This window comes from Phyllobates terribilis, unplaced genomic scaffold (genome assembly GCF_046119375.1).
Source record: "Phyllobates terribilis strain yellow unplaced genomic scaffold, ASM4611937v1 Scaffold_8__6_contigs__length_399053987, whole genome shotgun sequence".
Lineage (NCBI taxonomy): Eukaryota > Metazoa > Chordata > Amphibia > Anura > Dendrobatidae > Phyllobates > Phyllobates terribilis.
In genome coordinates this window covers 241969387-242030334 of record NW_027362768.1, presented here as the reverse complement: position 1 = coordinate 242030334, position 60948 = coordinate 241969387, and the positions used below count along the sequence as shown (strand labels likewise).

The 60948-nt window shown below is 43.6% G+C and overlaps 1 protein-coding gene across 1 annotated transcript; it reads left to right on the top strand.

The window, feature by feature from the left end:
* Positions 1-1494: 1494 nt before the first annotated feature.
* Positions 1495-39569, top strand: ALDH9A1 (aldehyde dehydrogenase 9 family member A1). Its single transcript, XM_073644078.1, has 12 exons — positions 1495-1747; positions 6257-6445; positions 13553-13698; positions 24667-24796; positions 26930-27064; positions 27656-27852; positions 30108-30248; positions 32695-32883; positions 33086-33173; positions 35046-35187; positions 37234-37346; positions 38515-39569. Exons 2-12 carry the CDS (start codon positions 6265-6267, stop codon positions 38607-38609), a joined length of 1557 nt encoding a protein of 518 aa, XP_073500179.1. The 5' UTR covers positions 1495-1747; positions 6257-6264; the 3' UTR covers positions 38610-39569.
* Positions 39570-60948: the final 21379 nt, after the last annotated feature.

The window sequence follows — 60948 nt, the reverse complement described above, 5'->3', positions numbered from 1 at the left end:
CATCACCGGGGAGGGGCAGAGCGCCCATTACCGGGGAGGGGCAGAGCGCTCATTACCGGGGAGGGCAGAGCGCCCATCACCGGGGAGGGCAGAGCGCTCATTACCGGGGAGGGGCAGAGCGCTCATTACCGGGGAGGGCAGAGCGCTCATTACCGGGGAGGGGCAGAGCGCCCATCACCGGGGAGGGCAGAGCGCTCATTACCGGGGAGGGGCAGAGCGTCCATCACCGGGGAGGGGCAGAGCGCTCATTACCGGGGAGGGCAGAGCGCCCATCACTGGGGAGGGCAGAGCACTCATTACCGGGGAGGGGCAGAGCGCTCATTACCGGGGAGAGGCAGAGCGCTCATTACCGGGGAGGGGCAGAGCGCCCATCACCGGGGAGGGGCAGAGCGCTCATTACCGAGGAGGGGCAGAGCGCTCATTACCGGGGAGGGGCAGAGCGCCCATCACCGGGGAGGGCAGAGCGCTCATTACCGGGGAGGGGCAGAGCGCTCATTACCGGGGAGGGGCAGAGCGCTCATTACCGGGGAGGGGCAGAGCGCTCATTACCGGGGAGGGCAGAGCGCTCATTACCGGGGAGGGGCAGAGCGCTCATCACCGGGGAGGGGCAGAGCGCTCATTACCGGGGAGGGGCAGAGCGCTCATTACCGGGGAGGGGCAGAGCGCTCATTACCGGGGAGGGCAGAGCGCTCATTACCGGGGAGGGGCAGAGCTCCCATCACCGGGGAGGGGCAGAGCGCTCATCACCGGGGAGGGGCAGAGCGCTCATTACCGGGGAGGGGCAGAGCGCTCATTACCGGGGAGGGGCAGAGCGCTCATTACCGGGGAGGGCAGAGCGCTCATTACCGGGGAGGGGCAGAGCGCCCATCACCGGGGAGGGCAGAGCGCTCATTACCGGGGAGGGGCAGAGCGCTCATTACCGGGGAGGGGCAGAGCGCTCATTACCGGGGAGGGGCAGAGCGCTCATTACCGGGGAGGGGCAGAGCGCCCATCACCGGGGAGGGCAGAGCGCTCATTACCGGGGAGGGGCAGAGCGCCCATCACCGGGGAGGGCAGAGCGCTCATTACCGGGGAGGGGCAGAGCGCTCATTACCGGGGAGGGGCAGAGCGCTCATTACCGGGGAGGGCAGAGCGCCCATCACTGGGGAGGGCAGAGCACTCATTACCGGGGAGGGGCAGAGCACTCATTACCGGGGAGGGGCAGAGCACTCATTACCGGGGAGGGGCAGAGCACTCATTACCGGGGAGGGGCAGAGCGCCCATCACCGGGGAGGGGCAGAGCGCTCATTACTGGGGAGGGCAGAGCGCTCATTACCGGGGAGGGGCAGAGCGCTCATTACCGGGGAGGGGCAGAGCGCTCATCACCGGGGAGGGGCAGAGCGCTCATCACCGGGGAGGGGCAGAGAGCTCATTACCGGGGAGGGGCAGAGCGCTCATTACCGGGGAGGGGCAGAGCGCTCATTACCGGGGAGGGGCAGAGCGCTCATTACCGGGGAGGGCAGAGCCGTGCAGCGTCTACTACGGGCAGCAGCTTATAACAGCGGCCTCCTGAGACCAGCATGGCCGCACTCACCAGCACCTGGATATAGGGCGTGGCCTACCGGGACCGCCCCACGGCCGCCTCCAGAGCCGCCCCCCGGGGCCACCTCCCTTCCTATAGCCCTGAGTGTAGGAGGCGCGGGTCGGGCGCAGCGAGCACCGTAAGAGGAGCTCCGGGTGCAGGACCGAGTATTCAGCGGACCGTAACGTAAGTGTTCACCTCGCATGTCCTTGTCAGCTCTCAATGTACCGGGATCAGGGAGGCATCACTGCACATCCTGAGCTGATCTACTCAGCGGTGCTGACCACAGCAGAAAAATGTCTGCGCTGGGGCTGCATTATACTGTGCGGAGGCCCATGGGGAGGAGGGCCGCGTTATACTGTGCGGAGGCCCATGGGGAGGAGGGCCGCGTTATACTGTGCGGAGGCCCATGGGGAGGAGGGCCGCGTTATACTGTGCGGAGGCCCATGGGGAGGAGGGCCGCGTTATACTGTGCGGAGGCCCATGGGGAGGAGGGCCGCGTTATACTGTGCGGAGGCCCATGGGGAGGAGGGCCGCGTTATACTGTGCGGAGGCCCATGGGGAGGAGGGCCGCGTTATACTGTGCGGAGGCCCATGGGGAGGAGGGCCGCGTTATACTGTGCGGAGGCCCATGGGGAGGAGGGCCGCGTTATACTGTGCGGAGGCCCATGGGGAGGAGGGCCGCGTTATACTGTGCGGAGGCCCATGGGGAGGAGGGCCGCGTTATACTGTGCGGAGGCCCATGGGGAGGGGGCCGCGTTATACTGTGCGGAGGCCCATGGGGAGGAGGGCCGCGTTATACTGTGCGGAGGCCCATGGGGAGGAGGGCCGCGTTATACTGTGCGGAGGCCCATGGGGAGGAGGGCCGCGTTATACTGTGCGGAGGCCCATGGGGAGGAGGGCCGCGTTATACTGTGCGGAGGCCCATGGGGAGGAGGGCCGCGTTATACTGTGCGGAGGCCCATGGGGAGGAGGGCCGCGTTATACTGTGCGGAGGCCCATGGGGAGGAGGGCCGCGTTATACTGTGCGGAGGCCCATGGGGAGGAGGGCCGCGTTATACTGTGCGGAGGCCCATGGGGAGGAGGGCCGCGTTATACTGTGCGGAGGCCCATGGGGAGGAGGGCCGCGTTATACTGTGCGGAGGCCCATGGGGAGGAGGGCCGCGTTATACTGTGCGGAGGACCATGGGGAGGGGGCCGCGTTATACTGTATGTGGACAGATTAATCTACTAATGATTGTTCTGTCCCCATCATTCTTCCTCAGCCCGTGTAAAGAGGCCGGAAAACAAGCATCGAACGTCTTAAGTATTGTCGATCACTCATTTAACGACCTCAACTCCGTACATGTAAATACAACTGAAATGTTTGAGTGTGATGGCGCAATATGTGAGCATTTAGGCCCCCACTTTAAACTTTTGCCCAGGGCCTGACTATGTCTTAAACCGGCCCTTGTTCGCTGTAAGGTAGAAGTGCAGCCCCACAGCCCGGACACTGGGACCCCTTACAGAGCAGGGGGTGCAGCCGGAGAGAAAACAGACCGTCCAGAGTCTGCTCCACACCTGCGCTGCTGCCAGAATTCCCCATATTGTGTCCTGCAGCCTTGTGCTGTGCTGCCTGACACTTGCATGCATGTGTGCTGGAAGATACTGCCTTCATCTCGTCCTCTGCTGTGTGTACAGTGCTGTAGGAGCCTCTGTCAGATCACCACCTTTGTGGCTGTGTGATCTGGTTGTAGTTTCTCGGTGAGTGATATAATAGATACATCCTAGCTGTGACTTCAGTGTATGGTAAAGTATCTGTAACCCTCCTTGAGAGACCTGGAGAAAGTCATTAATGAGGCTGTGGTGGTCTGTGTGCTATGTGGACTATTTCTGACATGTCCTCCATAGTGAGGGGTCTGCCTTCCATCAGGCTGATATCTGGTGTACACCCACCTGTCCACAGAGACAGAAAGCAGGCTGCAAGTTTCTCAGTCAGAGAAGGCGATTATTTGTAACAGATGAGCCCACTGTATGATGGGGATGAGCCCACTGTATGATGGGGATGAGCCCACTGTATGATGGGGATGAGCCCACTGTATGATGGGGATGAGCCCACTGTATGATGGGGATGAGCCCACTGTATGATGGGGATGAGCCCACTGTATGATGGGGATGAGCCCACTGTATGATGGGGATGAGCCCACTGTATGATGGGGATGAGCCCACTGTATGATGGGGATGAGCCCACTGTATGATGGGGATGAGCCCACTGTTCTGGACTGTGTACGGTTTTCTTCTTTTCCTCTGTTTGGGTTTTGTTGCTCTTTGAGCATAAGTAACTGCAGTCTGCACCAGGAACTTGGCAATCCCTCTTTAAGGCCCTGTTCACACTCCGTTTGTAGTTTTTGGTCAAGACTTTTATTTTAATGGTCTATTCTTATAGTAGGTCATCTATATCTGATTGGCAGGGATGCGTCAACCGGCCGCCCCACCGACCGGCTGTTCCTTGTGTCGTAGTTGGGAATATAGCGGACGATTTATCATTTGCTTTTGTGAAATATAAAGTGAATTTTCTTTGTTTTTTTAGTATTTCTCTTTGCCAATTTCTTCAAAATGCTTTGATTAGAGATGCTTTTAGAGCAAAGAGTTGCATGGCCCTCTAAAACGTTGCTTGTTAACTCTTCAACGGCACAAAAATGTAGTAAATGATGGTTAGTCTAAACCATCTGGATAACCAAAAGCACACAATCTTGCTTCTGAATCCTCCACCACTGACTGGTGGCATTGTATAGCAGTACACCATGTCAGTCACCGATGGTTGGGGTTAGCCTGTCCGTCCTCCAGGTTTTAAAATACAATGTGGTAATTATATCATCCAATCTCATCAGACAGTATTCACATAGGTGGACACCACCGGAAGATAATCAGATTATTGGGAAAAGGAATAAGAAAGGGAAAGGATGTGAATAAAAATTAACGGTTATTAATTTATAAATATTAAAATAGCAAATTTCCATGCGTCCAATTAGGGATGTATTTGAGTCACAGTTGATAGAATATTATGTATTATTAGCAACTGTGACCCACTAAAGTCCTGATAGAAAACAAGATAAGAAAGATGTTATAGATTATGGACCCCTAACCAATGTCCCTTTTTTAAATTAATGGTTGAATTTTATATATCCATATAGTAAGATCTCAGATTAATGCCATACGCATAATTGTGAAAACACATGAATGATGTCTAAGATTGTACTGCACTGGGTCAGAAATGCACTTATGACCCAAATTATTCAGTGAGGTATGCTATAGGATGTTTAATACATAGTTATACACCATATACGGCCATATTATCATGCAAAATTTAGAGAGGGCAATTGATGTCAGTTATACGTCTAACAGTCATAGGTCTCTATGGAGATAATCTGCTGTCGTGCTTAACAATGGTGCGACACTGCTAATAATTTATTACGGCCTGCAGGAGAGACCGGGCACTGATGTATCAGCTGCACTCAGTCTCTCTTGAAAAGTGAGAGACACGGCTTTCGCTAGTGCCAGCCTCAAGCTCCGTGTCAATCACTGCATCGCAGATTCTATGGCATATGGCAATGTGTAATATGTGGTACTCTGGTCTTGTAAGTAATTTGTTATGTAGTACATTATCAGGACAGACATCCCTGACGCGCGTTTCACCAGGGATACTGTCTTTTTCTAAGTGAGAGAGGCCGTGAGTGTACCTGATACATCAGTGCACGGTCTCTCCTGCTGGCCACACGCATGCATGTGTGGGTGGTGTAAGGAGGTGTCGAAGGCTGAGCACAGGGCTGCCTGACACACTCTGCTACTGATACATGTGGATTTGATGTGCATGTTATTGGCGTTGTGCCTGACTAAATTATTAGCAGTGTCGCACCATTGTTAAGCACGACAGCAGATTATCTCCATAGAGATCTATGTCTGTTAGATGTGTAACTGACATCAATTGCCCTCTCCAAATTTTGCATGGTAATATGGCTGCATATGGTGTACAACTATGTATTAAACATCCTATAGCATACCACACTGAATAATTTGGGTCATAAGTGCATTTCTGACCCAGTGCAGTACAATCTTAGACATTATTCATGTGTTTTCCCAATTGTGTATGACATTAATCTGAGATCTTACTATATGGATATATAAAACCCAACCATTAACTTAAAAGGGACATTGGTTAGGGATCCATAATCTAGAACATCTTTCTTATCTAGTTTTCTATCAGGACTTTAGTGGGTCACATTTGCTAATACATAATATTCTATAAACTGTGAATTAATATAAATCCCTAATTGGATTCATGTAAAATTGCTGCTATTTTAATATTTATAAATTAATAAAAGTTAATTTTTATTCACATCCTTTCCCATTCTTATTCCTTTTCCCTATAATCTTTAAAATACAAATTCCACAGTGTTCTGCCATTGGGGGAATATCTCACAAGTTAAATCACGAGTAGTTAACGCATGCAAGCAAACACTAGAGATCTATGATAAGTTTAACCTGTCATGTGGCAAAGGGCTGTGTTCCCCCAGACCCATTGCCAGCTATAAATCCTTACAGCCCCTGCACCCTTTCCTGGTAAGTCACTGCATGTTCACCTGATATTATTTGTATTACAGTTATTATTTTTTGGACACTTACTCTCTATCTTGTTGTGTATTGTTTATTCTTTAGGCTACTGAATGAAACTTATTGGCGCTTCTCCTGTTGTTCGCTTTCTGATCCCAAAACTACAAGTGACCATGAGCCGCACTGTCAGCACGGGGACCTTCCAAAACTCCCAGCCCCTGAACTATCGAGCAGGCGGCAGGGTGCAGCCGGTGGACTCTGTAGGGCAGGAGGAAGCCTATGAGCCCTCCACAGGTGAGCAGTGGTCATTTACCTATACCATGTACACCGATTTGTTAGGGACACCACAACTTGTGCTAAATGTGTCAGTTTTCAAACCTTTCAGGGAGACAATGGGATGTTTACGAATAAAATCCGTCAGAATTCAGTCAGGCTCGCAGCAAATTATGGAATATTTGGCCTGCGCTCAATGTGTTTTGGGTTACAGAACTTTTACACCGACCTGAGCAGTTTTAAAATGTTTGCTCTGTTCCCCTTAGTGTCATGTCAGCTTTCTCACCTCTGTTTTGCATATTGCGCTATTTTATTTTTGCAGTCTAAAAGCAATGTAGATCTAATCACAGATGTGAATAGTGCCCTACCCAATGTTTCTAGCTGTGGGCTCTGGCACTGTTCCTCTAAACTCTGCTTTGGAGATTATCTCAGTTGAACATTAGACTGAGGGCTCTGTAACTGGAATCTTGTTTTAACTCTTTCCTTTCAAGAGCACAAGGCTTCTCATTGAGATAAAGGCAGATGTGCATGTGGCACTCAAAGCGGATAATTTTCATTAAAGGGAATAATGTCAGGATGATCACTCTCCCCCTCCCATCCACCCTGAAGTGTATATATGGGCATGCAAGTCTTTGAAGTGTAAATCCATTGACACCTTTTATATATTTTCTGTTGCTGTATACCTCAGCATATAGTTTTCATTCACATGCAGATGAAACATTAAAGGGGTTGTCCACTACTCTATATCCCCCTGGGGCCCCTAAGACTTCTTGTAAATACCTTCTGTTGCAGATAATGCCTGTGAATGGCGCTATCACTGGCCGCTCACAGGCATCACGTGACCCCCGGCTGCAGCCGGCTCTGACATCCACTGACGTCACGACAAGTGCTGGCAGCAGCCGGGGGTCATGATGTTCCTGGTTCCACGGTGGATGCCAGGCTGTGGGTGGGGTTACCCCGCACGTCACACCCAGCATCCACCGCACGCTCTGCCTCTCCCCATTCCTTGGGAAAGCGTGTGGTGGATGCTGGGTGTGACGCACGGGGTAACCCCGTCCACAAACCAGCAGCCACTGCGGGGTCCCCAGCGCTGAGTCACGTTTCACTTGTCGTGATGTCAGCGTGGGGTCACGTGATGCCTGTGAGCGCCCACCGATAGCGCCACAAACGGGCATTATCAGCAACAGAAGGTATTTACAAGAAGTCTTAGGGGCACCGGGGGGATAAAGTAGTGGACAACTTCTTTAAGGCTATGTTCCCACGCTGAGCTTTTGGTGCATTTTTGTGGTGTCTTCCACTTCCAGCAAAATGGATGGGATTTATAGAAATCTCCTGCTCATTGTGCTTCTAATTAACGCTGTGTAAACTGTTTCAATTTCACAACATGCCAATTTCTCTTGCGAATACTGAGTTTTCTGCACTGCATTTCCCCATAAACTTGCATCTAATTTATTTATTTTTTTTGGTTCTCAGCTGTGGATTTTCCACATATGTTTTTGTGGTGGACACGCATAAAAAAACGCCCCTAACCCACACATGACTGCATCAATAAAGTAACAAAACCAGGAAGTATAAAAAACAAAGCAGCTTTAGTTAAAGCATGACACACAACAGACAAAAAACCCCAGCGATAAACCGCATATTAAAGAAACGCACACAAAAGCAATGAAAACCTTCAAGTAACCTCATTTAAATAGGTGCAGAAATTCTATGACCTCAAGAGCTCAAGGTGGGAATGAAGCTCTAGTGCTCTAGGTGTAAGGCTGCGTTCACACACTGCGTATTTTCGCACGCTTTTTTGCGCGCGCTTTTTGAAAATACACAATGTGCTTTGTGTCTGCCAGCAAAGCGAATGGGAAATTCACTTTGCCGTTCAGACACTGTGTAATTTTACGCAGCGGGAAAGCACAGCTGCGTAAAGAATTGGCATGTCAATTCTTTACGCAGCTGCGTCCTGCGCTTTCTCCTATTGTGGCCATTATAAGCGATGGAATTACGCAGCGGTGTTCACACACTGCGTAATTCCATCGCTTTTTTACGGAGGCGCAGGATGGATACTCACCTACCCGATGTCAGAGGAGAGGCGTCCGGTCCGCTCCAATCCCGCGCTTCCAGCATCTGCCGGTGAGCCGATCAGCTGTTAGCTAACCGGCTTGTAACCGGCTTCCGGTCAGCTGATTACAAGCCGGTCAGCTGACAGTCAGCTGATCGCTTCACGGCAGATGCTGCAAGCGCGGGACGGAGCAGACGCGTCTCTCATGCATCGGGTAGGTGAGTATCCATAGTCTGTACATACACTGCTAGGGACACACACGACACATAGACACACAGGACACATAGACACAGACAGTACACATGTCACCCTTCATTTTCACACTGCTTTTTTACGCAGTGTGTGAATGGAGGTGCTTTTTTTTACCTGCGTAAAAAAAACGCAGGAAAATACGCAGCGTAAAAAAAACGCAGGGAAATACGCTATGTGTGAACGCAGCCTAACAGTGCACTTTGAGCCTCTGCTTCCCGAGGTTGTCACTGCCAGTACTAGCCTCTTCAGGTTGATTGACAGGATATACATTTCAAAGACCTGCATGCGCCCATATATGTGGTTATGGGGAAGGGGATTGATTTTGACAGACTTTCCGTTAAGGATTCTGTATTGAAAATATATATTTGTTATCTTCAGAGTTTTTCAGTTTTCTGTTTTAGTATGTTTTTCTCTTTGTGGTCTGTGTAAGTTTCCCCCAAGTAAAAACACATTAAACTTTGTGTACTGAGCCAGAGATTCCTGTAAGAGGTTATATAAACACATGAGATTGTGCAACCTGGCAGGAACCCAGGGGTGTTGTTTGTAGATGTCTTGCACCACAATATTCAGAGATGAGCATTTCTACAGATACTATGTTCCATTAGATTTTATGTAAGGAAGCGGCAAGATAAAATGTTGCTCAGATTTAATAAAGGGTTTTCTGGGACGTATTGTGGCAAGTCTACATCATAGTGGGGGGAGTGCTCTTTGTAAAACTGTATAGAGCCGCTCTGTAGAAGATTCTATTATGGTGGGATTGATCTGTCTTTGTCAGTACATAGGTAGTTATTTATCTCACTAGATGGAGGCCCGATGCGATCGCATTGGGAGGGCGGTAATGTCACGATGGGGGGGCAGGCTTTGATGCGTTGAGATCCCCCCCCCCCCCCCCCCCCCCATGTGCTCACCCACCTATCCACTCTTTCCCCCATGTGCTGACTTCTCGCGTCTGTGCTCTCTTCTTTGATCTGTCCACCCCATGTGCTATCCCCCTTGTCTGCTGTCTCTCTCCATCCTGTGCTATGTTCTCCCCTCATGTGCTGTCCCTTTTGAGCTGTCTCGTCACCCTCCCCACCCCCCCTGTGGTGTGTGTATGTGTCTCTCCATTCAACTGGCCCACGACGACCAATCCACTTTCCAGGAAACTGTTCATGTAGGAATGCTGGGACCTGACACCCATAATGTGGTGGGGCACCATCTTGTTGGGAAAAACTCCGGGAGCGTGCCATCTTCAGTGCATAAAGAGGGCAACACATCATCATGTGGCATTGAGGTTTCCATTGATGAAGAATGGCCCCACTATCTTTGTACCCCATATACCACACCATACCATCAAGATACGAGATGTGCAGCATCTGAAACCACGGATACTGGAAGCCTGTGCTAACATTTCTTCTGCGGTGTTGCTATCAGTGTGCCAAGAGTGGGAGAAGAGGGTTGCATTGACAATCCAACACAATGGACAGCACTTTGAACACATTTTATAAGTGGTCATAAACTTGTAAAAAAACTCATGAAAGAATAAAGTTACATTAAAACCAAGCACACCATTGTTTTTCTTATGAAATTCTCAATATGTTTGATGTGTCACATGACCCTCTTCCCACTGAAAAAAATAAAGTTGGATCCAAAATGGCCAACTTCAAAATGGCTGCCATGGTCACCACCCATCTGGAAAAGTTTTCCCCCTCTCTTATACTAATTGATATCACCAACCATTCCCATTTAATTTAGGTGTATCCATATAAATGGCCCACCCTGTATTAAAACATAAGGCAGTCGTAGAATATAGTTGACGTAAGGAACGTGCAAAAGGAAGAGAACTGAACACGTTTCAAACACCTGACATGTTCTTAAACTCTGTCTGATAGGAAGAGAAACTGGAAAGGAAAATTTAAGGGGTTGCAAAAAAATCATTTGCATAATTTTACTTAACCAGATACAAAAATAAAATAACATTATATTGTAGAGTTTAGAAAAGGAAACCTGTGTCACTAACCTCTGTAAAGTAAATATAATTTAATAGTGGAGCATGATTTCTCTTTTCAAACTTAAACCTGCGGGAACCCGAGTATTGAGGAAATAGATCCAGATGGCTTCAGGATCGATCATGTGGTAGTTTCTCTATTTCCGCCACTTATGTGTTTGGAAATATATTCAATCGCATAAACTATGCAATGTATAGTTTGCCTGTTATGTGCGTTAGTAAAATATTTTGAGATGTTTTACATATGTTACGATTAGTGGGTTATATAAGATCATACAGATGTTCCCTTATTCTATTTTTTAATTTTCTAATTGTCTAACCGACATATTTTTGATTGCACATTTAGCATTCAATAATCAAAAATATGTCTGTTTGACAATTAGAAAATTAAAAAAGTAGAATAAGGGAACATCTTTGGAACACCAAGTACAAGTGAGTAGAAAGTTTAAAACCGGCACTTATTCAGATCGCATACCCTTTAAACAGTCCAGTGAGCGTCAGTCACAGATGGCTAGGGATCGCTAATCCGCAGGTGCCCAGCCTGAAGATAGAATATCCTGTGGGTAGGTAAATGGCGGCATTCCCGCAAGCAATTTAGTATGTAGATCCTTTGCACACAATTTAAAACATGGAGCCAGGGAAGTGGAAGTCCTTCAGGACGACTGCCGTTTTGCACCAAGCCGGTGGTTCAAATATTTGAAGGTCAATATTCATTTATCTCTTAACCATTTTTTTGGTTCTTTTTCTCGGTTTGGTCAGTGCCTAAAGTCGTTGCAAAAAGTGCATAGGTAATAATGACCGAAAAGAAGAAAATAATCCACTTCAGAACGGAAAGATAATGACCTGTCCAGAAGCTTCTTCGAAAATGGGATTCCTTGAGCACTCATCTACTTGCTGTAGATTCTGATCCCGAAATCTCTGGCAAATAGCTGATTTTGCTGTAGGACCTCTTGGCTAACCTTTGCACTGAAGTCTAAGAAAATTATGCAGCCAAAATCTGCAACTTGAATAAAGCAAAAAAAACAAAAAAAAAAACAAAAACGCAGCAAGGAACGCTCGTTTGTATATCAAATAAAAAATTTTTGGTCCAACTGAAGCAAGGGAATCTATACTGTAGGTATGAGTTTTATAGGGGCTAAGATCACTATAGGACTGTATGGTTAGCGTAAATCTAACATTGTGGGTAACTGACTCCCTTCTATAATGGATTCCTGCCCTTATTTCTCAGTTGGATACATGTAGTACATGAGAAGTAGCAGCATAGACAACATTATCCAGCTCTGTGGCTGTGAATCCAGCACTAGTTATGCATATAAATTGTCTTGTGAAATAATTGACACCCCCCCCCCCCCCCCCAAATTGCCATTTTTCGTGTTTTGCTACATCACAACCTGGAATTTCACTTTTTTTTTTTTTTGATGGTTTACATCAGTTCATGTAAAGAGGATGATGCCTACAACTGTGAACCTTCTGGTTTTCTTTTTATTGTGAAGCAAACGACAAATATGCACGCTGAAGTGCTTAGTTATTTTGTCCTAACTATTTACCCCCCCCCCCTAAAGTCAGTACTTTGTAGAGCCTCCTTTTGCAGCAATTACAGCTGCAAGTCACTTTGGATAAGTCTGAGCTTTTCATATCTTGCCACTGGGATGTTTGCCCATTCCTGAAGAGAAAACTGTTCCAGCTCATTCACATTAGATGGCGGTGTGGCCTTTCAGAGAAGGTGTGTGTATATACTGACAAACCATGTGACTCTTAGAGTGCACACAGGTGGAATTCCTCTCACTAAGCATGTGACTTATCTCCACAAAAAAGAGAATGGTGCGCTCTGTCCACCTATCTAAGTGTAGTATATAGCGGTAATATGAATATTTATAAAGGTCTTTTGCACTCACCTTTATTTGGTCTTTCAATTCAGCTTACCGATCTCTAAGGATCACAAAGAAAGGGATTTTCTCCTTTCAGGTGGTTTGCTGCATACACCTGGTGGCTATTCGATAGCCCTGCTATTAATTTTTATAGGTTTGGACAATATTCATTTACATATCTTTTAACAAAGTATTGAACATAACATAAGTGTTATGAACTAGTATATTTTATACTTTGAAGACTTTTTGTGGATTGATGAATTGGATTTTATAGTATTACTGATGTCTAAGGGAATGGGTGTGTCTGCTTTGTGTGGAACACATCCCCCACACAAAACTGTGCTTTTTGCTTCCTTTAAGAAGCAGTTGTATCTTAAAAATTTCTGAGAATATACCTGAGGAAGACATAATCTTGTCAAAACGCGTTGTATTTACTTGAGGAATAAAGATCGTTTGGAGAATATATAGCCACAGTATTCACTGGCTTCTTGGGAGCGCATTTGGCCTGGATGAACATTATTGTCAAAATCTCTTTCCGATGATAACCCGAGCAGGGCTATCGAATAGCCACCAGGTGTATGCAGCAAACCAACTGAAAGGAGAAAATCCCTTTCTTTGTGATCCTTAGAGATCGGTAAGCTGAATTGAAAGACCAAATAAAGGTGAGTGCAAAAAACCTTTATAAATATTCATATTACCGCTATATACTACACTTAGATTGGTGCGCTCTCTGTCCACCTTTCTCTTTTATTGTGGAGATATTCATATTCCATGGCTGTCAGCAATTTCAAGAAAGTGATTTAAAGTGTTTTTGCCTCATCTTCATAAAGTAACATTTGTTTTGTGCTTCGGAAGTAGTGACTAGCACGTCACATCCAGGGCTTTATTATTTTATATTGTAACCAATATACATCTCATCAGAGTACCCGCTGTGGACTATAACTGCTGATCTTGTTGTGCTGTTCTAGGACGAGTTATTACAACCTTTCCTTGCTCTGGAGAAAAAGAGGTGAATGAAGCCATTCAGAGCGCCAAGACTGCCTTCAACGTATGGAGGCAGAAGTCGGGAATGGAGCGAAGCCGCGTCTTGTTGGAGGCAGCTCGTATTATCAGGGTCAGTATTGACCAATAACAGAAGTCTAATAGTTTTACTTTACAGTGGTTTTCCACATTTTGCTGAAATGGCCACTACACCATGTACTAGCTTAGAAAACTCGAACCTCCATTTTTTTTCTTACTGCCGTGCTCCAGGTCTGTCCCTTTTTAGATCCTAGTTTAGCAATCGTCCTTTTATTTACCCAAGTGAACCTTCAACTGCACTATCTAATGTTCCAGCACTGGAAGTTATTAGCCCTTATGCAGGTACAGAAAAAAATGAATTAACTCTATCATGATCTGCTTTAAATTAGCAAAAGGTTATTAGCAGTGGATTTTATTCGTGATTTTCGTGCCTAGAATCTGCAGTGACATACACTACCAGCTAAATGGATGAGATTTTATCCAATCTCCACTTTGCTGTGCTGAAAACATCTGCTGAATTTGTTGCAAAATGCACTTTCACTGAAAAGGGTTAAATCTTCAATACGATGATCATTGGCAAAAAGGAAAAAAAATTGCCCACTTTTCCAGTTAAAAAAAGCACAAAAACCCAAATTTGGTATTGTCATATCCAGATATCTGATCTATCAAAATATTGCCGTAGCTTTTTTTCTTTCCACATAGCTGTGTGAGGGCTGTTTTTTTTTTTTTTGACCATTCACTTATTGTAGAGTAAAATATTCCTAAGTGCTGGAAATTGCACAAAACGCAATTGTTTTGTAACAAATACAACATTTCACTTAAATATATAATTAATTTTTTTTGTGGGGCTGCGGTGACTGATAAAACCTAATTCTGTCAATTCGATGTATTTTCTCATCATTCTGTTTACCAATCGGGTTAATTTAATTTTGGATGAGCGGTCTTTTACTGAAGTAGAGATAAGATTTCTTTTGTTGCAGCTTTATTTTTTTTAATTGCGGAGGAGGAAATATAGATGGTGATCCAATAATTTTTTTTTTTTTCCCCTCACTTAGAGGACTGCAACCTGCGATCACATCTGATCACTTGTACTACATATTGCCATACCATAGTATTGCAGCATATAGTAAAAATCATGGTCTTCATAAGAGCAGTCATGGTATTCTTGGGTGTTTTCAGCAGACCCTCAGCTGTCTTGGCACCTCCCAATCGCTGGGGAGGGTGATGGGCCTGTGGCATGTCATGTGCCCCAGCCGAAACCTGTAAATGCTGCTTTTGTTAGAGGCAGATGATCTGCTTTTGAGCGTGCCTCAAATCGGGACCCAACGTATACACTGCTCAAAAAAAATAAAGGGAACACTTAAACAGAATATAACTCCAAGTAAATCAAACTTCTGTGAAATCAAACTGTCCACTTAGGAAGCAACACTGATTGACAATCAATTTCACATGCTGTTGTGCAAATGGAATAGACAATAGATGGAAATTATTGCCAATTATCAAGACACACTCAATAAAGGAGTGGTTCTGCAGGTGGGGACCACAGACCACATCTCAGTACCAATGCTTTCTGGCTGATGTTTTGGTCACTTTTGAATGTTGGTTATGCTTTCACACTCGTGGTAGCATGAGATGGACTCTACAACCCACAGAAGTTGCTCAGGTATTGCAGCTCATCCAGGATGGCACATCAATACGAGCTGTGGCAAGAAGGTTTGCTGTGTCTGTCGGCGTAGTGTCCAGAGCCTGGAGGCGCTACCAAGAGACAGGCCAGTACACCAGGAGATGTGGAGGGGGCTGTAGGAGGGTAACAACCCAGCAGCAGGACTGCTATCTCCGCCTTTGAGCAAGGAGGAACAGGAGGAGCACTGCCAGAACCCTGCAAAATGACCTCCAGTAGGCCACAAATGTGCATGTGTCTGCACAAACGGTTAGAAACCGACTCCATGAGGGAGGTATGAGGACCCGACGTCCACAGATGGGGGTTGTGCTCACAGCCCAACACTGTGCCGGACGCATGGCATTTGCCACAGAACACCAAGATTGCCAAAGTCGCCACTGGCGCTCTGTGCTCTTCACAGATGAAAGCAGGTTCACACTGAGCACATGTGACAGAGTCTGGAGACGCTGTGGAGAGCGATCTGCTGTCTGCAACATCCTTCAGCATGACCGGTTTGGCAGTGGGTTAGTAATGGTGTGGGGTGGCAGTTCTTTGGAGGGCCGCACAGCCCTCCATTTGCTCACCAGAGGTAGCCTGACTGCCATTAGGTACCGAAATGAGATCCTCAGACCCCTTGTGAGACCATATGCTGATGCGGTTGGCCCTGGGTTCCTCCTAATGCAGGACAATGCCAGACCTCATGTGGCTGGAGGGTCAGCAGTTCCTGCAAGATGAAGGCATTGAAGCTATGGACTGTCCTGCCCGTTCCCCAGACCTGAATCCTATTGAGCATATCTGGGACATCATGTCTCGCTTCATCCACCAACGTCACGTTGCACCACAGACTGTCCAGGAGTTGGCGGATGCTTTAGTCCAGGTCTGGGAGGAGATCCCACAGGAGACCATCCGCAACCTCATCAGGAGCATGCCCAGGCGTTGTAGGGAGGTCATACAGGCACGTGGAGGCCGCACACAATACTGATCCTCATTTTGACTTGTTTTAAGGACATTACACTAAAGTTGGATAAGCCTGTAGTGTGTTTTTCCACTTTAATTTTGGAGGTGACTGCAAATCCAGGCCTCCATTGGTTAATAAATTTGATTTCCATTGATGATTTTTGTGTGATTTTGTTGTCAGCACATTCAACTTTGTACAGAACAAAGTATTCAATGAGAATATTTCATTCATTCATTCAGATCTAGAATTTGTTATTTGAGTGTTCCCTTTATTTTTTTGAGCAGTGTATAATGCAACGTCAAAGAAATGGGCTAGAACAACTTAGTACAAGTGCAATGTGAAGGTACACATTCACACTGTGGCCATGGTCCAACATCCCCCTACAGGTGCATCTCACTAAATTTAGAATATCATCAACAAATTAATTTATTTCAGTTTTTCAATTCAAAAAATTAAACTTGTATATTATATGGAGTCCTTAATAACAGTGATCTATTTCAAGTGTTTATTTCTGTTAATGTTGATGATTATGGCTTACTGCCAATGAAAACACAAAAGTCATTATCTCAGTAAATTAGAATACTTTATAACAGCTTGAAAAATGTTTTTAAAATCCGAAACGTTGGCCTACTGAAATGTATGTTCAGTAAATGCACTGAATACTTGGTCGGGGCTCCTATTGCATCAATTACTGCATCAATGCGTCATAGCATGGAGGCGATCAGCCTGTGGCACTGCTGAGGTGTTATGGAAGCCCAGGTTGCTTTGATAGCTGCCTTCAGCTGGTCTGCATTGTTGGGTCTGGTGTCTCTCATCTTCCTCTTGACAATACCCCATAGATTCTCTATGGGGTTAAGGTTGAGGCGAGTTTGATGGCCAATCAAGCACAGTGATGCTGTCGGTTTTTAAATCAGGTATTGGTACTTTTCGCAGTGTGGACAGGTGCCAAGTCCTGCTGGAGAATGACATTTCCATCTCCAAAAAGCTTGTCGGCAGAGGGAAGCATGAAGTGCTCTAAAATTTCCTTAGACTGCTGCGCTGACTTTGGTCTTGATATAACACAGTGGACCTACACCAGCAGATGACATGGCTCCCCAAACCATCACTGATTGTGGAAACTTCACACTGGACCTCAAGCAGCTTGGATTGTGGCCTCTCCACTCTTCCTCCACATTCTGGGACCTTGATTTCCAAATGAAATTTGGAGCTCTGGGACCTTGTGGAGTATCAATGACTGCCTTCTGGGCATCTCAAGTCAGCAGTCTTCCCCATGATTGTGGAGCCTTCTGATACAGACTAAGGGACCTTTTTTGAACACGTAGGAAGCCTTTGCAGGTGTTTTTTGTTAATTATTCTGATTTACTTAGATAATTACTTTTGTTATCATTGGCTGTAAGCCATAATCATCAACATTAACAGAAATAAACACTTGAAATAGATCACTCTGTAATGACTCTATATAATGAGTTTCACTTTTTGTATTGAACAACTGAAATCTAACTTTTTGATGATATTCTAATTTAGTGAGATGCACCTGTAGGATAAAAGCAAAATGAGCAAATACCCTGCAGTAAATAGCCATAATACATGTAAATAACGTGGGGAACTTAGTTGACACTATTTTGATCAAAATCATTGTTTTTATCCAGGGTTGTTTTGTTAATGGCCACTGTATGAATGTGCACCTACACAATGCACTTCTACCAACATGTACCAGCTCATTTCTTTGGTTTTGCTTTTGGTTATTGGTACTTGGTATATACAGGGGCATGGCTCTCCCTTTTTGGGCTGTGTATTTAGTTTATATACAGTACAGACCAAAAGTTTGGACACACCTTCTCATTTAAAGATTTTTCTGTATTTTCATGACTATGGAAACTGTACATTCACACTGAAGGCATCAAAACTATGAATTACCACATGTGGAATTATATACTTAACAAAAAAGTGTGAAACAACTGAAAATATGTCTTATATTCTAGGTTCTTCAAAGTAGCCACCTTTTGCTTTGACTGCTTTGCACACTTTTGGCATTCTCTTGATGAGCTTCAAGAGGTAGTCACTGGAAATGGTTTTCACTTCACAGGTGTGCCCTGTCAGGTTTAATAAGTGGGATTTCTTGCCTTATAAATGGGGTTGGGACCATCAGTTGTGTTGTGCAGAAGTCAGGTGGATATACAGCTGATAGTCCTACTGAATAGACTGTTGGCTGCTTTTTTCTTGCCATAATACAAATTCTAAGTAAAGAAAAACGAGTGGCCATTATTACTTTAAGAAATGAAGGTCAGTCAGTGCGAAAAATTGGGCTAACTTTGAAAGTGTCCCCAAGTGCAGTTGCAAAAACCATCAAGCTCTACAAAGAAACTGGCTCACATGAGGACCGCCCCAGGAAAGGAAGACCAAGAGTCACCTCTGCTTCTGAGGATAAGTTTATCCAAGTCACCAGCCTCAGAAATCGCAGGTTAACAGCAGCTCAGATTAGAGACCAGGTCAATGCCACACAGTTCTAGCAGCAGACACAGCTCTACAACAACTGTTAAGAGGAGACTTTGTGCAGCAGGCCTTCATGGTAAAATAGCTGCTAGGAAACCACTGCTAAGGACAGGCAACAAGCAGAAGAGACTTGTTTGGGCTAAAGAACGCAAGGAATGGACATTAGACCAGTGGAAATCTGTGATTTGGTCTGATGAGTCCAAATTTGAGATCTTTGGTTCCAACCACCGTGTCTTTGTGCGACGCAGAAAAGGTGAACGGATGGACTCTACATGCCTGGTTCCCACCGTGAAGCATGGAGGAGGAGGTGTGATGGTGTGGGGGTGCTTTGCTGGTGACACTGTTGGGGATTTATTCAAAATTGAAGGCATACTGAACCAGCATGGCTACCACAGCATCTTGCTGCAGCATGCTATTCCATCCGGTTTGCATATAGCTGGACCATCCATTTATTGTTCAACAGGACAATGACCCCAAACACACCTCCAGGCTGTGTAAGGGCTGTTTGACCAAGGGTGAGAGTGATGGGGTGCTACGCTAGATGACCTGGCCTCCACAGTCACCAGACCTGAACCCAATCGAGATGGTTTGGGGTGAGCTCGACCACAGAGTGAAGGCAAAAGGGTCAAAAAGTGCTAAGCATCTCTGGGAACTCCTTCAAGATTGTTGGAAGACCATTTCCGGTGACTGCCTCTTGAAGCTCATCAAGAGAATGCCAAGAGTGTGCAAAGCAGTAATCAAAGCAAAAGGTGGCTACTTTGAATAACCTAGAATATAAGACATATTTTCAGTTGTTTCACACTTTTTTTTGTTAAGTATATAATTCCACGTGTTAATTCATAGTTTTGATGCCTTCAGTGTGAATGTACAATTTTCATCGTCATGAAAATACAGAAAAATCTTTAAATGAGAAGGTGTGTCCAAACGTTTCAAACTTTTGGTCTGTAATGTACACTCCTGTGAAAAATTAAAGTATCTATTTCCAAATTCATTTGTGGTATGTAATGCTGTAGTAAGGCATACACCACATTTTTGTGGTGCAACTAGCACCACAACCCTGATTTTGGGGGGGACCCAAAAAGGACCCCAAACTTCACCCCCTTGAAATGACTTTTTGAAATGGAGGGAGAATTTCGAAACTTGGGTCAAAAGGTGATGTGAGCCTCCTCTCCATCCTCCCAAAACCCCATTACTGTACGAAAGAAGAAACCACCCCTTTCAACTTGCTTTCACGTTTGCACTTGTGCTTCTACTGAAACCCCTTAGAAGCAATGCCTGCATCTGTCTGTATGTTCCACCCACCCAAAAAAAAAAAAAAAAAAAAACGTGTTGGGGTGCCAGTAGTGCCACAAAAATGTGGGACATGCCTTACTACAGCATTACACACCACAATCCATGCTGACTGTGTCCAAAATGCCCCAAGCCCCCACTTTTACGAGGGTGTTGTTAAGGGTGTTTTTACCCCTTGGTGGCTTTTGACAGGTAATCTGATGATGGAAATTGGTTAGAATGATCAGTAGATGTGAGGAGATGCCTCTTTGCATAACATGACATTTTAGGGGGTAAATTCTAGGGGGTACGCATGCAAAACCCCTAAAAATCGGGATAAATATTCTGACAAGCTTCCAGGCATTTTTAGGCGCCTTTGGGGGGGGGGCGGAGGGAGAAACAGCATATATACATGGAATGGGGGGGGACGGGGGACAGCATATATACATGGAATGGGGGGGGAACAGCATATATACATGGAATGGAGGGGGGGGGGACATCATATATACATGGAATGGGGGGGGGGGGGGGGGGAAACAGCATATATACATGGATGGGGGCATATAACAAGATGGGGGTGAGCACATTCTTTATTTCTGCAGTCTCATACCCCTGCTCCTTTCTGTGGCTGCTCTATGCCACCCCTGTCTGCTCTTTGTATGAGTTGTTTTTTCTAAACTAAAACCTCAGTATTCAGGTTAATTTGCCGTGTTGGCACTTGGCGATAAATAAGTGGGTTTTGAATTGCAGTTTGGGCACTCGGTCCGTAAAAGGTTCTCCATCACTGTACTAGGTTATATACTGCAATATGTTGGGAAGGGATAACGCACACACCCTCCCCAAAAATTATTTAATTAAAACCTCTCAAAGGATCACAGAAAAAATTGACACAAATATCTAATATATACTTACCTTGTAATATCTTCACATCCTGTTTGGTCCAGATGTGTCCGAATCCCAGAATTCCAAGCGGCAGAAGTCTGTTTACCGCCATATTGGGACACCCAAGTGATGGGTGTCTCAATATGGAAGCCGCTGGTGGTGCCAGCCTCTTGCGCGATACCACCAGCGGAACACCGTCGCAGCACGCACCACACACACCACACACTGTATATGCCGTACACACACGCACACGCACCACGCGCACTGTATACGCCGTGTGCGCACCACATGCACTGTATACGCCGTGTGCGCACTGTATACGCCGTGTGCGCACCACATGCACTGTATACGCCGTGTGCGCACTGTATACGCCGTGTGCGCACTGTATACGCCGTGTGCGCACTGTATACGCCGTGTGCGCACCACGCGCACTGTATACGCCGTGTGCGCACCACGCGCACTGTATACGCCGTGTGCGCACTGTATACGCCGTGTGCGCACCACGCGCACTGTATACGCCCATGCCGTGCGCGCACCACGCGCACACGCCGTGCGCGCACCACACTGTATACGGTATCAGCCGAATGATTCACTGACCGCCGCCATCTTTGTACAGGAGGAGCGCATGTGCAGTTTTAATGTGACCGCCGCTATCTGCCTGCACAAAGATGGCGACGGTCTGATTGAAGGAAGAAGACAGCACAGGGGTGGAGAGAGAGAGCAGACAAGGGGGAGAGCACATGGGGAGCACAGGTCAAAGAAGAGATCAGATGGGGGGGGAGGAGAGGGAGAGCGAGCAAGCACGGGGAAATATTATTATAATCGCACTGACCTGAAAAATCACATTGCCGTAGTTTATCACAGTGAATAACGTAAAATGAAACTCCCCAAAATCATGCCGGAATTGCTGGTTTCTTTTGTTTTTGTCTCCTCCCCCTTCCCCCTCCACACACACATTTTACCTCACTTTAAAAAATGTTTTCCCTGTTTTCAGTATGTTGCATAGTAAACTGGTGTCATCCAAAACTACACTGGCCCAGTCAAGGAGTGAAGTAATTATTACAAGTTAGGTATGTCACACATGTCAAACTCTGGCCCATAGGCCAAATCTGGCCCGCAGGGTGGTTATATTTGGTTCCCCACACCAGAACCACCACCCCTCTGTGAGCCCATTATTCTGTATGGAGGACTGTGGGACCCATTATTCTGTATATGGTTGGCCCACGACTTTGTCCCAAGTTTTTTTACTTTGGCCCTCTGTGCTTTGAGTTTGACGTCCCTGGGTTAAGTTGAGTGGGATTTCCTTGGTCTTTCTCTCAAACTATTTTCTCTTGCCAATATGAGAAAACTGTCAGTTCTTTCATGGGATTTTTTGCGTTCTGGTTAATAATTGGGATTATTTATTTTGAATTTGTGTGTGTTTTTTTGGTTAACCTTACTATCTGCCCTTGACTATGAAAATATACCGTTCAGTAGTAAGGAGGTATTAGAAGTTTCCTATCTTTTTTTTTTTTTATTAAACTTTTCATATATTCACAATGACATGTCAGATTTGTTTAAAAAGGTTCTGTCACCAGATCTAACAATATAGCCTGCATACATCACTGTAATCCTTTCTTAGCATTTTGAGTGCTGCTATATACTTCCAGCATTATCCCTTATAGCTGGACCCCCATCTCCACCCTCCTGGCATGACTGACTGTCTCTTTGCACCTCCCTGCTCCTGCTGATGGACCCCATCTCCACCTTCCTATCATGACTGACAGTCTTTGTCCCACCTTCCTCCCTTCTGCTAATCAGATTTTGCACATGCTCAGAAGATGCAGTCTCCATGGCACCACAGAAAGGGGCACTCAGTCTCCCAGCAGCACTTACATTGTTGGGCTTTATTCGTTACTGATTATTCTCATTCCGAAAAAAAGGTCTGGTTTTCATTAGTGTGTTCGATCTTTTTTTTTTTTTTTTTTTTGAAATTTGGTAAATGTTTCAATTTTTACCATCAGTGATTTTCCTCATATGGAAAAAACATAATTCAAAACGTCTCTACCCAATATGAAAATATTTAAGTCATTCACAACTATGAAAATCTTCAAAAGTCGTCTTTCGGACGGCTGCATCTACTGTTTGTGTGCCCGATGGACAACACTCTGACAAATATCCGATTATGTGCCAGTGTGTATGATTGGTCTTTGTGGAAACCCCTGGCATGTCCAGTAGCCTGGGCTAGTCTTTGGAGCAGATTAGTGCGTGTAAGGCTGGGTTCACATGAGCTTATGTGCCACAATGCCCGTTCTGGTGCCAGGTCTCCTGACCTGAACTTGCAGCTGACTCGCGGTCAGTCCTGGCAATGCTGACTGTGTACAGACTAGAGCGTGAAATACACTTAAGTGACCTTGGCCTGATGCGGGTGAGCACACGTAGTCGGCCAGTTATGTCCACAGTGTTCAGACATGACTCCCCTGTTTTTTTAACAATGGCAATCTGATCCCTTTCTAATGTGAACAGGCTAACATGAAGCTGGACATGCATTGATGCTTCTAGCTTTACCTTTGATACTGCCATTCCAGTACAGCTATGTGAATTCCACATTTTTGCTTAAATGAGTCTGTAAACTACTTATTAACTAAAAGCCTTTGATGGCTCACAACACACCTCTGTGAATTGCTCTTCTAAATGACTGTTATCTTCTAGATCTAGGACATAAGTGGCTGTGTTGCATTACCCCAGACTGAGCATTTACATTTATTTCTTGATGACTTTTGGTACATTTCTCAATTATCAGCCCATCTAAACTGGTGCCAATCACCTAACAAATGAGCAAAATGCTTGCTTATTAATTGAAATTGTTCTGATTTTTGCCAGTGTCCCTGTGTAAACGGGACGTTCTGCAAAAAAAAAAAAAAAAAAAAAAAAAAAAAATTGTATGAGCACATACTGATTGTGTTTAATATCCTGTGCATGTTTTGAAGTGTGGCCTAAAAAGGCATGTAAATGTATCCTATGTATGACATTCTGATATCAAAGTGGTCGGGTTCCTGTACTCATGCACACATCCTTCTGAGGAGGAAATCTGAGGAGCCCCAAAATATGGACAAAAGATCTAGGGTGTAAAAATAAAAAAAAAATAAATTGGTGTTTCCTGAAGCACTTAAACTTGGTGGGTTCTCCCAAGTAAGAGATCGTGTGCACATAACCACCCAGGTACATGATCGATATGACTGCACGAGGCCTAATGCTGAAGCTTCCTGCCCCGTGGAGTTTCCACCTAAATCATTCCTGCACATAAGCAAAGAACTGAGATCTTCTCTCCATAGTGAGGTCTGGCCATAACATCCGAAATAAAATTGAATCTGCCGACCATATTAATCATCAGCCACTTTACATGGTTAACATTCAGGAATCCGCCAAACATCCAACTATGGTCCACTCCTGATTCTTGCTTAAAAATACTGTACGTGTGAATGTGGCCAATCAGAGGAAAAGTATAATAGAAACACGTCGCCACTTCTGGATTTATCAGACACTCCTAGTTTAGGCTTACAAATACTGATGTAAAATACTGAACGTGTGAACGTGGCCTGTAAAGGAGATTCAGGTTTTGTGATTGTCATTTTTAAATCTATAATCACCACCTGTGTGGGTAACCCTTATAAAACACGTTTATAAAACTGACTAAGTTTACGGAAGTAAAAATGATAGCTTTAGTGAGATGTGTTTTTTAACAGGACAAAAATCTATAGGGTTACTTACAGGAGGTTGGAGATTTTAATTTTCTAAAGTTTTAAATGACTTTGTTACAGGAGCGCAGTGAAGAACTCGCTACCATGGAAACCATAAACAATGGGAAATCCATCTTGGAGGCCAGAGTGGATATTGAGATTTCTTGGCAGACTTTGGAGTATTACGCAGGACTTGCTGGCAGCATGGCTGGTGAGACAACTCTGAATTGATATGTAATCATTTACGGTACTTGTACCATTATTTAGTTTCTGTGAGCATGTATAGAAACTTTGATACATGCAGATATACAAAAGCATTAGCATACATTTGCAGAAATAGAAAAAAGTGGCTTAAATAAACCTACTTTATTGCATCTTCATGTTAAAATATCATGGCAGGTTGGTAGAAAGTTGGCGTGTTTCACCTGTGAAACAGTCTGTCATAACAAAGACCAAGGCACAGTCAGAACACGTCAATTTTCTACCAACCCACTATGTGATAGTTTATTGCATCTTCATCTTAAAAATAAGTTGTTTTTTTTTTTTTTTTTTTTAAATTTTCTTTCTGAAATTATTTCTCATCAGAGCTAGCAAATTGACTATGGAGAGATAGATCTTCGATGGACGGTCATATCCATATAGATGTACTATAAGCATACAGTACCTGATTTCTATTTCTGTAGCTGTTCATTTATGGTTAGCAACACGTCAAACAATATAAGAAAATGTCTCTAACACAGTGCTTTTTTTTTTTTTTTCGAAATCAGTGCCAGCAGCGGATTAAAAAAGATTGAGGAACATGAAAGATATATGCGCCTCCTCCTTGCTGGATCCAATTCTAGCTAATCTGAATCCATTTTTAGCACACTGTTGTGTGTCACCTTATAAACTTGGAGAACCTTTCCCCAAATTTCTCATGTTGAACAGGACATACAATGCAATAGTGGCTACAAACAATAAATATAATTTTTTTTTGTTGCAGAGATGCCAGTAAAATGTTTGGCACCTAATGAGTTAACTTAAGTTTAAGTGAGTATTATCAGACTTTTAACCAGGGGCAATGTAGTTCTTCTCACTGTATGATTCTGACCAATCATAAGCAGGCTGCAACACTCAATGGAAAGAACATGCCCCCCACCATGGCTTACAGCTGGTTTGTCACTGTGATTTGTGTGACAGACAGCCGTGATCTCCTGGTCGAACCTGCAGGAGTTGGTGTGGGGGAGCAGCACTGCAGCTGAGTTTAGCTATGACAAACTCCGAAATCAGGAGAGCTGATAGAAGGGTTTGTAATCTGATGGCTACATTCAGCTGTGTTGCCTCTCCCCCACACTGACTCATGCAGGAGGTTAGATCAGGTGACCAGCCTGTCTGTCATACGTCTCACACTGGGAAACCTACTCTAAACTATGGTGTAGGTGTGCTCTTCTTTTTCCAGTGTGTTGCTGAAAGATTACGATTGGTCAGCATCATACATGAGAAGTAGTACACGCCCCCAGTGAAAATTTTCTGACACCGACTTGGTCTTAACTTTTTTTTTTTTTTTTTTTTTATCTCATTAGGTGCCAAATACTTTGCTTATATCTCTGCAAAGAGGCAAAATAAAATAAAAACATGAATGTGGTGAAAAGTCCTCTTTCAGGTTGGATTCACTCATGTTTTGCGCTCCAAGTGCAGACTTCAGTGCATTAGTCAGCCATGAGGCTCTGCCCCAAAATCAGTAGCTTAGTATATGCCTATGACTGATGAGTTCAGGTCAGGTGAATTGAGGCCAGTCTGTGCATGGCAGTCTGCATTTAGGCTGGAGTCACACATCTGTGTTTCACGGTCCAGGTAGGCTCACTGAACTTTACTTCCTTTTAACAGGATGCAAAAAAGGAAAGAGAATTTCAAGACCGTAAGCCACCTTATCTTACCTTTTAGGAATAATAAAAAATATGCAGGGTATAAAAGCACCCTGCATATTTGTTCTCTTGTGTTGCATCTTGTTCTGACATATTGCATCTTGTTTCAAAATTTGAAATATGAATGATGTTTCGCTGCTGTTGTAGAACCTTTTTTTTTTTTTTTTTATTTTGTTGACCTATTTCTTCTTATTTTTGTGACAACTAGAGATTGGAGATGGTGGTCTACAAGTTGCAGTGAGCCATCAAAATGTTACAAGATTTTTGATTGGTCTGTGAGACTTCATGCCACTGAGCTGAACTTTATTCCCAATATAACTTACTGTGTGCTTTTTTTTTTTTTTTTTGTTTGTTTTTTATCTTGGACAGATCATTTCTGATAAACAATTATATTTGTGCACCTCTAAGCACTTAAGATTTGTCTTCATTTGTCTGTACAGGACAACATGTGCAGCTCCCAGGAGGATCCTTTGCCTATACAAGAAGAGAACCTCTTGGTGTCTGTGTGGGGATTGGAGCCTGGAACTACCCTTTTCAGATTGCTTGTTGGAAGTCTGGCCCGGCACTAGCGTGTGGTATGTAGATCAATGGAAGAGTATAATGTAGAGCACGATGACTCCTGAGTGCAGCGCAGATCTGTCAGTATGAGATGCTGCCTTGTGTTTGTTTTTGTTGTTTTTTCTTTCTTTTGTGACAGAACGGTGCAGCATTCTAATAATCATTAAATCTCACATTCTCAGCTGTGGGATACATGTATAAGCTTGCAAAAAACCCGTAATTATTAGGTAATTGGGCAGACACCAGGCAGCCCCACCACTTAACGGGTCCCATAGCTGATGTGCCTTATTGGAAGTTGCAGAACGTTTCATTACACATCACGCTGGTGACTCCTCCTTTCATATAAAATGATCTCTGGAGGCAGATTCTCAGGGAGATCAGTGTCCGGCCCATAATCCCGAACAGCTCATTTACATAGAAGAAAAACGTGGATTTCTGTAGAATAAGACATCTGATCAGATATCAAGGTATCATTACTCCGCTTCCTATGACCTACATGCCCATATAGACTACTTAGGCAGGACGAGCCTACAGACACATTCCTTTTAAAGGCTACACAATTGCAAGGCAAATCTTAATAACATTCATATGTTCTCTTTGTATCCTAGGAAATGCTATGGTATACAAACCATCTCCGTTCACTCCTATCACAGTAGTTTTGCTCGCAGAGATTTTCAGGGAGGCAGGAGCCCCTCCAGGTCTTTTTAATGTGGTGCAAGGAGGAGCAACCACTGGGGAGTTCCTCTGTAAGCATCCAGATGTGGCTAAAATTTCATTTACCGGCAGTGTCCCTACTGGCTCAAAGGTAACTCCATCACAGACTAATGTAAAATTTGTAATAAGAAAAAATTGCCTTGCAAAACCTTTTTATGTAATAGTTTCTAAAGGAGCCTATCCAAATCACTAGGACCAGCCCTACTCGCTACCATTCTTCTCTACAACTGGCACTATGCTTTCAGTGGGAATTGTTTGCCTGGTTGTTGCCAAAACCACAAGAGTTAATTGTACTAATGTACTTCCTTAAAAGAGGTTGTCCTAAGACTTCAACTTATCACCTGATAGCTGGGGTCCCATTACTAGGCATTCGCCAGTGACAAGAATGAGGGTCCCCTGCTCCCCATTTGAATGAAGCAGCTGTCTCTCACATGCTGTGGGTCCATTACTGTCTGTGGGAGGGATGAAAATCTTGGACAACCCCTTTATTTGCTTTACTCAATTTTCCACCTGTCTAAAGAAGCATTTGTGTTGCCCAACTTGCAGGGTTGAAACAAACCCCAACTGGTATTATGTTTTCTGATTGGCCTTTTAATAGTCCCTTTAAACAGGCAGACTGCTTCAGAGGCGCCCAGAACCATCAGGAATAGATTGCTCTGTGCATATGCTGCCATTGTTCTCGGCAGCGCAGGTCTGTGTACGATCTCTTCTTTCATCTGATGATTGTCAGCCTGTTTTAGACTACACAATTTTCTTGAAATGAGTTTATAATGAACTCTTGATTTATAATAATCATGCAGTGTAATCCACCTTAAACTGAGCTGGTCACCGGATTCATTCTTCACAAGCTAGACTAGTCTGGCGCTGCCCTTGCCTGGCTACTCCCAGCTCCAGGTGATTGGCAGGTTTTACCTATGTATACCCATGGGAGAGACCTGTGGAGCTGGGAAGAGCCGCAGTAGTCTCGTCTCTGGCTGTGGTACCTGGCCGAATTTATAAAGTGCCTTTTATCTGAAACACAATGAAGTGTTTCAGAGGGAAAAAATATGCCTGGCTGCAATATTGCAGCCAGGTTCAAATAGAACCAAAAAAGCTGCTCAAGAACCATAATCAAATCTTAGGATGAAAAGATATAAATTGTATTATTGAATCAGAACACCAAATAGACAATTTAAAAACACACAACACAAGCAATTAAAATAAAGCAGCACAGCGCACACAACACGATAAGTAGAAAATTAGTATCCATCCAAATCATAAGGAGAAGGTAACTCCTATAATTTATGAAGTGACAAAAGCTATAAAGCTGGAGTACTATCTATGGTTCATCCAATAATATTAACTGATATAATGCACATAAGATTAACCACAAAGGTAGACCCTGTCACACATGTGTATAAGTAAAGTGCAGTGCACATAGAAAGACAAAAAACTTAAGTGACATAGTGGAAAAATTGGTTAAATATCCGTTCATAAAGTAATACAGCAGATTCATGCTGTGGGCACCGTGCGTCAGGATAACCACACCAACGCGCGTTCTAATTAATGTTTTGTGGTTTGAGCAGTATGTGTCTGGTGAGGAGTTCAGTATAACTTCCGTCGTTGTCCATCTTACCTTCTTCACTGTCTTCCTTTAGTCTCCTTTACAGTACTCTGTATTCTCACCAATGCAATTGACAGCAATGATGGAAGAGGGAATCTGTCCTCTTGCTTCCCCCCATCATTCTTCCTCTGCATCGGACGTCTCAGCACAGCAGGTCCGATAATGTCAATATATCACACCCGCTGTGCTGAGCAGTCACTATACTTTGTCAAGGGGAGGGTGGGGTTGAGGTGGAGGTACATTGGGGTCATACTGTGAGTGTGGAGGAATTCATTGTGGGGCACTTTTGTTGGTATCATACTTTATGGAGACAATGAAAGGGCAATTTAAGTGGAAAACTACTTTGTAAGTGCTGGAAGTTGTGAGATATGCTCTTGTGACCCCACCGAATATTAAGCGTTTTTTTTTGTTGTTGTTGTTGTTGTTTTTACGGGCAGGTGGCAATTATAACTTCTACAGGGCCTGATGATTTTTTCTTATGCCCCTACCCATAAGGAAATATGAGGTCATGTGATCTAACTTTTAAGATCTATTAATTAAAATGTACTTTGTATGACAATCCCTTTTAAGCAATAATATTTTTTTTTCTTATTTTTATAGTGCCACCATATTTCAGAGTATTGTGGGTTATAAGTAGTCATTAAACACATTGGTGCACAGTAAATGATACACTGTCTACATGGACGGTATCTTGTATATCATGTTGAAATTGCGTCGATCAGCATTGACCGTTCTCTTTTCAGATCATGGAAATGGCTTCTAAAGGTATTAAGCCAGTGACCTTGGAGCTGGGAGGAAAGTCTCCTCTCATTATCTTTTCAGACTGTGACCTGGAAAATGCTGTGAATGGCGCTATGATGGCAAACTTCCTCACACAGGGACAAGTAAGATTTGTAGTGTATGTGTGTGTGTATATATATATATATATATATATATATATATATATATATATATATATATATATATATATATATATATATATATATATATATATATATATATATATATATATATATATATATATATATATATATATATATATATATATATATATATATATATATATAGTCTCACCCCCAAAATGTATATTAACCTAACTATACAGTGCAATTGGGGACTAAATCCCTATAAAAATCAAACCAACACTAGACCGTTTAGTTGAACATTACCTGAGAAAATGACTCGCTATGCCAATGAGGGGGCTTCTGTGCATCCTTGGCACTGCCAAGGGACCTGTGCGCTCTTCGGTTCCCTCAGTGTGTATTCTGGGGACTCGCTCCGCTTTTGATTGACAGCGCTTGCTTGCCAAGTGTAAGAGCTGCCTGAACTTTGGCCGCATTTCTACATGTGCGCACTGACACTACCTCAGCCCAGATGTATTCTCAGTGTCATTGCTTGCTTTTTTTCTGCAGCGGCCACTTGGCTACATTGATACAACTGTAAGTGTAGTGGGCAAGTGGCTTCAGAAAGGAGAGCGTGGGTCAATTCGGCTACATTTCATAACACTTCTTCTCTGCCCTCTCCTCTCTGAAGCCAATCATCTATGTGTATCAGAGCAGTGAGTGGTGGCCGGGCTCGGGTAGTGTCTGTGCATACAGACATATCAGCTGAGTTCAGGCATAGCTCGGAGTGCTGTCAATTAGGAGAGGAGGAAGTTCCCAAAATTCAAATTGAAGGAGTGTAATGGTGCACTGTCTATGGCTATGCCAAGGGTGCAGCAAAGCACTATCATTTGCATTTGACTTAAAAGTAACTTTCACAGACACCTTACCTCTAAAATGTACAGCCCTAGTATGATTTTTATAGGGGCTAGGTCACCAATATCACTGTAGAAACTAGTTTATTCTTCCGGTGACGTTCCCTTTAAAGAAGCACTCCCATGAATATTTTGTCTCATTAAATGTGTGTGTATGTGAATGTTGTGTAATGCATGTATTAATATTCACCTTCTGCCTCCTTCTCTGGGCCCAGCTCTGTTCTGCTTAGTTTCTCAGTGATGGTCACACTGCTCTGGGCGACCTAGAAGTGGCTTTTACGTTGTAAGCCTATGGAGTGTCAGATGTTTCTGAGAAGCAAAGCAGGAACGGAGCTGGATCCCGGAGAGGGTGGCAGTAGGAGAGGATATTAATACACACCATACACATAAACAGAATTAATGAAGAAAAAAATATTCATGGGAGTGCTTCTTTAAGTTATGTGATTTATGTATGTGGTAATAGTTTTTCAGCTGCTTAAATGTCATGACTAGGTGCAACATCTTTGAATTCAATGATTTTATGTCTTTGGGCAAAAAAATAAATAAGCATCTTGTCCGTAAGTCTTAACATTAGGTTAGTACGGCCTCAGATGACAAACACCTGACAGACTTCACTGTAAACAAAATAGGGCAAAATGCTGAAGCAGTGTGTGAAATACTAAGCCCATCCTATGACCCATCAGCTTGTAGAACTGCCATCAGCAGAAGGAACGTGTAGTAATGGGTTTCTATCTGACATCCGTCTCCGATCGTTCTGGAAAAAACGTTTGGCCCTCTCTTCTTTCCAATGTTAATCTCATTGAGGTTGGTGGGCGTACGTTTCTGCACAGCTCTTTCACAATTTCAGCATGTTTTAGGTGAGTGAATTTGCTTGGCTATGACTGATTTAATCTTTTATACTAGGCTAAAAGTCACCCTTGGTTAGAAGTACATCCACCATATAAATAAGGCATGTGCAGCTGACTTATCTAATGGGTGATTGTCCATACAAAGCCCTCCTGTATACCCTGATGGAAATGTTATTGCATGCCCTTGGTTTAGTGTCATTCAATGCTACTTGTGGGCAATTTATCTGCTCATGTAAAAAGGATTTGTATTTCCTAATAGCCCGTGTAAAATAAAGAAAAAGTGCTATCATTGACCTTGATATAGCCATCTTCAAAATTCTCATCCGCAGCACGATTGGTACATCGAGGTTTGCAGAAGCTGCTGCGCATGGCACATATGCCTCCTGTGCAACAGTGATGCTCCTGGGAAAGCTAAAATGTAGCGTAATGTTTTCAAAGGTTATCAGGTTAATACAAAATCTGCTGAATGTTTAGAATATTCTTAAATGATAAACAAAGGTGTACTGATCCTGTGTCCCATTTGGCTCAGGCATTATTTTTTTTGTCCCCTACCAGTCTTTATCACTTTAGAAGCAAAAAAAAAAAAAAAAAAGTTTGGACGTGGCCATGTGACTGGAGCAGCCAATCATTGACTATAAGGCGTTGTCTTTTTCATATATTCTGTAATGAACCTAAACCAAGATATTGCAATTATTTAATTGATCATTTGATTTTCATGTCAATTAGGTATGTTGCAATGGCACACGTGTCTTTGTTCAACGGGACATATTGCAAAAGTTCACTGAAGAAGTGGTGAAGAAGGTGAAAAAAATCAAAATTGGAGACCCTCTACTAGAAGACACTAGAATGGGACCACTCATTAATCGACCACAACTTGAGAAAGTGTTTGGCTTTATTAAAGGCGCAAAAGAGCAAGTAAGTTGGATTGCTGAATGCAAAGAAGACACACTATAGTTCAGATTTAAAGGGTTTTTCCAGGAATATTTTATTTACTATGGGCCGAAGAACTAACAGGCAGTTAGTTGCTAATTACCTGCCTGTCAGTTCTAATTTTAGTTTTTAATTAATTTTAGATCTTTATATCATCTACTCAGGTGTGTGTTTGACTCCTTTTTAGGGTGCCAAGGTGCTGACTGGTGGAGAGCCACATCTCCCAGAAGATCCTAAACTGAAAGTGGGGTTTTTCATGAATCCCTGTGTACTGGGTAATGTCTCATTGCTGTTTTTTAATACATTGTGCTTTTATTTAACAAACAGCTCTAGAACACTATACACATTTTGATCCACAGATCTTTTCTAGACCAAGAACATACTCTGTCACTCACTGTGATTATAGAGTATTTTCCATTTTTTACATTTCCTTGCCCTAATTACGAGCAGATTGGTAGGGGTCCATATCCTGTGATCCCTCGCCAATTGCTCAAGCTGCCCCCTGACATCCCTTCCTCACACACACTTCACAACATCTACCAAGAGGTGCCTTCTATTGAATGCATACCCCGTTCTGTGTGCTGGAAGCTGTGATTTTAGGCTGCGTGCCCACTATGCGTTTTTCAAGCGGTTTTGCCACGGAATTTACTCAGCAAAAAAGCTTACACGCTTGGTAATACGTGTCCCATAGTCCCCAATGATGATCCGCATGTGCTGTGCATGTCCATTAATTTTGCGGACACGCAGCGTAATTGCCGCCATTGACTTCCATTGAAACGCATATTATCCGTGTCAGCACATTTGCACACACGGATATTATGCGTGTCTATGTGCGGATGGTACCCAGGTCTGGAGAAGAGGAGACTCTCCTCCAGACCCGGGTGCCATAGAACCTGTTAAAAAAAGAATTTAAAATAAAAAATAAAGGTTATACTTTCCGATGGCCCCCGGTATTTTCTCCGCTCTGACTGGTCTGTTGTATGGGTCGCGGTGGTGTGAAAGGACCTGCCATGACGTCATTTAGTCATGTGACAGGTCACGCGACCACTGACGTTGGCGGTTGCGTGACCTGTCACATGACTCAATGACTTCATCGCAGGTCGTTTCACACCACCGCGAGCCGCCCAACAGACCGGACGCAGCGGAGAAAATACCGGGGGCCATGGAAAGGTGAGTATAATCTTTATTTTTTACTATTTTTCTTTTTTTTTTTTTTTAACTATTACTTGGTCACACTATATAAATCCAGGCCATTTGCATGGATTTATATAGTGTGACCAAATTGTCAAGCACTTTTCCAAGTAATGCTAAAATCGCTTGGAAAGCGCTTGATAACCCGTATGCAGAAATGCATGCAACAATGCTTCACAAACGCTTCTACCTGGCAGGAAAAACGAATGTAAAATCCGCATGCGTTTTTCCTGCCAGGGAGAAGCGGAAAAAATATGCAGCATTTCTGCATCGTGGGCACATAGCCTTACGATCTCCTGTGCGGTGCACCTCTTGAATGGGAGGTGGTTGGCTGGGGTCAGGATTTGCTTTCATTGCTTGTAATTATTAGAATAATGAAGTGTGGGAAAAAGATATATCAGAGGTTTAGTTGCGCTTTAAAAAATGTTATTTATGTGAAACAATCAAGCTTTTAAGTACATGACATCAACATAGGGGCAAAGACTTGGCTGTGGTGGCCAGCCACACAGATGAACAACAGTGATGTCAATAAGTTGGACAAATCTTTGCAGATGAAATTTCAGAATTGTTGGCATGCATTGTATTTTAATATCTAACTGAAGTAGATTACCTATTGTTTCTAAAGATTAGTGCACATGAATGAAGTATCCTAGCTGGGTAACTTGGTTAGGCCTTGTTCACACAGAGTAGATCATGTTGATTCTGTATTTGGAAAGCCTAAATGTACCGAGTCACACTATGTAGAAACACAAAATGGACATAATTGGTTTTGTTTGCAAAAAAAAAATAACCCATCTAGTGTTTCTGCATGTGAGTGTGCTCATGTGAATCATTCAGCATCTCCTGCGGTTGCATCACCTCATTAATATTCTAGGTATTTTCAAGAAGTGAACTCCATTTGCGCTTTGGGGAATCCTCAATCCTGTGTTTTTGCTTTGTCTCCTTATCATTAATAGGTGATTGTAAGGATGATATGACCTGTGTCAAGGAAGAAATCTTTGGTCCTGTGATGTCCATCCTCCCTTTTGATACAGAGGAAGAGGTTTTAAAAAGAGCAAATAACACAACCTATGGATTGGCTGGAGGCGTCTTTAGCAGGTGTTATCTTAAGTCATATAACTGTACATGTTTGCTGATGTTTCAAGGGAATACTAAGCTGTTACATTTTTACTGATGCCCTTAAAAATAGGGAACTAAACGGTGATCGTGATATCTTCCTACAGATACCAGGTGATGGCAAAAGGGAAAAATCCTAGATTCCCAACTTTATTACTTTTAGGTCTCGCTTACATAAGCATATAACACAGCACTCGGCCCAATGTTATACTATGGGGCAGTGCAGATCTGTGATTTTCTCATGCCGAATCCATGTGATAAAATAATCACAGCATGCTGCGAGACTCTGCACACACACACACTCACACATACAAGTCCATGGGTGCGAGTGAAACATCGGACAGCACTCTGATGTAATCTGAGTGCAGTCCAGTGTACTCGCACAGAATCTATGAAGAAGATGGAAAAATTAGTTCTTCATCTTTTCCGCACCTGTGCTGTGATTCTCTCATGCAAGAGAATCAGATGACACTCGCCTCAAACTCAGAGTTTGAGCCGGAGTCAGTAGCATAATTATCCCAGTTAGTGTGAGCATACCCTTGTATATAAAATACATTTATTATATATTACACATTTAACACATACATACATACATACATACATACATACATACATACATACATACATACATACATACATACATACATACATACATACACACACACACACACACACACACACACACACACACACACACACACACACACACACACACACACACACACACACACACACTCACTCTAAAACTGGTGATTTATAAAAGATTGATCGGGTTTTGAAGCGGTGTGTTTCAAAATGTATTACATGCATATTAGTGAATGGCACATGATCACTAACAAACTCCCAAGTTTAGCACATAATGTTTACAAATGTTCTGTGTCCTCCTTTTGTCACAACACGCATCTATGCAGTAATCCAGTTTGACCCAAACACACTGCAACATGTCCCAGTCGATGGACATTAAACTAGATTTTATCCATTGTTGCTGGCAAAGGCGTCATCTCGCGTAAACCATGTCTTTGACGTACCCCCAAAGGAAGAAGTCACACATGGTCAGATTGGGAGACCTGGGCGGCCATTTGAAGAGTGCCAAGTCAATACCAGTTCAGCACCCAATCCATCGGTTTGGGAGTTCCTCTTTGAGAAGACTTAATAGCTGTCTACAAATATTTCAAGGGTTGTCACACTGTAGCGGGATCATCTTTATTCTCATTTGCACAAAGAAAGACTAGAAGCAATGAAACTGAATGGGAGAAGATACAGATGAGATATTGGAAAACTCTTTTTGACAGTGAGGGTGATCAGTGAGTGGATCAGGCGGCCACGAGAGGTGGGGAGTTTTCCTTCAATGGAAGTCTTCAAACAGAGGCTGGACAGACATCTGTCTGGGATGGTTTAGTGAATCCTGCATTGAGCAGGGGATTGGACATGATGACCCTGGTGGTCCCTTCCAACTCTAACACTCTTCGATTCCAGATTTTAGAGGTCTTTTGGGTTGTTTTTGGCTCCCTTTTTAGTGAAGTGTTCTTCAGCGTTTATTACTTTTTTATATAAGGTAGTGAGCGACTACTTTTATGTAGAAACTGACCGATCACTTCTTCTAATCTCCTCATGTCTTTGGAAACCTGAAGCAGTTCAAAGAAGCTCAAAAGCCTGGACAAATGCACAGCAAGTAATTTTGTCGGTGCAGTGCATATGTTCTTCTTCCTTTTTTTTTTTTTTTTTTTTTAATTTGTTTGATTTCATTCTCTCTATCTTCTAGTACTTGTGAAAATCTGATGTAGACTCATGTAAAATTTATGGAGGGATTTGGAAATTTCCAAAAATTTTGCAAACTTTCATGCACAACTGTGTGCTTATTTTATTTTATACTGTCAGTTAAGCCTGCAGATTCCCTTTAAAAGTGGTGTGCGGGGAGAAATTGATACTGCAGCCAGCACAGTAGCATCAAAACTGCTGCACAGGTCCAGGGAAGTTTTAGAAATCCTATTTGGAGGGAAAGTAAACTGTTCTTTACGCCTCTTTCAGGGATATTCAGCGTGCACATAGAGTTGTGGCTGCTCTGCAGGCTGGTATGTGCTTCATCAACAACTACAATGTGAGCCCAGTGGAACTTCCTTTTGGAGGGTACAAAAAGTCAGGTATGTATTTCTGCTAAATGGTGGCAAATAAGCAGCTGGACTTTTATATATGCGTCCCACTATTAAAGGGAAGCTGACAGCTGATACGTGCTGCCCGACTCACAGGCAGCATATCTCAGACACTAAGATTACCATTAGGTATGTTCGACTGAAACACTTGGAGTGTTTTAGATAAAAGCATGCTTTAAAAACCAATGAGGACACCGTTGCATGGGAAACTGGTAAAAATTGCAGTTTTTGGCTGCTTCTCACCTCCTGCACAACTTACCCATACACACGCACAGCGAGAGACTGGTCACTCCAGGGGAGAAGCCGTTGGGCTTCTCCGTCTTTCTCCGTCTTTCTCCGTCTTTCTCCGTCTTTCTCCGTCTTTCTCCGTCTTTCTCCGTCTTTCTCCGTCTTTCTCCGTCTTTCTCCGTCTTTCTCCGTCTTTCTCCGTCTTTCTCCGTCTTTCTCCGTCTTCCTTCTTCCCCACTTGCGATTTATCTCGAACAAATTCGTACCAATTTAATCCCATACTTGAGTTCTCAATGTCCTTCTTTTTTTTTTTTTTTTGCCTCCTATCGGACAGAAAAAAAAACACAACTCGGACCGCGTGCACCCATGTAAGTCTATGGGTGTGTGTAAAACATCGCACTGCTCTCTGATCACCCGAGCGTAGTGTGATTCCCACTGATGCCAGCAACAGAGAAGATGGAGAAATTACTTTCTCCGTCTCCTCCGCAGCTGTGCTGTGCTTCTCTCATGCGAGAGGAGCGGGACACAGTAGTATGACATTCGGCTCCCGCTCAGAGCCGAGCAGGAGCCGGGTGTCATTAGCATATCGCATCCCATGCTCTCACATCGGATGTGATTCGCTAATGGGACTCCGGCCTTTAAACATACCTGGCTGGAATTATACAGCTATTATCTTGTACATGCTTCCTTGTGGCAAATGCTTCTCTGTGGCGCATGCTTCCTTGTGGATTGGGCAGCATGTAGCTGTCAAGTTCCCTTAAGTGTAAATTTTTTTATGAATCCAATGTTTTAGAACTTTGCATCATTAACAGGACATTACCAGCTTGTTATAGCTGTCGTATTGGTAGATGATGGTTTCATCTGTTTATAACAAGTAATTTCTAGAAAAAAAAACAGAACCCAATAACTAAATCTGAATTGTTTTCTGCAGGTTTTGGACGTGAAAATGGACAAGTTGCCATTGAGTATTATTCCCAGCTGAAAACTGTCTGTGTGGAGATGGGAAACGTTGAGTCAGTGTTTTAAATGGGCATCAGTTACCACAGTACCATCTTTGTTTGTGGTCAATAGCTTTCGTCACACCACTTATAAGATTTTCTTCTTGTTTTATTTTGCAGTGCCAAATGGCATTGTCAACTACGCTATTCACTGCCTTCTTCCCAGAAATGTAGGAATAATCTGACAGTTGTGGATATGTCCCACAGTCTGACGCTAGTCTGTCAGCACTGACTGTATCCTATAAAGGACATGTCACTTGGAAAAAGGAAATGGTAATTAGCAGCCATTTAAATAAATAATTGCTCAGGAACAAGGAACAACATAGCTTTTGTTAGAGCAGTTATTTTCATAATTCTATTTTGTGGGGAATACAGATATTTACATTAACACATATCAGGAGAACCAACTGGATCTCTGGAAAAATAGACCTCTAGTATCCAGATGTAGTCCTGTCAAATACTTAGGTTTGCCTCATAGAAATCTGTGAACATTCCAGTATATACACAAGTCAGGTTTATAGGTGAAACATGGTGTGAACAGAGTCTAAGTGCCTTGTTATCTACTCACATTTCATACAATATTAATATAGCTTGTTGCATATTATTATTTTCCTGCTGTACAACATAATAAAGAGGAAGAATTTCAGAACTGAAGATGTAGCGATTCTTGTAAACGGTGATAAATGGAGCTCGAGGAGCGCACAGTAACAATAACCTGCTTTCGCTAATACGTTGTGAATTGCCGTTGTATAAGTGTCGTGCACTTTTATACAGGGAAACCAGTCACCGCTCTGACACATAGGGCCTTCATCAGTAAAGAGTCTACATAATCGAGCTAACACCCAGCTGTTAGTTTCCAAACACACAAACCTACATGCAGCCACTGTGCGCTAGAACACGTGAGCCATGAACAAGTGCCGAAAAGAGTTTTGTGTATATCACAGCAATGCAATAAATTGAGTGCTATATATTACCACGGGAAAACTAATTTGCTTTTTTGAATTTGGATGTTTATTCCATATTAATTTTTCTTATACACAATGTCAGACAAAGTCCCAGCCAGGACCGATATCCCCTTATGTTTTGGCAGCTAAGCTGTAATTAATGATAGTTAGACTTTGTTAGCTGCTTATCTTGTATGGTTGCAGAATACATTGCTGTATAATTCTAGTTTAGTTTGTACTTTAATCTCTGGACCTGGTGGATCACCGTACATTGTACCATGTACACACATTCTGCTAAACATTAGCCAAGAAAGTTTAATCAGTCAATGCAACACTATTCATCTTGTGGTATAATATAATGAACATGCACAACTTCAGCTCTAACCATGTTAAGGGAGATGGACCCACTTTTCTTTTGCTCAAATTTTGATAAGACTCAAGCACTCATTTTTCTAAGGCCTCTGTAAGCATCAAAGAAGCAATATTGCGGCCTTATAATGACATCTGCTTTTTTCCCCACTACTCTTGATATTCATTGCCATTATGTTTAGGCCAGACATGTGGGTGTTTGGATATGTAATTTCTTTCTTTTTACATCCAGCTATTCATTTTTGGTGGCGTGAACATATCTACCATACAGATTCATGCATTTGTTGTACATGGTATTCAATATAGTACACACACTTGGGGCACCTTTAATATTGCTGTCTAACATTGAGACAGCATAGTCTTGGAGGGAGCAGCCATGGGATACACCAGCAATAGTAAATGTGCCCCAGTGTGTGCACTGTATTGAATACAGTATGCAACAAATGCATGCATCTGACACACAACTATACACACACTACATGCGCACGTGAGATTCACAAGATAATGGTTGTCTTGATGATTTGGCCAAGTGCATTCAACACGGCAGAACATTCTTCAGAAAGGTATTGATAAACGCCTTTGCTGCCATCAATGAAGTTAAGTCCATGTATTTCTGAATGTTAAAGCACCACTCCAACTTTTTTTTTTTTCTCTTCATTGCTGGAGTGGTGCTTTTAACTATAAGCCTCCTGCCCCCGGTGTCTTCACTGTTTTTCTGTGCCGCTTCGGTCTCGCAGCACCATCTTGTGAGTGCAGCTTCTGACTGGTCAGGAGCTATAACACAAGCTCTCAATGAAAGTCTGAGAGGCGAAATGAGGTTCTCATAGACTTGCATTGATTAGTGACCTCCAGCTCGCTCCATGAAACACTGGAGCTGCTGGCAAGTCACAAATTGCAGGAGACGACCGGAGCGGCAGCGAGAACAGATGAAAACGCTGGTTGGTGAGTGTCAGACCGGGGGCAGAGGATTTGGATTTTAACCCCTTTACTCCCAGGCCATTTTCCTTACTTATGTTTTTGTTTTTTACTCCCCTTCTTCCCAGAGCCATAACTTTTTTTTTTTTGGTGATTGACAGAGATTTGGTGATCAGAGATTGACAGCGGCATTTAACATGTTAACAGCCGCAGGTGGATCGCGAATCCACCCGCGGCTGTTACGGACACCCTGGAAAGGTGTGTGCTCATCGGCGGAGCCCGCACCAGAGGGAGAGATCGGACATGTGCCGATAGCAGCATTTATAAAGCAGGGAGAGGGGGCTCCCTCTCTCCTCTGATCGGCATCATTGTGAGGACCTGGTTGTTGGCATGGTGATCCGAGGTCATCATGACTACATCCGGATCACCAGGCTAGCAAGCTCAGAGCATGGTCCAACAGGCTCGTGTGAGAGCAGAGCTGACAGTTATAAAGCACTGCAATGCTTTAACTTTCAGCAGTCTGATCCTTGTTACAAAAAGTCCCATAGAGAAATAGAAAAATATTTTTTAAACATCCCTAAAAAAAGTACACTCAAATACATATTTTTATATATAAAATAAGAAACTACACATTTGGTAGCACCGTGTCCGAAATGACCCGACCTATAAAACTTTCGCACTGAATTAACCCCTTAAATGAACACTGTAAAAGAAGAAAAAACAAGGTAAAAAGTGGAATAAAACGCTATCAAAAAGATGAAAGTGTCATCTTGTCCTACAAAAAACCAGCCGCCATACAGCTTCATGAGCAGAAAAATAAAATTATAGCTCTCAGCATACAGCGATGCAAAAATAATTATTTTTTTTCTATAAAATAGTATTTTATTGTGTAACAGTGCCAAACCATTAAAAAAATTATATAACTGGTATCGTTGTAATTGTACTGACCTGAAGAATAATGCTGCCTTATCAATTTTACCACACGCAGAATGGCATAAAAAAAAAAAAAAAAAATTTCTGAAGTGCTGTTTTTTGTTCATTCTGCCTCCCAAAAATTGGATTAGAAAGTGATCAAAAACGGTTGTCCCCGGAAATGGTACCAATAAAGACATTGCAAAACACGAGGGATTAATCTATCAAGTCAGGTCATCTCTGGGACGTCCGCTGCACAGATCTGCGGTGCATCAGAAGTGAGTAGAAAAACAAATATTCCTGCAGCAGTTAAGTCTGAGAAATTCGAAAGTTTATTGAAGCATATAAAAAAAAAAAACCTCACCCTCCACCACCTAAAGAATTAAAAGATCTGGCATACGGGTTTCGGATGTATGTCCTTATTCATTGCAGTGAACATGGTTAAAAACTGTGTGTTTTGTCAGATCCTGAATGTCAGCTGACCAAATCAAGCCAATTAATTGAAACCTTCAACACACAGATGATATATATAATTACATAATTAAACAGTCACAATTCGTAATGGTAAATCAGGTCTTGCCTGACCTTCATACCAAGTGAAGAATGTTTTCAAAATATACCATACCATATACCATGTTTCTCTACTAATAAGTTTTTTTCTTCTGATCCCCTCCTCTGAGGTAGTTTTACTTTTCTTGTACTTTGAAGGTGGAAACCTCTCCATTGTGAACAGTTGCGAAATGTTTTGATACCGCAGAACTTTTAAATAGTAATTTATTAACTGCATCAGAAAGATGCCTCCTGTTTCTAGTTTTTAAGGTAGGGATAGTGCAGCCAGCATACTGTATAGTACAGTACAATGAGTGCATGTAATCAAATTCACTACATAAGTAGTATTACAATTAATGTATTTGTTTTCATGCACTCATTGTAATAAATTGAATTAGTCCTTTCCGGTAATTTGGTTTCTAGAAGCCTTCCACGACAGCATTGGAGGATGTTGTCCACGCCGTATTGTGGGACGGGAACATAGAGAGGTTAAAAGCCCCTCCCCACCGTCAATCCCCAGTGTTTACTAAGATCACCTGGAAAAATGGTTACCTGACAGTTGTATGGAATCCATAGGGAGGGAAATTCGTGCTGTCGTGGAAGGCTTCTAGAAACCAAATTACCAGTAAGTACTAATTCTATTTTCTCAATACGCTTTCCACGACAGCATTGGAGGAATACCAACGATATTTTATTAGGGAGGAACAATAGCTTGTAGGACTTTCCTATCAAAGGCTAAATCCCTAATGGATGATGAGTCTAATCTATAATGCTTGGAAGATGTGTGAAGGGAAGACCATGTTGCTGTCCTGCAAATCTGCTCTGAAGATGCACCTGCTCTTTCGGCCCAGGAAATTTATGTAGATCTGGTAGCATGTGCCTTCAAGGCAATCGGTGTATCCATCTGTTGGTTGATGTAGGCTTCCCCAATTGCCTTTTTAATCCAATTTGCTATTGTGGATTTAGCTGCCTTCCTTCCTCTGTTATGCCGAGTGTTGTATAAATAGATTTTCATCCAATCTCCAAGACTCAGTTTGTTGAAGATAATAAAGAACAACTCTGCGGACATCTAAGAGATGGAACTCTGCTTCCTTTGAATTAGAAGGTTTCTGGTAGGAGGAGGGAAGGATGACTTCCTGGGAACCATGGAAATCCGTAACCACCTTTGGGAGAAAAGGGTCCAGGTGAAGCATAATTCTATCCTCAGTCACATTCATGTAAGGTTCTCTGATGGAAAGAGCCTGCAGTTCTCCCACTCTCTGTGCAGAAGTGATGGCTACTAAAAAGGCAGTCTTATGAGAGAGAGAGTCTGTATTGTGCTGGAGGATAGAGGCTTGAAGGAGGAGAGGGTTAGACTCCTGAGCACCACATTAAGATCCCAGGATGGGACATGAGACTGAATTCTTGGGTGAAGTCTGAGTGCCTAAGTCGTGAATCTCTTGATCCATCTGTGAGAGGCCAAATCTTGGTCGAACATGGAACTTAGGGCTGAAATCTGCACCTTGAGAGTACTAGGTTTAAGACCCAACTCCAATCCACTCTATAAAAAGGATCCGAGCAATGTTGGGGTGTAAGGTATCAGGAATGTCCGGGGCGTACCATGATAGGAATTTTTTCCATATCCTGCCGTATATAGCATCGGTTACTGGTTTCCTACTCTGTTGAAGAGTTCTTGTAACTTCCTCCGAGAGACCTTTTGGATCTTAAGATCTTGGCTTCAGTAACCAGGGTGCAAGGTTTAGCAACTGAGGATTTGGGTGAAATAGGGGGCCTTGTGAGAGAAGATTGCTGACCTGGGGAAGTATCACCGGACCATCCAGGCAAAGTTCTGTGATGGCCCCGAACCAAGGCCTTTTGTGCCACAGAGGGGCTACTAGAATTGTTGCAACTTTCTCTAACCTGACTTTCTGGATAGTTCTTGCCAGCAGTGGAATTGGTGGAAACGCATAAACCAGTTTGAAATGCCAGGGATGAGCTAATGCGTCCAAATTCATGGCATTGTCTCTTCTGGCCAGTGCAAAGAAGAGGGGAACCTTTGCGTTTATCGACTGGCAAAGAGATCTACTTCGGGGAGACCCCATTTTGCTCCTAGAGACTGGAATATTTGAGGATTAAGGCTCTATACTCCTGGCTGAATGTCTTTCCTGCTTAGGAAGTCTGCTTAAATGTTGTTTGAGCCTTTCAGGTGAATTGTCGAAAGCGACAGAAGATGTTCTGCCCAAAAAAATATTCGACCTACGATCTGTTTCAGGCTGTCTACCTTTGTACCTCCTTGATGACGAAGGAAGGCAACTGTAGTCACATTGTCCGAGAGTATCTTGATGTGAGTACCCTGGATTATGTCGACTGCCGCTCTGAGCATTTTTTCTACTGCCTTAAGCTCCCTGAAGTTGGTGGATCTGGCACTTATCTCGGGACTCCATCTGCCTTGAAAAGGAGTCTGGGCCACCATCGCTCCCCAGCCTCATATACTGGCGTTGGTAGTCACTGTAATTAGACGGTCCTGGGTCCAAGAAATCCCCCTCTGAAGATTTCGGGAGCTTAGTCACCAAGAAAGAGAAGCTTTTACCTGACCTGGGGTCCTGGTCCTTTTGTTCAGTGAGTCCCTCTGTCTGTTCAAAGATCTTTAGGATATGATCCTGGAGAAGTCTTGAGTGGGCCTGGGCCCATGATACTGACTGGATACAAGCCGTCACTGACCCCAATACAGACATTGCCGCTCTCAATGATGGATTCTCCTGGTGTCTGAAAATTGAGACCTTGGTTCTGAGAGCTGTTTGATGCTCCAACGGAAGAAATGACGTTTGTTGTAGTCCAGCAGGACACCAAGGAATTTCCTCCTCGACGAAGGAAGGAGTTTGACTTTTTGAGGTTCGGAATCCAGCCTAATGAGCTAAGAGTTTCTAAGGTTATGGAAACATGAAGATTGAGGGTCACCACCGAAGGGGCGACAATCAACATGTCGTCCAGGTATGGAATTATACAGACACCTTGTTTTTGGATGAGTGCAATGACTTCTGCCATAATCTTTGCAAACACCCGAGATGCTGAATGACAGTACATTGCACTGGTAGTGTTTTAGTTATGTTGTCCCTGGAGCTTGCAAAGCACAGGAACTTCCTGTGGGATGGATGGATCGGCACATGGTAGTATGCATCTTTTAAGTCTACGGTTGCCATGACGTAGTCTTTCCCTATTAAGGGAATGGTTGATCTTACAGACTCCATCTTGAATCGTCTGTACTTGATGTGATGGTTCAGGGACTTCAGGTTGATTATGATGTGTGGGGTCCCCGACTGTTTCCATATTAGGAATATTTTTGAGTAGTGACCAGTCCCCTCCCAGCCAGGGGGGAATGGAGATATTACTCCGGATCTCAGAAGGTCTTGTAGACTTACTGATAACAGTTCCCGAGCTCCCTGAGAAGGAAGGGACGTGACCCTCAGGACCTGAGAGGGACGACTCTCGAACTCCATTAGAAGACCCCCTTCGATGGTATTGAGGATCCACTGGCAGGAAGATATTGCCTGCCACCGGGGAAAGAAATCCGAGAGATGCCCCCCTACCACGGACCAAGTCATTGCTTGTCCTGCGCCTGGTGGTGTTGTTGTTGGGGTACAAGGATGTTACGGCCTTAGCCCCTTTTAGGATGGCTCCAGCACCCAGATTTTCCCTTTTCCTTATACTGTGAGGGGTGACTCTGGGAAGGTCGAAAGGAACCTTAGTTTGTCTCTGTTCAGGAAGGGTTTTCTTCCTGTCTGAGGCCTTTTCCAGGATATCCTCCAGGGCTGGCCCAAATACATATTTCCCTTGAAATGGAATGGAGCAGAGTTTAACCTTAGAGATGACATCTCCACTCCATGTTTTGAGCCACAGTGCACGGCGAGCAGTATTTAATAAAACAGCTGCTCGGGCCGCGATCCGGGCTGACTCAGCCGATGCGTCCACTAAGAAGCCCATGTCTTTTTGAAGGAGAGGAATGGAGTCTAGCAGGTCTACCCTGGACGTGCCCTGAGACAGATGTTCCTCCAGTTGGGCCAGCCACTTGAAGAGGGATCTGGCCACGCAAGTTGATGAGATATTGACCTTGAAAGAGGCAGAGGAGGTTTCCCATGGTTTTTTAAGGACGCTTTCCATTTTCCGGTCTAATGGGTCCTTCAATTGGGATGAGTCCTCAAAGGGAAGTGAGGTTTTCCTCACCACCCTTGCCACCTGGATGTCCCCTTAGGGATGTCCCACTCAAATTCTTCACCTTCTAGCGGAAATCTATGCTTTAATTCCGAAGGGGTGGTGAGATTGTTTTGCGGGGCTTTCCATTCCTGTCGGATGAGATCTCTAATGCCCTCATGAACTGGAAAACCAGTCTGCTTTTTTGATCTAAGGCCTCTAAACATCATCTCATCCTGAACGGAACAGAGGACCTCAACTTCCTCCAGCCCCATAGTGCCTCTAACGGCATCCAGTAATTCCTCTGAGTTGTCGAGGAAAAAAATCTTCCAGTTTCTACCTTTTTGGCAGCCCCTAAAGATGCTATTTCATCAAAATCATCAGAGGCGGAGCTACTAGCGTCAATAGAGACCAAACTGGAGTCTAACTCCTGAATCTTCCTCTTCTTAGGGGGAGATGGCCTGGAGGAGGAGTAGACAGGTAGGGCAGCAATAGATACTTGGACCTCTTGTCTAACTACCTGGACCTCTTGTTTAACAAGTGATCTAAGTTCCTCGATTAGCAAGGGGTTTTCTTCTTTAATTATTTTATCCGTGCAGGGTCAGCACAACTTCTTATACGATGAGGACAATTTTTTAGCAGATGCCACATCTACGGGGCTGGTCTTTATCGTTCTTAGAAGCGGGGGCCTTGTCTTCCTAAGAGAGGGGATACCCATGTAACTAGGAGGGGAAACCTAGTGTCATCTAAAAGAGAGGCTGAGAACCCCATAGTAACCCACCCTGGTACTACTCACTGGAGCCGGGGGCGTGCTGGGCTCTGCAGATGCAGGGATACTGGATCTGTCATCTTCCATGGTGGAGATGGCCTTACTTTTGGCGTTTTCAGGCGGGTTTTTATGTGAAAAACCGTGCCCCCCCCCCAGCAAGGAACCTCAGTCCCCTCCCCCTTCCAGTCACTTGAGGGCCAATCCGGATTGATATCGGCATTGCCAGCCCTGGGACGCGCTCAAAAATCATACGCCCCAGCTTGGAACGCACAGTCCGGAAGCGACCAGGACCCCCAATGACGTCACTTCCTGTGCGCGAGTGACCAGATCGGATCGATGCCCTCACTGGCCCTGGGATGTGCCCAAACACCCTGCGCTCCAGCATGGAACGCATAGCCCGAAAGTGACAGGAACCTGCGATGACGTCACTTCTGATGCACGCACCCGCCCAGGCCGCCAGATAAAGGAGGAGATCCCGGAGAGCTGGAACAGGCCTCCGGCATGCAAGTCACTAAGCGAACTTTACCCTCTATGGGGCGCAGGAAGCCAGGATAGTCACAATGGGAGCAGCATGGAGGGAGCGCCCGGACCGACCGCTGCCCAAGTATAATTAATACAATGCTGCCCTGCCGGCCCGACAGCACTGCAGGACCTCTCCATGCCCCAAGGGGGACAGGAAAACACTGGGGATTGAGGGTGGGGAGGGGCTTTTAACCTCTCTATGTTCCTGTCCCCCAATAGGGCGTGGACAACATCCTCCAATGCTGTCGTGGAAGGCGTATTGAGAATTACAGTATTTTTATGGACTTTCATATGCTTCAATAAACTTTGGAATTTCTCGGACTTGCCTGCTGCGAGACTCCTTGTTTTTCCAATAAGAACATCAACTCGTCCTCACATGACTGTCGGCGGAAACATGGAAACATTACAGCTCTCAAAATATGCAGGTAAACAGTATGCAGCAGTGGAGACACAAGTGGAACAAAACTATATTTATTTTATTTAACAACTAATATTAATTGTAAAACATGTATTATATTGTAACAATGTTTGACAGTAACAGAATAAATTGTGACTTCCTGCTTATCAGAATAGACTAGAATTCAGGGGCTGGTAGTTTACAATGACCTACTGGAGGGAAGGGGGGGAACTAGATTGTCATTAACTATACCAGTCAAGGATCAGTCTTTTAATACTTTGGCAATACTCTGTTCCTATCACAAATCGCTGCCCGTCTCTCCCGTAACTCTATCCATTTTTGCGATGCCGCTCTTGCGTCTGCTGGTCCCCGTCTGACTACTGTCTTTCCCTCTATCCATGCCCGGTACCATATGTCCCTGTCGGAGGTAACTGTCCGTCTTACTCATCCTTACTGGTCGGCCGCCCAACCGTGAATCTCCGATCTGACACCTCTGGAGCTTCTGCGACGTCCTGTCACTGGCGCATACGTCTGAGAACCGTGCCGCCTCAGCCGTTCTGTGGACTGATGTTACCTGGGTGAGAAACTTGGACTTACATCACTCGGATCTTTTGGTCTTAACCGTCGACGTCTGGGCTGGGGACCGTGACTGGCATCGCTTGGATCTTCGGGGCTTGACCGTCGATGGCTGGGCTGGGCGGGTGCACGGCACCTTTCTTCCTGACAGGAGCGCCGGACGCTGCTGTTGCGCCTTCCAGGGCTGTGGAGTTGGGAGTCTGTGTCCATTTTGATGTAATCGGAGTCTGTATAAAATGGGCTGGCTACAACTCCTAAAATATATAATAAATTGGGTGCAGTAGTTCAATGCAGTTTGTGGAGAATATTTTTTTCATAAGAATTTGGGAAAGTTATGAAATGTCCTATAAATGTCTGTCCTAATGCTGGTCTAAGGGTCTAGACTTTTAGCTGAGATTAATCTGTGCTACAGTAAATTTATCACTTAAACATAAGCCCTGCATGAGGGAGTGGATGGAGCGAGACGTCATGTCCCAGATGTGCTCAATCGGATTCAGGCCTGGGGAACGGGTGGGCCAGTCCATAGCTTCAATACCTTCATCTTGCAGGAACTGCTGACACACTCCAGCCACTTGAGGTCTGGCACTGTCCTGCATTAGGAGGAACCTGGGGCCAACCGCATCAGCATATGGTCTCACAAGGGGTCTGAGAATCTCATCTTGGTACCTAATGGCAGTCAGGCTACCTCTGGTGAGCACATGGAGGGCTGTGCGGCCCTCCAGAGAAATGCCACCCCACACCATTACAGACCCACTGCCAAACCGGTCATGCTGAAGGATTTTGCAAGCAGCAGATCGCTCTCCATGGCGTCTCCAGACTCTGTCACGTCAGTCACATGTGCTCAGTGTGAACCTGCTTTCATCTGTGAAGAGCACAGAGTGCCAGTGGCGACTTTGCCAATCCTGGTGTTCTGTGGCAAATGCCAAGCGTCCTGCATGGTGTTGGGCTGTGAGCACAACCCCCATCTGTGGATGTCGGGCCCTCATACCACCCTCATGGATTCTGTTTCTAACCGTTTGTGCAGACACATGCACATTTGTGGCCTGCTGGAGGTCACTTTGCAGGACTCTGGCAGTGTTCCTCCTTGCACAAAGGTGGAGGTAGCGGTCCTGCTGCTGGGTTGTTACCCTCCTACAGCCCCCTCCACATCTCCTGGTGTACTGGCCTGTCTCCTGGTAGCGCCTCCAGCCTCTGGGCACTACGCTGACAGACACGGCAAACCTTCTTGCCACAGCTCGCATTGATGTTCCATCCTGGATGAGCTGCACTACCTGAGCAACTTCTGTGGGTTGTAGAGTCCGTCTCATGCTACCACGAGTGTGAAAGCACAACCAACATTCAAAAGTGACCAAAACATCAGCCAGAAAGCGTTGGTACTGAGATGTGGTCTGTGGTCCCCACCTGCAGAACCACTCCTTTTATTGAGTGTGTCTTCATAATTGCCAATAATTTCCATCTATTGTCTATTCAATTTGCACAACAGCATGTGAAATTGATTGTCAGTGTTGCTTCCTAAGTGGACAGTTTGATTTCACAGAAGTTTGATTTACGTGGTTATATTGTGTTGTTTAAGTGTTCCCTTTATTTTTTGAGCAGTGTATATGGTATAAGTTACACAATATGATTCAATCTCAGATGATGGCAACAATAACAATTGATATGATTACAAACACTTATAATAAAGTATATAGTAACTCCCTAAGTAAGTAAAATCCTGGAATACCCACAATAAGTATACTAGGTCGCCTATTGGGCTTTTATAGTAATATAAGCTGAGGGGATAAAATGCATTGTGCTAGGCATAGTTCCCTATACCGACTATAAATGGTCCCATAGTATGCTACGAGAAAAAGTATATCACCCATGTAGGCCCATAGCTCAGGTAGCCCACACACCTCACGCGTATCGCTGTGGGTCACAGCTTCATCACGGAAAGTGCCGTTTTTTGGTGGAAACCCCGATGTAAGTGCTCAGGGTAGAACACAGAATAAATGTGATCCCAAATGTTATGTAAAATGTTCCCAATAAAAGCTTCAACTCAATCCCCAATTATTCAAGTCCCTACTCCGATCCGTCGTCTGTCAATGGAAGTATAGGGGCTTCCACGTTACTAGGAGTACAAAGGTTCTGGGAAAACATTATGGCTCCTCACCTGAGAAATCCAGAGAATTCTGCACTTCCAAATCCAAATCTCTCCATTGTGAGCCTTTCCATTGTGAGCCAGCCCCACTGTGTGCCTAAACCACATTTAGCATCCACATGTTTGGTATTTCTGTAGTGATGAAAGCTTGCTTAATTTACAGGTCCATATCTCCAGTAGCACAGGCTGGGCATAATGTATTGGGCACTACTATATACGGGCACTACAATAGCAGCTTTGCAATTTTCACTCAGCAACATCCACTACTGCTTGTTTGTTTGTAGAACACTCATGAAGTCAAATCATTACTACACCTGTAAATAAATTCCCATAGGGTATAATTTTCAAAATGTCACTTGAGGGGACATCTGCTCTTCTAGCACTTAGGCATTCTGAATATTAAGTCTCCGAACTATTCTAGGAAAATCTGCACCCGTGGTGTCAATATGATCACTGTACCCTTAGACAAATTCATTGAGAGGTGTAGTTTGTAGAATGGGGTCACTTATGCAGGGGTTCTGCTGTTCTGACACCTCAGGGGCTATTTCAGTGGGTCATCGCACCCGAAACCACAACAGTAAAATCTGCACTATAATATGGCGCTCCTTCCCTTCTGAGCTTTGCACTGTGCCTCAAAAGTAGTTACCGATACATGTAAATTATTGGCGCACTCAGGAAAAATTGCACAACAAACTGAGAGGTGCACCTCCTATTCTGAGTATTGCCATGTGCCCAAACAGTAGTTTTTCCCTACATATGGGGTATCGGCGTAATTAGAAGAAATTGGACAACAAATTTTGCGGTCCATTTTTTTCTGCTATCCATGTGAAAATAAAAAAAATTGGGGCTAAATTTGAAATTTTTGTGAAAAAAAGTAATAATGTTAATTAATTTACATTTGTATTAATTCCTGTGAAGCACCTGAATGGTTAATAAACTTCTTGAATGTGGTTTTGAGAACTTTGAGGGGTACAGTTTTTATAGTGGTGTCACTTTTGGGTATTTTCTGACATGAGCTCCCCAAAGTCACTTTAAATGTGATGTGGTCCCTAAAAAAAGGATTTTGTTAATTTTTTTGGAAAAATTAGAAATTGCTGATCAACTTTTAACCCTTCTAACATCCTAACAAAAAAAAGTTTAAAAATGATGTAGATGCAAAGTAAACATGTGGGAAATCTTATGTATTAACTATTTTGTGTGACAAAACTCTCTGGTTTACGGGCATAAGAATTAAAAGTTTGCAAATTGCGAAATTTTCACCAAATTTCCAATGTTTTCACAAATTAAGTGAAGTTATATCAAACTAATTTTTCCTCTATCATGAAGTACATTATGTCACAAGAAAGAAAATCTCAGAATCAGTGGGATATGTTTAAGTGTTCCAGAGTTATTACCACATAAAGTGACACTGGTCAGAATTTTAAAATTTGACATGGTCATGAAGGTGAAACCTGGCGTGGGTGGGAGGGTAGGGTGAAGGTGTTAAGCACATACTTGCTACTGAATAAATTGAAATGTTGTGAAAATATAATTTCCAATATTTCATTTATAATCAACAAGTCTGTCTATAATTCCACAACTTTTCCTTCTTGGTGTTGCAATTTCAATACTGAGGAATTAATGTTTGCTTTACTAAAAATAATATCAGGATGTACAAAGTAAAAATGTTTGCTCCTTGGTACACACTCCTCCGATTTTTATTCTGTATAATGTGCCATATTTATCACTGTTGTGCCTATTTTTTAGGTGCAAAATACTGGTCTAAAGTATACCACCCAAGCCATGGTATATAATTGAAAACTCAGACTTTAATCTATCAAACAGCGTGTACCAACCACTGTGATATTTGGTGCAACTAACACCCAAATTCTGGTGCAGTAGTGATGGGAAAACCTGCCCCAATGACAATTACTTTGCATAGATTCTATGTGTATAATAAATGGTTTAGCGTGGCAAATGTTTCAGTTGTATATGAAAAGATAATGGCTTGTTATAAATGGAGATACTGTAACCACTGGCTTTTGTTGTATGTACAATTAGCTTATGTATTCACAGGGAAGCTACTAATGAACTCTGAAATACAGTAGTGTGAAAAAGTGTTAGCCCCCTTCCTGATTTCTTATTCTTTTGCATGTTTGTCACACTTAAATGTTTCATATCACAAAACAGATTTTAATATTAGACAAAGATAACACAAGTAAACACAAAATGCAGTTGTTAAATGAAGGTCTTTATTATTAAGTGAAAGAAATCCAAACCTACAGGGCCCTGTGTGAAAAAAGTGATTGCTTCCTATACCTAATAACTGGGGTTGCCCTTAGCAGCAACAGCTCTAATCAAGCGTTTGCGATAACTGGCAATGAGTCTTTTACAACGCTCTGGAGGAATTTTGGCACACTCATCTTTGCAAAATTGTTGTAATTCAGCTACATTTGAGGGTTTCAAGCATGAACCGCCTTTTTAACCCCTTAAGGACCCTGGGATTTTCCGTTTTTGCATTTTCATTTTTTGCTCCCTTTGTTCCCAGAGCCATATTTTTTGGTCAATATGGCCATGTGAGGGCTTATTTTTTGCGTGACGAGTTGTACTTTTGAACGACATTACTGGTTTTACCATATCATGTACTGGAAAACGGGAAAACAATTCCAAGTGCGGCGAAATTACAAAAAAGTGCAATACTACAGATGTTGTTTTTTTTTTTTTTCCACGTTCACTGAATGCTAAAACTGACCTACCATTCTTACTCTCCAGGTCATTGTGGGTTTGCAGATACCAAACATGTATAGGTTCTTTTTTATTTAAGTGGGTAAAAAAAAAATCCAAAGTTTGCTAAACAAAAAAAAAAAAAAAAAAAAAAAAAAGGCACCATTTTCCAAGACCCATAGCGTCTCCATTTTTCGGGATCTGGGGCTGGGTGGGGGCTTATTTTTTGCGCGCTGAGCTGCAGTTTTTATTGATAAAATTTTGGGGTAGATCTGATGTTTTGATCGGCCTTTATTGCATTTTATTGCAATGTTGCAGCAACCAAAAAACGTAATTCTGGTGTTTTAGAATTTTTTTCTCGTTAAACAGTTTACCGTTCGGATTAATTCTTTTTTTATATTGATATATTGGGAGATTCTAAATGCGGCGATACCAAATATGTATGTGTTTTTTTTTATTATTATTTTATTTTGAATGGGGCGAAAGGGGAGTGATTTAAACTTTTTATATTTTTTTAATTTTTTAAATATTTTTAAAAACATTTTCTTTACACTTTTTGCTTGCTTCTATAGTCTCCATAGGAGACTAGAAGCAGCAACTGTCCGATCGCCTCTGCTACATAGAGGTGATGAGCAGATCACCTCTATGTAGCAGAAATGCTCCTGTGCTATGAGCACCGACCACTAGGTGGCGCTCATAGCGATCATTACATGACAACCAGTGGGGTCTGCTGCAGACCCAGGGTTGTCATGCCCACCCATCAGTGACCCGCGATCACGTGACAGGGTCACCAATGGGCGGGGTAAGTGACGCGCTTCCGGCGCTGTTAAATGCCGCTGTCAGAGATTGACAGCGGCATTTAACCGGTTAACAGCCGCGGGTGGATCAGCTGACATGTGCTCGGTTCAGTGCAGGCTCAGCGCCGGAGCACTCACTGAACCGGGGGTGATGGCCTGGGGCGTACTAATACGCCCCAGGCTTTAAAGGCGTTAAGGTCATGCCTTGGTTTTAAGAAAATAAGCTATCCACGCATGTCACACGTATAATAAGGTTGCGTCATCCACGCATGTGCATCAAAGGTGATCAACCACGCATGTCATTGGGCCTAGGGCAGGGCGTTTACACGCAATGCGAGATTAATGAGATCTTCTGACATACACGGTCGGCTTATTTTCTATCCGATCTATACGCAAGTTAACTTCATCCTACCACTGACTGGTTACGTATACTTATGCTGAGGTATTTCTAGTCGAAGATTGCTTTATGCTATTTCTATACACAGCCCCCTACATACAGTATGAGCCCCCCATAGCCCTGTACATACAGTATGAGTTCACACACAGCCCCCTACATACAGTATGAATCCACACACAGGCCCCTACATACAGTATGAGACCCTACATAGCTACTTAGATACGGTAAGAGCTCTCACACAGCCCCATAGATACAGTATGAGCTCCCACATAACTCCCTTTATGCAGTATAAATCCACACATAGCCCCCTACATACAATATGACACCACACCGTCCCCAATATACAGTATGAGCCTCCACATAGCCCCCACATACAGTATGTGCCCCCACATACAGTATGAGCCCTCACATAGCCCCCAATATCCCTTACGAGCCCCTACATAGCTACAGTAAGAATCCTCACAGCCCCATAGATACTGTATGAGCGCCCACATAACTCCCTTTATACAGTATGGATCCACACTAAGTCCCCTACATACAATGACACCACACAGTCCCCCAGTATACAGTATGAGCCCCTACTTAGCCCGCTACATACAGTATGAGCCCCTACATACAACATGAGCCCCCACACAGCCATATACATACAGTATGAGTCTTCACATAGCTCCCAATATATAGTATGAGCCCCCACATAGCTCCTTGCAGCCCCCAAACCGACAGGATAACATTAATCTGTAGCCCCAAAGATAATATACTATGCAGCCACTAGCAGTCCCCACGGTCCCATACCCTGCAGCCCTCCATGGTCACATGCCCTGCAGCCCCCTCATAGTCACATACCCTGCGGCCCTCCCATGGTCACATACCCTGCGGCTCCCCCTCCATGGTCACATACCCTGCTGCTCCCCATGGTCCTATGATCTGTTGCCCCCCCATGGTCACATGCCCTGCGGTTACCCCCCCCATGGTCACATGCCCTGCGGTTACCCCACCCATGGTCACATACCCTGCGGCCCCCCCAATGGTCACATAACCTGTGCCCCCCCATGGTCACATACCCTGCTGCTCCCCATGGTCATATGATCTGTTGCCCCCCATGGTCGCATGCCCTGCAGTTACCCCTCAATGGTCACCCCTGCCGCCCCCCATGGTCATATACCCTTTTGGCCCCCCCATGGTCACATACCCTGCTGCCCCCCATGGTCACATGCCCTGCGGCTCCTCCTCCATGGTCACATACCCTGTGCCCCCCCCATGGTCACATACCCTGCAGCCCACAGGGTGCCCAAGTCACTCACAGGTTGCTATTTGCTAATTTACTACCACCGGGAAATGCCAGCAGGAGGGAACAGAAAGCATTGAAAGGCAGCACTGAGCACAAGACGAGCAGAAGGCAGAGCCAGCACCACAGGGAGCTGCAGTGCAGGAGCAGACAGCCGGGAAGATCAGGGGCTCTGCGCGTGAGTACAGCAGACGTGGGCACGCAGAGTTTAACATTAAAAATGTGGGCAGTCTGGCCATGGGCCCCCCCATGGTTACATACCCTGCGGCCCCCCATGGTCACATACTCTGCAGCCCCCCCCCATGGTCACATACCTTGCGGCAACATGGGCTTCCATAACACCTCAGCAGTGCCACAGGCTGACCGCCTCCATGCCACACCACATTGATGCAGCAATTGATGCAAAAGGAGCCCCGACCAAGTATTGAGTGCATTTACTGAACATACATTTCAGTAGGCCAACAAAGTATTTTAATTTACTGAGATAATGACTTTTGTGTTTTCATTGGCTGTAAGCCATAATCATCAACATTAACAGAAATAAACACTTGAAACAGATCACTCTGTTTGTAATGACTCTATATAATATACTAGTTTCACTTTTTGTATTGAAGAACTGAAATAAATTAACTTTTTGATGATATTCTATTTTAGTGAGATGCACCTGTATATGTATTACAATGAATAATATTAATGAATTGTGAAATAACAAAATGAAGTGGCCCACATACAAAAACAAGATTCTGTTTCTTAGAAATACACTTTATTATTTATTAAAGGGGTTGTCCATGCTTGGGACAAAAGTCTGTACTACTGAACGCTAAGGCTTGTGCAATGAGAGATTACATCCCGACACCAGTGCCAGTGTCAAGACGTACTTTGTGGGCGGAGTTAGTGCGCAATTTGTAAGCCCCCCGAAGGACGGTATAAATATCCAAATGGCTCTTGGCAGAAAAAAGGTTCCCCACCCCTTTTCTACAGCCTCTGGTCCTACAACCACTTCACCTTGCTGTATTAACAACATTTTTTTGTGCTGCATTATGACTGTTCATCCAGACCAAAGTGCTTTGAGAATCTGCCTCAGCATGTGAAATATAACAATGCATACATTTAAAAACCTATGGGGTCAAATTTATAATTGAATTCTCTACAGTGTTTTGGTGTTAATACCTCTCAATTATTGACTTTTTGATTTTGCGACAAATTCATCAAATGATTTGCGCCATTTTCAAGTTGTCGATTTGTGGTTTATATTGCAAATTTGTAACTTTTTCCACTGAAGAGTCGCAAAACCTGTTAGATTATGTTCACAGATTGCGTTTTTGCTGCCTTTTGTAATGCAAATTTTAAGCTGTGTTTTACAGTACCAGCAAAAGCTATGAGATTTCAGAAATCTCATGCACATTGTTTTTTTTTTCCTGACTGAATTGGAAAACTGTTGCATGTCACTTCTTTCCGCATTGTTTTAGCGTTTTTGCAGCATTTTTCACCCATAGAAAGCAATGAGTAAGTGCAAAAATGCAGGTATCCGGTTTTCCTGCGTTTTTGGTGTCGAAAACTTGTAAGGAAGGAAGTTGCACCATGTTTTTTTGGGGGGCACTAATCTTTATCAGCATGCACAAGAGACAAATGTACTTGAAAAACACGAAGCAAATACGTAGCAAAACCTGCTTTTTGTAAGCAGCTTCTTTATTGCCAAGAGAGCAGGATTTGCAAACAGAAAAAAAAGCAGCAAAAACACAATGTGTGAACATAGCCATACAGGTAAAAAAAAAAATGTTTTTACTTTGTGCAAAATTCATGAATCATATGCATAATTTTGATGAACTTGGCATGAAAAATATCTATTAAAAAAGAAAAAGGGAATTTAAAAAGAAAATGCAAATAATGAATCAGGCCCATGTGTTTATACACATGTGATGTACATAGAAGCCATGACATTTTGACAAGCCGTGGTCCAAAAATTATCTTTTTTTTGGGAGCAGCAAAAGGTTTGACAACTGAAAAACAATGGATTGGCTTACTTTTAGCCCCCAAATTATTATTCATTCCTTTTTGTGAAGTAGCAACATATTTGATACTATGTTTGTAATGCTGCTAGGCAAAAATATAAAAAACTGAACATGAGGTTCTTAGTTTAACATTCTGATCAGACTATATGAAGCCCACTGCCACGTCACGGCAAAGCTCTTTAGTGAGTCCTAACTTTTAATTAGCAGGAGACTGCAAATGGGGTCCAGCCTATTTTTGAATGAAATTGGATGACGTGACGAGTATTATATTTCAGGAGTCAAAGGATTGTTATATGTTGTCTTTGTTGTGTATATGACTGTTATGTCTGGACTGATATTGTTGTAAACAAGGATCCTTGGATGTTGGACTGAATGATTTTTGAGTGAGCTTAAGAGAGGAAATGTCATAATAGGAGTAGTAGTCCTTATCCAGCCGGTACATTCAGACCGAGAAACATAATGGCCAGAAAAGAGAGACGTAACACAGATTTAATTGTCAAGCTATGCCCCCTAAAGGATGTTGAAGGGAACTTCTTGGTTAAGTAGTCAAAACCCGACATAAATGCTCTGGTCTGGGTAACCCCACTTCTTTTGTGCTAGATGTAATCTGTTTGTAGGTGGATAAAGGTTTAGTATAAAAATAACTTATTCTCTCATGACATATTTTTGCTAGTGGAAGTAATTGCAATATTTATTGGTAGTATAGTTTTTGGATTATTTGGTTGTGTATCAAAGTTGCATGGGTACAAAGGACTGGTTACTAGTGTTGAGCGAGTATGTTCTGTTAACCCTTTTGCCGAGTATGCTCGGGCCGAGCTCCAAGTATTTACAGCTGCTCGGTGATATGTTTGAATCGCTCCCGTTTGCATGATTTGCGACTGTTTGACAGCTTTACTACATGTGAGGAATGTCTATTTCTTACACATTCCTCACATGAAATAAAGCTGTCAAACAGTTGCAAATCATGCACATGGGAGCAATTCAAACATATCACCAAGCAGCTGTAAATACTCGGAGCTCGGCCCGAGCATACTCGGACAGAACATACTCGCTCAACCCTGCTGGTTACCTGATGTTGATATTTCCTAGAAATTCTTCTCTTGTGAGAACAGTGGTTCTGGGAGTTTAAATCCTTCTCTTCCCAGTAAATTGATGCTGGGAGAAGTAGAACCCCTTCTGCAGATAAGACTCCATTGGGCCTATTGGAGTTCTTCGGATAACTCTGGGCATTGAAGTTGTAGTCACGAGGACTGGCAACTGAAAGGAAGTAATCAACCTCAGAGGTACCACCCTTGTCCCTGCATGTGATGTAGTAGAAAGACTAAGAAGGTATGGATGAAGTGTATTTTCAATTGGGAAGGATTGCTAACAGATAGATAAGAACAGACTTGAGCTGGCTAGGATGTGGTTACAAGTAGACAAAGCATCTCTCAATGAGTGAACATAAATCAGAGGAAACCAGACACAGAACTGTGTGTGTAATCTATGATTGTATAAAAAAACGCAGTGACCCCTGTAGTCTGTTATGAGCAGGGTGGTCGAACCACTGTGGCATGGACCAAGGAGAGCCCAGAGGGATGTAACTAGGAGCCTGACCAAGTCTGACCTCCGATGTACGGTGGCTTGATGATTCCATGTTCCGAGGAGAGACGAGGGAGGCGGACCAGATGCTACTCCGGGACTGACCTTGGGTGGATGGCAGCTGAACCCCAAAGGGGCAGGAGGCAGGCACAGGCGGGCTGGCACGGCTGATGGACAGGCGGGCTGGCACGGCTGATGGACAGGAGGGCTGGCACGGCTGATGGACAGGCGGGCTGGCACGGCTGATGGACAGGCGGGCTGGCACGGCTGATGGACAGGCGGGCTGGCACGGCTGATGGACAGGCGGGCTGGCACGGCTGATGGACAGGCGGGCTGGCACGGCTGATAAACAGGAAGATAAATGGAGATACATGCGCTGGGACATGAGAACTAATGAGCGTTTAGGAAACAAACTTACACATTGCAGAGGCACCTCCATGTTGGAGGAGGTGCCTTAAATAGTCAGTGTCCTCTTGCCATTGGCAAGGGACACTTTAGGATGGCTTGTGCGTGGCCCATTATATAAGCAGGGAGCGTGTGCTTGCCCTAAGCAGGGCCCAGGGATCTGCGCTTAGTAATCAATGATGTCCTAATTATTAGATGATGTCATAATCAACTGATGATGTATTAATCATTCGATGATGTCATAATCAACTGATGATCTAATTAAGTGATGATGTCATAATTACTAAATTATGTCATCAACTTATGATGTAAACAACTGATGATGTAATCAACTGATGTAATAAATATTCAATGATGTAATAATCAACTGATGTCATTACTCAATTGTCATAATCAACTGATAATGTAATAATTAACTGATGTCATAATTAATGATAAAATATTCAACTGATGTCATATTCATTCAATTATTTCATAATCAACTGATGATGTCAAAATCAACTGATGGCATAATCAACTGATGATGGCATAATCATTTGATGATATAATCAACTGATGTCATAATCATTTGATGTCGTAATCAACTGATATCCTAATCAAGTGATGATGTCATAATTACTTAATTATGTCATAATCAACTGATGCTGTAACCAACTGATGTAATAAATATTTGATGTCATAATCAACTGATGTCATTATTCAATGATGTCATAATCAACTGATGATGTAATAATCAACTGATAATGTCATAATTAATCAATGCTAAAATATTCAACTGATGTCATATTCATTCGATGATGGCATAATCATTCGATGATGGCATAATTATTTGATAATGCCATAATCATTCAATGATGTCATAATCATTCGATGATGTTATTTATAATCAACTGATGATGCCATAATCATTCGATGATGTCCTAATAA

Excerpts from the sequence above, each read along its gene's own strand:
- ALDH9A1 (XM_073644078.1), top strand. The coding sequence starts at position 6,265 with ATGAAACTTATTGGCGCTTCTCCTGTTGTTCGCTTTCTGATCCCAAAA. Across the intron at positions 27,065-27,655 it reads TGGCCCGGCACTAGCGTGTG|GAAATGCTATGGTATACAAA; the intron begins GTATGTAGATCA and ends TTTGTATCCTAG. Across the intron at positions 37,347-38,514 it reads TGGAGGGTACAAAAAGTCAG|GTTTTGGACGTGAAAATGGA; the intron begins GTATGTATTTCT and ends TGTTTTCTGCAG.